Genomic DNA, 72,089 nt, shown 5'->3' with positions numbered 1-72,089 from the left:
GAAGGGGGTCTGCTTCTAAAGCCCCCAGTGTCTCTCAGATCTACTTCAGTGGTTGCTGGCCTGAGGCTGCATTTTTAAATAAAAACATAGCCCTGCTTCTCATATCACACAGCCTGCCTTAGGGCTGGGGGGTGGGGTGTGGGGAAACTAGGCCCTTGGTTGCCTAGGCATCTGAATATTTGACGATAGAACCTGACAACCTCGGATATTAATTAGAGCAGTGTCAAGAGCAAATTCCTTCAAATGTGAAATATTTTTTGAGCAAACAATACTGCTTCACCTCCAGCACACAGATAAGGAGGGAAGACAGGGTATCTCAGCAGGGTATAGCCTGATTTCATCAGATCTTGGAAGCCAAACAGGGCCGGTACTTGGAAGGGAGACCTCCAAGGAAGACTCTGCAGAGGAAGGAAGTGGCAAACCACCTCTGCTTCTCACTTCCCTTGCAAGCCCCTTGCTGAGGTCATCGTAAGCCAGTTACAATTCGATGGTCCCTAGGTACGTTTAAATGGATAAGGTAATTTAACAGAAGTTATTGTTTAATGCTGCATTATAATTGGATAAAAGCTTCTGCTCATGTTTAGCGTGGTTCTGATACTAACAGTTCAGACACTAAAGTACACAGAGAAAGTTTGATTTGCAAAAGGACTATAGACATTTCTTTTGCTTGTAAGGAAATTGCTCTTTTGTCTCGTTTGTATTGAGGCCCTCCAATGGCAATATGGCACCCCCACCTAATGAGGACAGCTGGCTATGGCCCTCCTACAGAAAGGTTGCCAGCAAACAGCTTCTGGGCATTTGGCAGCTATTTTAGCGTCATTATCCAATCAGCGTGGTTGTTAGTCACAGAACTGCATTTAACATGCCTGCCTGCTGGCATTTGCTGGCCTTTCTTACTAGCTAGAAGCAGAATTACAGGTTTCTATACAGGAGGACAAAACTAAATTCTGCACATAGAAATGTTAATGCTGATGCTGTTGAAATATTCATTCAGCAGTGTGGGGAAAGACTGGCTCCCAAAAACATGTCAGCTTCTTTAAAATGTGATACTGGTGAATACAGATTTGATTTTCTTCTTTCACCTGGTTACCTAATCCCTGCTTCACCTGCATAATTCACATCCTCATTCCTGGAAGTGCATGGGTAGTGCATCTTCCAACATTATCACAAATCTTTCATCCTTCCTCTCCATCAAAGGTCTATGAAGTTTGGATTTAGGTGTCTGGATGAGAGAGGTAAGTATAGCTGTCGTCCTTTACTTAAGGTGCATACAGTTCTCACAGCAAAGAGAAACAGCAGCTGGACACATTCTGGTCTTCTGCTATGACAGCAGAAGGAAGCAGAAACCAGCAAACACTGAATTTCAAGTCTGCTGAAAGAGCCAAAGTAGAAGAGCTTTTAAAAGTTATATGGCGCAACCTCCATATCATACACACTGCACCTGTGTGGCTCGCCTCTATGTACATTTCAAATTGCTTGATGCTAGCAGCTGCACTCCAAGGAATATAGTGCCACACCAAAGAACCAAACAAACCATCAAATCTCTATAATTCAGTGCATATCTGATACTGATGTGTTTGGGGCACCAAAACAAACAAGTTGATGCAGTTGTCTTTAAGTATGTTGTCCCCTTCCTCTACAATGGTGGGTGTGTGGATCACAGTAAAGTCAACTTTGTAGCAGCTTTAAGAAATGTCTTTGTGCCTTCCATATTTATCTTTTCCATTGTCCGACCCCAACAGCCCAGCTTGGCTTGTTAGTAGTTGTTGGACTTGCAGTTCCTTATGACAGCCAAATATATTTCCAGAGGGGAAAGAGAATGAAGAAAAAAACAAAAATATAGCTGTGTAGAAGCTAAGCCCTTCATTAGGTACATTGTAGAACATCTTAAAAGAGTAGGATCCAGTGCAAGGACCGTGGAAGGTGTTGGATTGTGAGGGCTTTGTTATGCTCAAATCCCTGTTAAATTAGCAGAGTGCACAAAGGCTGTTGTGCGCAGAGAAGCCCATCCAAACCTCTGTGTGCGCCAGGAACAAAATTGATGGAGCCTTTTGTCTATTTAACTAATATACTTCATTTATTGTAGGAAATCCATTTCTGGATAGGATAGAGTAAAGTATAGTTGCCTATCTATTCTAACTAACTAGGATGGAGGGAGATCCAGGACATGCGTCCTTCCCTCATGGTGACAAGATGGAGATGAGTGCCAGTGTGTGTGAGGAGGTGGGGAAGAAACAGAAAGGAAGTTTCCCTAAGAGTAGCAATCTACATATCAAAGGGATAAGTCAGAGCAGTAGAGAAAGGAAGCCCCAGTGTTTTGTCCCCTCTATCTCTCTGACTCACTAGTCTCGTCCCCCTCTGGAGTCTGAGGTTAAGAGACAGCGCAAAGTCCTTCACTTCCAACAGAAGGTCCACACAAGGACCCTTCCTGGTTTCCCACTCCCTCAGCAGCCATTTCCAAACCTAGTAAAGTTTATTCCTGGAGGTCACTGGACTGACATGGAATAATAGCCATGTGGGAGGGGGGAAGAAGAAGAAGAGTTGGTTTTCATATGCCAACTTTCTCTACCACTTAAGGGAGACTCAAACCGTCTTACAATCACCTTCCCTTCCCTTCCCCACAACAGACACCCTGTGAGGTGGGTGGGGCTGAGAGAGTGTGACTGGCCCAAGGTCACCCAGCTGGCTTCGTGTGTAGAAGTGGGGGAACAAATCCAGTTCACCAGATTAGCCTCTGCCATTCATGTGGAGGAGTGGGGAATCAAACTTGTTTCTCCAGATCAGAATCCACCACTGCAGTTGGAAGTGGAAGGGGTTGAAACTACTCCATTCTTCCTGTTCTGTCAGCAGAGTTCTGCTCATGAAAGAGCCTGGAGGCTCTTCCCTTTCCCCTGCAGCCTCCTGATCCATGTGGCTGTTACTTTCCTGGGCTCAGAAATGGTTGCTTGAGGGTAGGAGAGAGCCGTGAGGACTGGTGATTATCAACACCTTCCAATGACATTTTATTTTGCCCACATTGAACAGAAACAATATGAACCAAAGTAAATAAACTCAAATCTAAGTTCTTTCTAAAGCTGGGGCCCATCGTGCAATTTTTAATGTAGAAGTATTAGCTGAATGTAGAGCTCAAACAGAGATTAATAATCCAGAGATAATTAATTTGAATTTATTCCGGCCCTTGACAAAAATGTGCTTTCAAAGTTACACATTTCTTCAATGAAAATTGTTCCATTAAAATATATTACCTTACTTTCAAAGACAGTTAAAAAAAAAATGTTCTGGGACCAATATAGCAATTGCTGTTTCTTTACCAAATTTACGGGTCATGGGATATGGAATAATACTGAATAAATTATACCAGTGTAAGTGCCTATTGAATCCCCTTTTCACTATTCTCCTTAGGGAACTGCATTGATTTATTAAAATTGTTCCCTCCATTTTTCAGCAAGGGAAAAAAAGCTGTCCATTTTGAAATGAAAACTTCAACCAAAAAATGTGTCATTTTAAAAGGTTTAATCATTTTTGGCTCTGGCTAAAAAAAATGTAGATGTTTTCATTTTGACAGGCCTGGCTCAAAGTGTCATGGATGCTTTGGACATTTCACAATTCATTCTGATTTAGAATGAAAATAATTACGAAACATCAATGTTTCCTTTCCAAAGAAAACCAATTTCTTGTCAAAATGTTAAAGTACGCATTTAGATTCACTGTTCCCAGGGATGCTGAATTATGGTCTGAAATGGCAGGCACAGCCAATATGGGATGGTCTTTCTCTTATGTACAACAGAGCATCACTTTTGGGAACAGAATGTAAGTATCTTTTGGGTATATTTGTAACCCATAAGTATATATCATGTATTTCTGAGGATAGTTACCTGGAAATCATGTTTGTATGTGGTCCAGATAATCTTTCATCTACGAACATTGATTGTAATGTCACCAGGACCTCCAAACTAACACGACAGTGCAATTCTAAGCAGAATTACACCCTTCTAAGACCATTAACTCCAATGGACTTACTCTGGTGTAACTCTGGCAGTGTGTGACCTAAAAAAGCAAACTTTGTTAAGGCCTGAATAAAATACCTGAATTAAATGGAATGTATAACTCAGAATCATTATGTTCCTTATTCGTTGTCAAGATAATTACTATTGACTTCAAAAAGGTTGGATTGGTCTGATATTTTTATTCTACAGAAGCTAATGTGTTTATTTTATTTTTTATAAATATATTTATACCATGCCTTGCCTCATGGCTTAAGGCAGCTCACAAACCATAACTTAAAACATACAAAGTGCAATAAAACTTCCAAACCATTGGACACACATGTTCAGGCAGTTTTCTGCATTTAACAGCACAAAGCCCTGCCATTTCAAAGGGGTCAGACTCAGAAACAATGAAACAAATGCAGACAGAAAACGGGGTGCCCATTCAGGATAACATTCTACATTTCAAGGATGAACACCAGCTTGAGTCCAACACGCATTCTCCAAGAAAATAGGAAAGGTGTAAAACCTGACATACTGTAACATCTGGCATGAACACTGGGAGACTGGCATAGGGTTGCCAACCTCCAGGTACTAGCTGGAGATCTCCTGCAATTACAACTGATCTCCAACCAATAGAAATCAGTTCACCTGGAGAAAATGGCGGCTTTGGAAACTGGACTCTATGGCATTGAAGTCCCTCCCCTCCCCCAAACCCTGCCCTCCTCTGGCTCTGCCGAAAAACCTCCTGCCGGTGGCGGAGGGACCTAGTATCCCTAGACTGGTAGTAAAATGCAGTAAGTTTGTTGTCTACAACGTTCACTGTTTGAAATTCAAATACCTGCTAAACCCACATCCATTTTCAAGGGGTAGGAAGGGGGGGGAATCAAAATTTAGAGCCAGCATGGTGTAGTGGTTAAGAGCAGCAGACTTTAGTCTGGCGGATGAGGTTTTTGTGTCCCCACTCCTCCACATGACCAGAGGATTCTAATATGGAGAACAGGGTTTGATTCCCCACTCCTACACATGAAGCTGGCTGGGTGACCTTGGGCTAGTCACAGTTCTCTTAGAGCTCTCTCAGCCCCACCTACCTCACAAGGTGTCTGTTGTGGGGAGAGGAAGGGAAGGAGATAGGAAGCTGGTTTGATTCTCCTTAAAAAGTAGAGAAAATCGGCATATAAAAACCAACTCTTCTTCTTAATCTGGTGAACTGGGTTGGTTTCCCCACTCCTCCACATGAAGCCTGCTGGGTGATCTTGAGCTAGTCACAGTTCTCTCAGCCCCACTTACCTCACAAGGCTGTTGTGGGGAGGGGAAGAGAAGGTGATTGTAAGCCGCTTCGAGACTCCTTAAAGGTAGAGAAAAGCAGGGTATAAAAGCCAACTCTTCTTCCTCTTCTTTTAAGAGAGTGAAAGTGGGGAATACTATAAAATGGATTGAGACGCTGAGCTTCCTCTCTTCTGAAAACCTACACCTATGGAAATTTACTCTTTTAACCTCTTACAAAAGATGCGGGAAGCTTGTCCTCCTTTGGTGCTGGTCCTAAGACAACAGCATTGTATGCATCTGAAAGAATCTTCTTCACCTCCCCTTTCACAGCAAATTAGTCCTTGACACAGAAGTCAGAAATTAATCCCATCCCATTGCTTTGTATAATACAGGGGTGGAAAATACAGAAAGCAGAGACAGAGCTGGGAATGGAGCTGTGGGGGTGGGGGAGGAAGAGGAGGAGGAGAAAGTGGCAGGACGTGGGAACACCAATGGAGAGCTGGGAACAGCTTCTCCTATCAGAGTTGTTAAACAATCTCTGAAAGAGTAAAGCTGTGTTCACTTATGGCATTTTGAACCACCCGGAATTTTCCACCCCCTTCCTTCCATCTCTTGCTAAGCATCCGATGGTAGTTTTGCAGCAATTAATCTGATCAAGTGGAAATATGACAAGAGCAAAAGGCCATTTGACAATTGATTTAGCGTGTGTGTGTGTGTGTGGGGGGGTGCTATTGATGAAAAATGCTGGATGGATTCACAGGCGTTTGAAACACCGCACTTTCATTAACCTGTGCTTAGAGGATATGTGTGAATTAGAGGCAAAGGGGTCTAATAAAAAGCGGCTTACAAGGTGCCTGGGCAGCAATCAAGGAAATCAGTGAGCTATTAAACGGAAATTGCTCACATTCAATCGATCATCTAAGTCTCTCAGGCAATATTCTTGTACAAAGGAAATTGCCGAGGAAGCAGGCAAAGGAAAGTCATGCTTCTGAAAGCGTGAGGGCTGTCCCTGGGGATGCAGAGGCAGGTGCTACTTGCTAGCGAGGCCTGTGAGCATCCAGATGGAGAATTAGATCGTGCAGGGGGTGGGGGGAGGACTGCACCCTCTTTATCACAAGAGTTTGCCTCCCTTGGGAAGTCAAAACAGGTGATTCTAGAACTCGAGCATCCACTGCAGTCAAAAGGGTTGAGAAGGTTTGTGGCCGAGGAGGGTACAGGGTGGTCTTGTACTAGGGTTGCCAACCTCCAGGTACTAGCTGGAGGTCTCCTGCTATTACAACTGATCTCCAGCCGATAGAGATCAGTTCCCCTGGAGAAAATGGCCGCTTTGCCAATTGGACTCTATGGCATTGAAGTCCCTCCCCTCCCCAAACCCTGCCCTCCTCAGGCTCCACCCCAGAAACCTCCTGCCGGTGGCGAAGAGGGACCTGGCAACCCTATCTTGTACCCTCTCAGCCAACCAAACTGTCATGAGGTGGATAAATGAGATGCGTATGATAAAGCTCTTTCCTGGATGGGAGTTCCGAATAAATAATAAATCGGAAGATCAGTAGGGGACCAAATCAGAAATGAGCAAAAGCTGTCAAATATGATCATTTTTGAAATGTGCTGGATTATTCTCAAGTGGGCCTCGCTCACTCGAATCTCCAGTCCAGAAAGGTGACTCTCGAATGATGCATCTGAATAAAAACGTCCAGTGTCTTTAGGGGTTGAGGTTTTGCTTGGGGCTAATATGACCTTTTCAGTATTCCTTTTTTTGATTGATAGACCATTTATTTACCTCTCCCCCCCCCGCCCCTCAAGGTTGTAAACAGAGGAGAAGCAAAACACCCAGCCAAAACAAATGCAGCATATTCCATAAGCTACAGGAAAATTGAGAGGATTTTATGGGATGTAAAATTTCACAGTCTCATTCGTCTCATAAAAATTATAAAGAGAGCAGAATGTGGCATAAAATCAACCCATTTTCATTAAAAAGATCATTAATTAAGGCAAGAGGAAAATATATTTTGCATTCCCACTCTTTAAAACTCAGAGATAATCACTGAATTTTATGTGTTCAAGAGCTGATTGGAAATTCTTCCTATTTTAGACAGACAGATTATTTCAAGCGAGTGATCGTTCACAGTTCATGCCTGCTATATTTCAGCCCATCAGTGAGGTAGAATTTTGTAAGATTTGATGGAAGTTTAAACTCCTACCTTCAATAAAGGATTTTTAAATCTCTATTCCGATGATGCATATGCTGATGGATTGAGAATTGGCTTGGCTGGATGGGTGGATTGATGTGTATTCAGAAGAGAGATGTATATGCTTTATGTGCCCTCAAATGACAGAGGATATTGTACACTGACTGAATATTTCTTACTGCTAGGGAAACCAGAGAAGACTTGAGTAAAAATATGTTTGTCAATGGTTGTTGTTGTTTTTTTTTAAACACACCTGATGTTGCAATATAGACATTTATTTTACAGGTGTTTATTTGTACTCAAATTACTTTTTGATACCCTAATCAATACATTGTGGCTTTTATTTTGGTATTGATCTAGCCATTTTTGCTGTCTCTTCTCCACCTATTCATATGAAAATGTACTGAAGAACTTGTTTGTTTATTTATTTGTTTATTTTGAATATTTGTGTCCTGCTATAGAAGAGAATTTTGGTATGCACGTCCCTACTAACTAGAGTTACCAACCTCCCGGTACTAGCTGGAGATCTCCTGCTATTACAACTGATCTTCAGCTGATAGAGATCAGTTCACCTGGAGAAATTGGCTGCTTTGCCAATTGGAATCTATGGCATTGAAGTCCCTCCCCTCCCCAAACCCCATCCTCCCCAGGCTCCGCCCCAAAAGCTCCCACCGGTGGTGAAGAGGGACCTGGCAACCCTAGCTGGAGTTGTCCCATTAGGAAATGCCCCCCTCCATGGAAGTCATTCCTACACACAGAAATCTAGCATGAAGAAGCATGCTAGAATCTGTCTCTTTAATAACTTTGTCTGTGCAGGGACTGAGAGGGAGAGGAGTGGAGAAGCATTCGGGTCTCATCTGCAATGTACAGTGCAGACATACATTTAATACCTCATCATTTTGTGACCTGTAGACACCATCCTATGCCACCATTTAATGAATGAGTGAGTGAATGAGTGAGTGAATGAATGAATGAATGAATGAAGTTTCTGCTGTGAGCAGGCTCATCAGGCAGAAAAGGCAGAGATCAATGGATTTCTGAATGAAACTGCCCTGAACTTCAACGCCACCTTTCATTCATGATGGCCAAGTCACTAGGTGCTGACACTGGCATCTACTTCTGAGGAGCTCCCATCCCATTTTGCTCTACAGTCACAATGCAGCTGGTACACCACGGACTTAAGCACTTGCCCTGTGCCCATGACTAACAGTACTAATTGTCTCAAAACAGGTTTTAAAAACTGGTGGGATGTTTTCCTGAGCAAATGTGTACAGGCATACCTTGTGTTATGGCACTTTGCTTTATTGCACTTCACAGATATATCAATTTTGAGCAAGTCTATTGGAGCCATTTCCCCAACAGCATGTGCTCATGTTAACAGATCACTTCAGGATACAATGGTTCCACATTAACATACCACATCCTCATTAGCACAGGACAATGATTGCACATTACCTTTAATACTTTGCAGGACAATGACTCAGCTCAAACCCAACCCCCTTCTGACTATATATTACTCTTCCTACACACTTGACACTGAGAGACACAGTCCTTCAGTGTTACTCCTCTGAAGATGCCTGCCACAGCTGCTGGCGAAACGTCAGGAAAGAAAATATCAAGACCACGGTTACACAGCCTGGATAACCTACAAGAAGCATGTGCTCACTTTGTGTCTCTGTGTCACATTTTAGCAATTCTCGCAATATTTCAAACTTTCCCGTTATTACTACAGTATGTATTTTAGGCATAATACTATCACACTGTGATAGTAGATTACTGATAATAGATTACTGTATAGGGCAAACATACCTTTTATATGCACTGGGAAACAAAAAAAATCTGTGTGACTTGTTTTATTGCGATATTTGCTTTATTGGGGTGGTCTGGAACAGAATCTGCAATATCTCCAAGGTATGCTTGTATGAGGTTGGGCTGCATATCTACTTTTCAGAGTGTGTTTCTCATGTAAAGGTGAACAGATGTAGTCCATTTCAGGGATGACATCTGGTGCTGTCAGAACATGTAACGGGTGCTGGCTTGTAATGCGAGCAGAATATTCAGGAAAGGTGATAGCCCTTACTTATAGACTAGTCCCCTCAGTCATTGCACAGCATGTATAATTCGGAAGCTTTATAGCCTTGTGTGTATTAGGAAGGAAGGAAGGAAGGAAGGAAGGAAGGAAGGAAGGAAGGAAGGAAGGAAGGAAGGAAGGAAGGAAGGAAGGAAGGAAGAAAGAAAGAAAGAAAGAAAGAAAGAAAGGAAGGAAGGAAGGAAGGAAGGAAGGAAGGAAGGAAGGAAGGAAGGAAGGAAGGAAGGAAGGAAGGAAGGAAGGAAGGAAGGAAGGAAGAAAGAAAGAAAGAAAGAAAGAAAGAAAGGAAGGAAGGAAGGAAGGAAGGAAGGAAGGAAGGAAGGAAGGAAGAAAGAAAGAAAGAAAGAAAGAAAGAAAGAAAGAAAGAAAGAAAGAAAGAAAGAAAGAAAGAAAGAAAGAAAGAAAATGGGGAGGGGGAGCTTGAACTACAGCTGTCCATCATGTGGTCACTCGTGATTGCCAGCATTCAGTGGTGTGTATAAAGTCTGAAAAATGGAGATTCGCCTGGGATTAGCAGCATTTGCCAAATTTGGGGTGTTATTTCAGAGAGATATATAGTACCTACATCCTTTTGACGGAAGGAGGCTCAACCCTACATCTTAGATTCATGTCAGATTATAGAATTATGGAACCATAGATATGTGAGGAGCTTTATAGACCTTAAGTCCAATGCACTACTTGATATAGGAAATCCAGTTATGGAGCATTCCCAACAGATGGCTGTCCAGAATCTCTCATTGACATCATTAAGAGCCTAGAGATGGTACTTGATGCAGCTTTGTTGCTGGGAAAGCAAGCTGGTGCCGCTGCAAAAAAGAAGACATTCTACCAACTCCACTTAGCTTAGAAGATAGTCCCCTATCTTGATTCTGCTGACCTGGTAGCATGGATCCATGTTATAGTTATCTTGAGGCTAACGTACTGTAACGTACTGTACATGGGTCCTTCTCTAGATAACTGAATCCATTGTCAGTGGCTGCCTCAAAATCACATGCTTGGCTGCCATTGGAAGGGGCAGGGAAATATAGAGGGCTGTGACATTGCAGTATGAGTAAGGACTCAGATGTTATGGAAGAACTGGAGCAACCAAAGTAATGGCCAGTGTGTTCAGCAATAGACACACACAAAAAACATCACAACTTGTTTGAGCCTTCATTTCTAAGTTATGTTTATCTTTTTTTAAAACTGTGTAGCTAAAAAAAAGAAGGGGAAATGAGTGGATATGCCTTTCGAACAGGTTTCTTTGATTATATGAATTCCTTTGTGTGTTTGCTCATGTTCAACACTATTGTCTCTGAATTTTAGCACTGACCTTTCGAAGGCCAGATACTGCAAAATCACTGCCATTTCTCATTGGAATGCGTGTCAAAATATGTTCCCGAAAAGGGTGGATTTTTAAAAAAAATCCTCTTCTTGTAAGGAAGAACAGCAGAGTACAATGTTGCTGACCTTTCTTTGGGCTTAATAAGATATTTTCTGAGCAGGATGAGATTTGTGCTGTTGGCCATAATCATGACAAAGAGAGGCTGTTTCCCCTTCATGCACTTTGTGGTGGTGGCTGAGGGGGAGCGTTTGTATTTTTGAAAAATAGGATTTGCTCTAATGACAGTGACGCCAAGGTATGCATATGGAGATGCTTTCTACAACGGTTCCCTTTGGAATTAGGTGTAAAACATATCAAACAGGAAAACGCAAGAGTTACAAAGTCTCCCTTCAGATGGCACTTTACAATGTATTTTGTATATTTGCTTCCTCTCCACCTTCAAAATGAGTGGTAAATCTAATCTGGTCTTCATACATGTAACAAAAACTAGTCATCGGTTTCACCGTGCCATCTCAGTGATCAATATATCACATTACGGTGCATTATATATCTTTCCCAACAACCATGGAAAGAATTGTAAGGGTCATACTGGTTTTCAGACCTGAAACAGAGAATAAGACACACCAAGTTTCATCCCAGTAACTCTGTCTTCAATGCTGATGTTGCATTACGATATATTTTGCACTTTTCATTTCCTCTGCAAAAAAAAAAGTATCACAAGGATTAGGCTGAGATTCAAAACTGAAACTTAGATCTAGGGTGGGTGGGTATTTCATTCTGTGTTGGAGGGAGATCGAACCTACATTCCCATTGGATTGGGACCCAGTCAAGAACTTTCATCAGTGTTCATCACGTTTTGTAAAGTTTACTTTACCTGATATATTCTTTGGGACATTTTCTGCTGGTTCAAGGAATATATTTCCAGGAATTGAGATTGGTACTTTGGTTTACACATTTCTTCTTGCCTGTTGGCGAAATCATTATTATTTATTATCTATGATCATTATAAATGTGATTGATAATTTGTACCACGATATGATTCTGTAATATCGGGTAGGAATGTAATGTTTGAATATTAGATTTCAAATACATTACAATTGTTGTAATAGGTTTAGGAGCCTCTGTGCTGTTAATTACCTGGAGGTTGGCAACCCTAGCTGTCTGCCTCATATGACCATTGAGCATGACTAGCCTCCTTTTTTAAAAAAAATTTTTTGAAGCTGTCTCAAGTTCTGAGGGGGGGATTTATGGAAATCTGTGCAACCTTATATTTAAGTACAAAACAAAAGCAATAGTACAGCATTTATGGGGAGAGGTGACTGTAATGTCTTAGCCAAGCTGCACTGTGTTTGCTCGACAATGGTGTCTCTTACACCACTATTATCCCTTGTAATCTGTCCCTAGAAAGAAAGCTTCTCTACGAGGGCAATAAATGTGGTACGGCTTGAACTCGATGTTACATTCACCTGTGAAGTTCAGGCCATGAGACAGTCTGGTGGTTTTACAAGACTGAGATTTCTCCCTAGTAACAGACTTTTGAAAAAGCCCTCGGATTCTTCCAAGGCCTTCACAAGGAATATGGTTGCCAACTCTAGGTTGGGAAATATCTGGAGTTTTTTTTGGGGGGGTCCCTATGGAGAGCAGAATCTGGCATTTGGGAGAGGAGGGACCTCAGCAGGTATACTACCACACAGTCCACCCTCCAAAGCAGCCATTTTCTCCAGGAGAAGTGATCTCTGTAATCTCGAGATCAATTGTAATTCCGGGAAATGGCAACCCTACACAAGGTCCAAAAGTGTTTAAAAATCATCCAAACAAATACTGTCAATTTAACAGGAGTTTTAAGTTGGAGAACACAAGATAAAACAACTTTGCCATCCATACATCAAATATTCTTGATACACAAAATAAAGAGTACCAACTGTTTAAGGAAAACTGCAAAGGAAAAAATCCCTCTCGGTTCTACTAGTAGAGGTGAGGAGTGAGGGCACAGATGATGTGACAGAATTCGAACACAAATTTCAGCAGATCATGTGGTTTAAAACACCCTCTTTTACACATCTGTGAGATCATTCGTAAGGGCTGCTCACTTTGCCACAACGTGTTCAATTTACGGCTGTGAATAACAAATGCAATGCGATTAGAAATTTTTCAGAAGCTTTTGGATCTGTGAACTGCCTGGATTGTTGCACTCAGCCACAGCTTCCACAATCTTAGTTAAAAGGTCACGAAAATGTTGCAGTGGCTGTGGGAACATTCAGAACATCTTCCAGATCAAGTGCGCAAAAATAAACACCCAGCTTTGCTCTCAAAATATTTACATCGACTGGACTACCGAGCCATTTTTATGATGCACATGTCCCTTAACTTCCCTTAATGACTGTTTTGATTACATCATCATTGCAGCGTGATAAAAAAATGGGCTTTTTGCAAGAGACGAGACTGAATTTCCAAAGCTGTCTGGTTTGATTTGAATGTCCCAGTTCTGATGTTATTTCTCCCTTGTAAGAATTTATATATGTGTTTGTTTCTTTTGCTCACAAATTTAGATCCAAGGCTCTCAGGAGTGGCTTACAAGAAAACCACACAAAGTCATCTGATAATAATAACGACAATTTTAAAACAACTAAATGGTTAAATGAGCGCACACAACCATAATGCCCAGTGGAGATATTGCAAACTCATTAATCATCAAATGCCTTTCAGAAGCAAAAAAAAAAAAAAAAGTCTTAGATACTTTGCAAAAAAAGACATAAAGGGCACCTTTAAAAACTCCTCTGGAACATTATTCTCCAGGGTGGGTACTACTTTTGAAAAAGCACAGCCGATGGAAGACACCTGCTGGATCAAGGGGATCACCAAAAGATCTTGCTGGGCTGATCTAAGTTGGCATATGTGTTCTTATCTTTCAGATATGTAGGTCACAGATCATGAAGGACTTTACTACAAGAGCCTTGAATTGAGCCAGGAAGCTCAAAGGCAGCAAGGAAAATTCTTGTCAGGATTGGTTTAATAATGTCAGATTGCAATCTGGGTTCAAATCTCATAATACAGTGGGGTCATCTGCTGAAGCTGGAGGGTAAGAGATTCAAAACTGATAAAAGGAAGTATTTCTTCACACAAGGTATAGTTAAATTGTGGAACTGCCTGCCCCAGGATGTGGTGATGGCCGCCAACTTGGAAGGCTTTAAGAGGGGAGTGAACATGTTCATGGAGGTGAGTAAAAGTGGATACTAGTCATGATGCATACCTATTCTCTCCAGGATCAGAGGAGCAGGCCTATTATATTAGGTGCTGTGGAACACAGGCAGGATGCTGCCGCAGTTGTCTTGTTTGTGGGCTTCCTAGAGGCACCTGGTTGGCCACTATGTCAACAGACTGCTGGACTTGATGGGCCTTGGCCTGATCCAGCATGGCCTTTCTTATGTTCTTATTCTCACTCTACAATAAAACTCATAGGATGGTCTTTTAGGCCAGTCACTCTTCCCTTTCAGCCAAATCTACCTCACAGGATTGTCAAGAGAATAAAACAGGGTCAGGGACCGTGCATGCCTCTCTGACCTCCCTGGAGGAAGGACAGAATACAATTCTGATAAATAAGAAATTAAAATTAAAATCAGGCTGCTGCATTTGGCACTAATGTAAAGGGTAGCCCTGTGTAGATCACATTGCAATTCTGTAATGCCAAGATATTACAGAAGAATGAGCAGAAGATTAGCATGGCCATATAAAATGAATCTAGAAATGAGGGCAACTTGGGGCCAAACTAGATGCTACAGCAGCCACAGGTCCTACCCATGGCCACCAACGCCATTTTAGAGAAAAAAAGGGCAAGAGTCCAGTAGCACCTTAAAGACTAACAAAAATATTTCCGGTAGGGTATGAGCTTTCGTGAGCCACAGCTCACTTCTTCAGATACAGCTAGAATGTGAATCCATGATGGATTCACATTCTAGCTGTATCTGAAGAAGTGAGCTGTGGCTCACGAAAGCTCATACCCTACCAGAAAATATTTTTGTTAGTCTTTAAGGTGCTACTGGACTCTTGCCCTTTTTGACTACTGCAAACAGACTAACACGGCTACCCACTGTGAATCATTTTAGAGAAGAATTTAGACATTTAAAATTGCCACAAGGACCTGATCCTGAGAGGTCCCATAGTGCATCAGAAACAGAGGGCTCTCATCCCTCCCCCTGCGAACATTTTCTAGTGGCAAAATCGTAGGATCCGTGGTGCCGTAATGTCTATTTTACCCCTTAGGAACCAGGCATGCCACCTAGAAGTCTTTATTTTCTCACCAGTTTCTCTTTCCTCACACTGAATTTTCTTGTTTTTGTTTTGGTGACAAGGACGTAAAAGAAACAGAAGGATCAACAGCAACAGCAATGAAAATGTGGTGAGATGACAACACACTACATCCAAAAGAAATGAAAATGGCCTTATCACCTTAAACTGGTAAGTCCCCGGGTCCTGATGGCATACACCCGAGAGTTCTTAGGGAAGTCAAATGTGAGATAGTTGATCTTCTAGCCATACATGTGACCTGTATGGATAAATTCACTAAATTCAGACACACTACTAAAAGAGGGGAAAGTAGCAAATGTTACACTGATTTTTAAAAAGAGGTCCAGATGGGGAACCAGCAAATTATAGGACAATCAGCCTAACGTCTGTCCCAGGCAAATTAGTGTAAACTGTAATAAAAGATAGAATTATTAGGCACATGGAGGAACAAAGCCTGCTGAGGGGAAATCAGTATGGCTTCTGCAAAGGGAAGTCCTGCCTCACCAACCATTTTTTAAAGATGAGTTCTCCCAATTTACTGTGAGTCCAGTCACACACCTGTGACCCAACATGTGTTGGCCATATCATGTAGTTACACTGTAAATTATACCATTACCAGGCCAGTGACTGAAATAAAAGGACACTGAAATGTGGAGCTGACCAACTTTCTTAAATGTCTGTTGAGATGTTAGAACGGGCTGTGGGTCTAGTTTTAACTAGGCATTCTAAGAACTTTGACACAATCTTGATCATCAGGTGAAGTTATCTTGTTTGGATTCACTCGATTATAAAGCTGGATTCCTGATTGAAACCTTTGATATCCCTGGTCGGAGTTAGCTTCAAAAATAGCACCATGTCAAGCAGCTCATGCCTATGTAGTAGCCATTTGGTTACTGCAGGCTGTGACTACTTTTGCCCAGACCAATAACGAAATCATCTGACTTACCAGAGATGAGAGTGTATCCCCAATTTCTAAAGAGTTAGTTTCTCCCTTAGGTCACATCAGGGCCTTAAATTGACTGATGTATAAAGCATAGAATCACTTGCAGTTCATCTACTGCACGATCAATTAAATGATCAATCTCGGATTGATAGGACTGCATATCTTGTGCACCAGCACAGTCAGCAACAACTATTCAAGAAGTGATCTCAAGAACATTCACACACATACAAAAGGCTAACACATGTACACACACATGTACACACACAAGGTTGCCTTATACTGAACCAGACCATTGGTCCATCAAGGTCAGTAACCCATGCATAAAAGGCCATTGTGTTCTACCCCAGATGACACTGGTCATATGTGAAATGGAGAGCCAAATGGTGCATTATAGTTGCTTTCCATGGCAAGGGTGAGGGGAAATACTGGAATGGTGGCCCTTCAACCACACATCCCATTCATAATAATAATCAGACGTCAAGTCATTGCATCTATAAGCAAATGGTGGCTAGTGTATAGCAGTATAATTCTATCCACACAGCAGAGTATCTGTATCGAAGCTTTTTATTTCTTCCTAAATTTCTAACAGTGTAGTCCTAGGGAGAGTTACTCCATTGCAAGTCCACTGAAATAAATTAGACTAGAGTAACTCTGCATATGATTGCAATGTAAACCCTCTGTAGCCATGTTTATGGCTGTCAGATCATTCAGCTGCAATAGATGATTATCAGTTCTTGAAGCCTTAACTACTAAGCTGGTAAATGAGGTAAACTAGATGTTAAAAGCCAAAGGTCATGCTGTGAATCAGAGAGAAATTTCCTACTGTGAGAAGAGTATCTAATGCAGTGCAAGATTGAACTCTAGTGGTTATACTTAAGCATTGCATATGGTTTTGGGTATCTTAAAAAAAAAGATGCTTTTAAAATCTAGCCCAGCTGCTCAGAATGAAATCATCCCATCAGTTTTCAGGTAAGATACACCCAAGGGAAGGACTGAATGAAAGACACGTATTAAAATATGGGGAATGATACCTATATAATAAAAGCCACAACATAAAAGAAGAGATTTGCAACCTTAAGTGACATTGTTTCAGAGAGAAACCAAAGGTGTATGCCAGTAGAAAGTGCAGTTTCTATTCAGTTCAGGCTTTGTTGAAAATCTATTTTTGTTCCTAAATGTGCTTGACCTAATCAATTAAGTGCAGCAAAAATCTGTTTGTGTGTGCCACACTCCCTTTCCCAGCTGGCATATAAATTTGCTACACTGCCCGATGGCCATGTGTGTATGTGTTAAGTGCCGTCAAGTTGCCTCCAACAGGGACAGTTCAGGCTTGATTTGATCTAGAACCCACTTGTTTGTTTGTTTTGGCGGTTCACAGTATCTGTAACACTCTCTTCCAACACCACATTTCAAAGGAATCTACTTTCCTGATTACCATAGTCCCCGTTAAAAATCCAATAATTTCCATTTACCAAGTAATATGATTAATGTGCATCTGGCACCAAATATGTCAGATTATATTCCAAGAAACATCGTGATCAAGGTATATAGACAAGCTGTAGTAGGAGATGCTATAGCATAGTGGCTAAGGGTCTGCGCTGGAAGGTTCCTGGCTCAAGTTTCATCTCAACCATGGACTCTCTAGGTGGCCTTAGAAGCCCCCCTACCCACTTCAGTCCCCCACCTGCAATACAGGTATCTGAAGAAGTGAGCTGTGACTCACAAAAGCTCATACCCTGCCAGAAATTTTGTTAGTCTTTAAGGTGCTACTGGACTCTTGTTTTTTTCTACTGTACTACAAGGATAATGACACTACCCTGCCTTCAAGAACTGCAGTAAGGATTACTGAGATAATGTATACGAAACATCTTCAGTGCTGAAAGTATTACATGAATACTGCATTTCTGCTGGCCATAATTTGAACCTCTTCAAAGAGTGAAATGTTTTCCATGTAAAGAAGGGGATGATATTTTGGGAGAAGGCTGAGTAGGTTACTTAGGCTGCACTCCTAAAAACTGTTTCCTGGGAGAAAGCTCCATTAAACAAAATGGGACTTAATTAGGACTGCTCCTTTGATCTATTGTGAGATATTGAGGCCAGGGACAAACTTAAATTCATTGATGTAGCAAGAGAAGAGATGCCCTTGCAGGAAGACAGAGTGGGGAACTCATCAGAGAGCTTTATCAATGCCAGAGAGTGAAGACCTTGGGGGGGGGGGCGTTGTTTGGTGTTTCTTCACTAACTCTTGTTAGCCCTCTTCCCTGTTTGTGTGTTTTTGTGTATTCATATTTTTACATTTATAGGTTTTAATTTTTTTATATATTTTTGTCCAGTCCTTCTGGCACAGGGGCAGAGGCTGGAGCTGCAGCACTCTCCGGGGTTCTCTGGCAGGGTCTTAGAAGGGCTTCAGACAAACCTAGAGGGGGGCGGTTGATTCCACCCAGTTCCCTCTCTTTCTGGCCTGTTCACAAGTTCACACAAGGTTGGAAGAACAAGGCCCATCCAGTCCAACCCCCTGCCATGCAGGATCCCACAATCAGAGCACTCCCGACAGATGGCAATCCAGCCTCTGCTTAAAGACCTCCAAAGACGGGAACTCCACCACCCTCCGAGGCAGCACATTCCACCGTCAAACAGCCCTCACCGTCAGAAAGTTCTTCCTAAATCTACAGAGAGTGATCAAGCCCTTCCTGGACCTGCCATTCAAAGGGGGAGGGACATCCCTGGTTTCTTCCTCTCCCTCCAGTCCAAGAGCCAGGGCTAGTGGGGCTTCTCCATGGATCTTGATATACCCTGCCCTACTCCCCTGACCTATTCTAAAAATGCTTGCTATCAGCCCACTCGGTGAGGCTGGAACTGTCTCTCCCTTTTTCCACCCCACCAGGTGCTCTCCCCTGTATCTGGCCTCCTTCTCTGGTAGGGTTGCAAGGTCCCTCTTTGCCTCCGGTGGGAGGTTTTTGGGGTGGAGCCTGAGGAGGGCAGGGTTTGGGGAGGAAAGCGACTTCAGTGCCATAGAGTCCAATGGCCAAAGCAGCCATTTTCTCCAGGTGAACTGATCTCTATTGGCTGGAGATCAGTTGTAATAGAAGGAGATCTATTGGCAACCCTATTCTCTGGGCCTGCCCCATATGGGGCTGAGTCCCACTATGCCTCTTCTGCTGTTAATATGCACCTGGGGTACATTGGACCTGATTGTTGGCTCCTGTAGGGCCCTTCTTGCTGCAACTGGTCCCAGGCTTTCTCCAACCTAGTAGGTAAGTGCAGGGGCACAGCCTTGGGACGTTTTTTTTGTATACTTTAAATGCTTTATAATATCTGAAATGTTTTAATGTTTGAAACGTTTTAATATTTACTGCCTTGGGCACCCTGAATAGGGTGAAAAGGCTGCACAGAAGTATGTGCAATAAATTTTAATATATTAAATATAACATATAATAATTTTAATGTTATGATTGTTTCAGAGTACTGCTCGATCTTCTTTCCCTGAGATGCTCTCTTCTCCCAAGCTTTGAGAAACAACATGAATAAAATGTGAGTGTGCCACTGAAGACAATCCCTTCAAATCTTGAGCCCGTCTACAGTGCAAAGAGAGGCGTGGATGTGGAGGGAGGTGGTTCACAACCAGGATTAATTTGTCAGCTCAAGTAATTAAGAGAAAATGTATCATCTTTATTAGTTTCTTTGGTGAGGGGCAAAGGCACATTCATCTTCCGTGTATCAGCTTGCTAGCTCTATTGTCAGATAGAATAATGACAGGCATTACAGAGAACATGGCCCATCAAGAAAGAATATATTTGCTCGTTAGTCCGACTTCATAAATATACACATTCCTACTTTTACTAGGTTGAAGAAACAAGTAAGGGAATGACTCAAACTTTCTCGCTGTTTGTCTCTTTGTATATCACATTTTGCAATGAGGCATAGTTCCATTGTTTAATTGATGGTCTAAAGATAAGAGTTGCCAGCTCCAGGTTGGGAAATACTTGTAGGTTTGGGGGATGAATCCTGAGGGGGGTGGAGTTTGGAGAGGGGAGGGACTTCAATGCCATAAAGTCCAATTGCCAAAGTGACCATTTTCTCCAGGGAAACTGATCACTGTTGCCTGGAGATCCGTTGTAATAGTGGGAGATCTCCATCCACCACCTGGAGGTTGGTAACCCTAGATGAGCTACATGTGGCAGGTTCTACAGACATGTATGTCTAGGTTGTGGTACCCTTTCAGTCCTTCAGAGTTATGTCACTGAGACATCCTGGTTCCAGGTGAGAATTCCCAGTGGCCCGATGTGGTTTTGAAATCTGAATGGCTTATTTCTCAGTTTGTCCTATGTCTGAGGATGGTTTGGTGGCTTGAATGAGTTGATTATAGTAGAAATCACCCATTAAGATTATTAGTAGAATCTGGAGGCACAGGAGGCATTTACATGTGTATAACTCAGTAACACGAGATGACAAAATAACTATCTACAAAACCAGTATTTGGGCGACGCTGTTTAAGAACATAAGAGGAGCCCTGCTGGATCAGACCAGTGGCTCATCTGGTCCAGCCTAGAATTTCACACTGTGACCAAACAGTTGCCCTGGAGGGCCAACAAACAGGGCAAAGTTTTACTGGTTCACTTTATCAGATGCATGGAAGCGTATATCCTCACTAACTCTTTTATATGCACAACAGAAATTTTAATTCAGCAATTTCACATTGGAGTCTCCTCTTACAAAAGGAGACTCCAATGTGAAATTGCTTAATTAAAATTTCTGTTTTGCATATAAAAGAGCTAGTGAGGATAGTGAGGACAGTAACCAGCATCAGAATACCCTGGAAGATTAAAATGTTCGCCTACTGGTCTATGAACATAACAATTCTTAATGTCAGATTTCTGTCCATGTATTCTTTTGCAGGGAATGACCTGTGTGTCTAATGTAAAGAGCAGAAGGGCATTTTTGGCACAGGATGGCAAATGTTATGCTGGAGAACAAGCAAGTGAATGTGCCTGGGATGGTTTAGCTTATGTTATTAGGTCCTGCTGCTTGAATGAATCTGTCCTCCATTAATCTGTTTTAACCCCCTTTTAAAACCATATATAGAAATGTACTTTGCACATGTATTTGGGAATGACCCCTCTCCTGAGCACAACTGGATGTATTTCCTGAGTAAGTGTGCTCACAATCAAATTCCATTTCCTATGGTTATTTGCCATCTGGTGGCATCTGGGTACGTTTTGCAATTGTCCAGTTGTCATATAGCAGAAGGCAGTGTCGAAGCACTGTTAAGACGAATTCATCTTTGCCTGCCCCGTCCTAGTGGCACTTAATAATGTGCAGGAAGGCTATGTCTTGGTCCTTGCATTTGCAATATTTTGTGGCTTCCAGTATACGTTACACATCATTATTCTTGTAGAGCGCAACCAGGTCTGGGCTCAACTCTGAGTGCTGCCTCGTTTAAAATCCTCTGCTGTGCTCTCAGTAGGAAAAAATAAAGAAATCTTAATCCTTCTCACATAGTACAGTAGTATTTCATTGAAAATACAGCCCAGGACATTTTATTGACTTTCAAAACATTATTAAAAGTAATGTTGAAACAAGAGAAATGTGACTTTATGATAAAGAAAGAACAGCATATTTTGATGAATTAGGTGAATTTTTGTATTTTTGTTGTTAGCATGCCGAGTTCAAACAGCTAGAAAGAAACCTAGACCAATCAAATTATTTGTGTGTGTGTGTGTGTGTAAAGTGCCATCAAGTCACAGCCACCTTGTGGCGATCCCTTGTGGGGTTTTCAAGGCAAGAGGCTAACAGAGGTGGTTTGCCAGTGCCTTCCTCTGCGTAGGATCTCTGGTATTCCTCATTGGTCTCCCATCCAAATACTAACCAGGGCTGATCCTGCTTAGCTTCCGAGATCTGACAAGATCAGGCTATACCATGCTGCCTTCCCTCCTATTATTAGTAAGGAGAAAAATAACAACATGGTAACCTGAGTGATCCCAACATTTTGCTGCCAGTCTAAGGCTTGGATCCTATGCCTTTGCTCCATGCACGCTTCTCTCTGGGTGCTGCAGAGGCATCCTCTGCTGCAGAGCTAGCTTCCTCTTGCACTCGGCATTTCTATTTGTGCACTTCCTGTACTTTTCAATGAGCCCCAAAGAGCCTCATGCAGGAGGAAATGTCCGCCTCCACAGTGCCAGGAGAAAAGTGTGCACAGAGCAAAGGTATAAGATCTCCAGCCAATAGAGATCAGTTCACCTGGAGAAAATGGCCGCTGTGGCAATTGGACTCAATGGCATTGCAGTCCCTCCCCTCCCCAAACCCCGACCTCCTCTGGCTCTGCCCCAAAAACCTGCCGGTTGTGGCAACCCTAGGTGTAACTCTGCTTAGAAGGGCACTGTGAAGTTACCCCTTTGCATTACAGAGAATAAGCCAAGGCCAATACAGTGCAGTCTATGTTCAGCCAGCTTCCCTGCTGTCTTCAATGGGGAACTACACCACCAATGATTAGATGTTTAAGGCTATTTGGGGAAATCACACTGTAAATAATTGGCTGGTTGACTCTGCTAAGGTTCCCCTGGAAACAGGTGTGTGGTGTTCAGAGTGGAGACTAATGCCAGTATCTACCACAAAGCTGGTTGACTCTGCTAAGGTTCCCCTGGAAACAGGTGTGTGGTGTTCAGAGTGGAGACTAATGCCAGTATCTACCACAAAGCCCTGGGAAAACCCAGCTATCTTTGAGTGGTTACAACATGCCCCATTACAAATCAAGAAACATAGGTGTGAAATCTGTCCTATTTTACTCTTCTGTTGAGGTTTCTACATTGCCTCCATCTCTTTTTCTTTCCCAAACAATTCCTTTCTCAATATATTGTCGAAGGCTTTCACGGTCAGAGTTCATCGGTTCTTGTAGGTTATCCGGGCTGTGTGACCATGGTCTTCCTTTCTCAGTTATGTCATGTTTCTTTGGATCTCCTTCTTTTTACTATTAATACCTATTTTTGATATCTCTTCCAACTATTGTAATTATGTCAACAGGACACCCTAATGTTGAGGGGAAAGTAGTATCTTCCAAAAAGTCTGATGAGATTTCAGTCACTCCACCAATATCACTGGATTTCTTGGCTATGCCTGTAGATTGGATGGCCATAAGATCCTTATGCCTGCATAAGCATTCCTCTACATGCACCAGAGGGTTCTCCAATTCTGTCCACATCCACACATGAAAGTTAGTGTGATATATTACTTAGACCACGACTGACCAGACTTGGGTTCTCCATTTTGCCATGAAGTTTGCTGGGCTAGTCTTGAGCTAATCACTCTCAGCCTAAACTAACAGGATTGTTGCAAAGATAATGGAGGAGAGGAAAATGATAAAGGCATACCTTGTTTTATTGTATTTTGCTTTATTGCGCATCACAGATATTGCATTTTTGAGCAAGTCTATCGGCACCAGTTTTCCAACACCATGTGCTCACTTCGTGTCTCTGTATCACATTTTGGTAATTCTCGCAATATTTCAAACTTTTTAATTATTATTACAGTACATTTTTAAAGACATAGTGCTATTGCACACTTAATAGACTACAGTATAGTGTACATACAACTTTTATATGCACTGGGAACCCAAAAAAAACTAGTGTGATTCTCTTTATCACAGGGGTCTGGAGCCAAACCCGCAATATCTCCGAGGTATGCTTGTACTTGCTTCCCTGAGCTTCCTGACAAAAGGAAGAAAGCTGTGATTGACAAATAGTGTTTTGGGCTGCACCCATGTCTACTTCTGAAGGATCCTCCACTTCTGAACAATTCCATTTGGAACAGGGAATTTTCAAAGACCAGCTGCATGAATGGGACTCCATCTTTGTAGGTTTGAAGATTCAAGCATAACAGGTTCTATTTTACCTTAAAATTTGCTTCTAAGGTTCAGTCTGGAACATTTCAGAAATCATTGGTTCTTGTAGGTTATCCGGGCTGTGTAACCGTGGTCTTGGAATTTTCTTTCCTGACGTTTCGCCAGCAACTGTGGCAGGCATCTTCAGAGTAGTAACACTGAAGGACAGTGTCCTTCAGTGTTACTACTCTGAAGATGCCTGCCACAGTTGCTGGCGAAACGTCAGGAAAGAAAATTCCAAGACCACGGTTACACAGCCCGGATAACCTACAAGAACCAATGAACTCTGACCGTGAAAGCCTTCGACAATATTTCAGAAATCGTTTGCTTTGGTCCGGTGAAGAGCTGCTTTTGTTGACAGAAGAGCAACAGTGTATTGATATCTACTTGTTTACTAGGCAGTTACTTGGTCATCAATTATTTTTGCCTGATTCAGCCACAAGAATGCATAAAGAGGCACCCCGTTGTTGTAACTAGAAACCGCATTATCTCAGCAGGAGGAGTTTGTTTAAACATTCTTTTCCTTAAACATCAGCTATCATCATAATCGTATCTAGCCATTTCATTCAAGGTTGTCCAAGTTGTTGAAACTCATGAATACATAAGAAGGGAGAAACTTGCATATCTGAAGATTTCTTCAATGGTAACTCAAAAACAAACCAGCTGCTGCTGTGTTGGAAGCGCTTTATCTGTGGCATTATCCCAAATAAAACCATTGATTCATGACTCAGATCTGTTTTTCTGTTAACTACGAATAGCCAAACAAACAAACAAAAAACCCTGCTAACATGCAAAGTGTTGTATATGCACATGTAAGAAAATTATGGCACGTCAGAAAAATTACGGCAGTGTTTTCTGAGTTAATTAACTAAAGCTTTCATGAAAGATTAAAATGTTATCACTTGATAAATCCAAAGATCCATCAATAAATTCAAGGCTCGTCAACAGAAACCCAGCAGGGGATTCTTGAAGAGCACTGGGCAGGATTTTTCTTCCAACCAAGAGGGCCCATGCAACCTCTTATGATTTTGGGGGAACAGGTTTGTTTTAAACTGTTGCAAGCTGTTCTTAGGGTAGAGAAGAAGAGTTGGTTTTTTATATGACGACTTTCTCTACCACTTAAGGAAGAATCAAACCGCCTTACAATCATCTTCCCCTCCCCACAACAGACACCCAGTGGGGTAGGTGGGGCTGAGAGAGTGTGACTAGCCCAAGGTCGCCCAGCTGCCTTCATGTGGAGGAGTGGGGAAACCAATCGAGTTCACCAAATTAGCGTCCGCCACTCATGTGGAGGAGTGGGGAATCAAACCCCAGATTAGAGTCCACCGCTCCAAACCTCCGCTCTTAATCACTACACAACACTGGGTTTGCTGCCATGAGGTATGTTTTGTGGTGAGTGAGAAGAACACTGAGATCACTGAGGCAGGAGTTGTATGTTAATAACAGAAGACTTATTTATTTACAGGTTGGTTTTAAAAAACAGATCAGCAGCACAGGTCTCCAGACAGTCAAAGGAGAAGCCTGGCTGAGGCACATAAATTTAAGCTAGTTATGGCTTCAGAGTATGGGTGGAATTTCAGTGCTTTCAGATACAAATAAGCTTTCAGTGACTCGCCACTAGGGTGGATCCTCTCTCACGCACAGGATCCCACCCACACCAGCCTACTCTTTCTCGAGCATCAGACTAAATGGTACGAGGACTGCTTGCTACCAGACAGGCCTAACAACCAGGTACTCTGTTCTCTCCTGGAGGTAGAGTTAAAACACTCTGCTGCACTACCAAGCAGAGCTACCCTTCAAACTGCTCTCTTGCTGAGGCAGACCCCAAACAATGACTGCACACTCTCCCTGAGGAAGACTGGAACTCCCCGTGCTTCCCTCCATCAATCCATCCCTCCCCTCCAAGGTGATTGGATGCTGGAGCAGCACTCCCGTAGGCTCAGGGATGAAGCAGCTGAGGGGCTGCTTGTCCCTTTGGGGTAGGACAGCCTCCTGCCCATTGCTAGCACCATGCAGGTTGCAAAAAGGTACTGGGTAGAATCACAGAGTTGGAAGGGGCCATACAGGCCATCGAGTCCAGCCCCTTGCTCAACGCAGGATCAAACTAATGCATCCCTGACAAGCTTTCGTCCAGCTCCCTTGTTATGTGGAGAAGAAAATAAAGAAACTCTTTAGCCTTTGTATTAGCAAATTCATTTTAATTTTTGAAAACACAGCAGGTGGAAAATCAATAGAAGCTCAATTGAGGAACTTTTTTTCTAGAGCTGGAAACGTTTTAGACCATGTTTGTTCGTAATATTAGGCTCTTGAAGAATCCCTTCTGCAATGGACTAAGGTAGCTTACCACCTGGAAAAAAAATGTCCTGTCCTGTTAATACAGGCTGAATGTGATGTTATTTACCAGGTGATGTTATTTACCTGCATGCTGTGAAAAACTTCACTTGTCCATTTCCACACATGAAGCCTCTAATAAAGGGAAAAGACAGTTTTTCCTCAAGGCATTTGGTAACTCTACAATGGACATATCACCTGGTCCTCTGAGTATTGGCAGCAGCTTTCCACGATCTCACATTGCCTACTAACTGATCTTTTTGACGAGATGTCGGTGATTGAACCTGTGACCTTCTGCATACCAAGCAGACGCTCTACCACTGAGCCACGGCCCCTCCCTCTCAGTGCCACTGCTGAGGCTACCAAAAGTGCTACTGCCCCTCACCACCTGCACACACTGCCCAAATGCACATGTGGCCAACAGTGGTGTGTGCAGCAAAGAGTGCAGGTAGCAAGCAAGGGAAGGGCACACTCGTAGGTTGCAGGGCAGGTATGTGAAGAAGAGTTGGTTTTTATACCCTGTTTTTCTCTGCCGAAAGGAGTCTCAAAGTGGCTTACAATCACCTTCCCTTGCCTCCCACAACAGGCACCTTGAGAGGTAGGTGGGGCTGAGAGAGTCCTGAGAGAACCCTGACCAGCCCAAGGGCAGGCTTCATGTGGAGGAGTGGGGAATCGAACCCGGACCAGAGGTTGGCAGCAATGAGCCCCACCAGAAGCCCTGGGTCCCAGTAGCTGCTCCATCCCAGCGTATGCTGATATGTGCATGTTATAACCTCACTCAATGCATCAGATTGCCACAGGATGTCCAGATGCTGTGCACCCTGCTTGTCCACACAGCGGAGAAGGAGCCACTTTGGTACACGCATAACACATCAGCTCTTTCCTACCCCAAATAATGTCCCTGTTCTTTCATGCATGTGCCAAAATATTGAACTGAGAGCATAAGCTCCAACATGGGCCTTCTCTAAGGAAGTTGTGGTGATTTCCCTTCTTTTTTGCCATGACTTTAAAAGTATCTCAGGGCTGGGACTAGTTTGAACAAGGAAAAAAGTCTCCGTCGTACTCAGCAGTGACAAAAACTTATAGAAGCCAATTTATACTGATCTGCAGTGGTGTAGAAATGAGCACAACATAATACTTCCCAGGGACTCACACAGATCTAGGCTTGTTATTTCCTTCTAGGCTTTTAGACCAAATACAGAGTAAAAAATAGTGTATTAAGGCAGAACAGGAATTTCATGTGATTCACTCGTGGTCACTTTAAGAAACAAACACACAAAGAGCCATTTCCCAGTCAGAGGCTCATAAAACAGGCGTAGGACTCGTTTGTGTGGTTGGCATTTTTTCTTTAGGCCTTTTCACATCTTAGAGGGACTCTTTCAGGGCCATCCTGTATCAGTTCTTTGTTCTGGGCATTGCCCTCCTTACTCTCGGTCCTTCTTTGCCACGTCAATTTTTTTCCTTTTTTCCTCTTTTGCAAGCATCCTGTAATTGTAGTAATTCATGATGAATAGGAACAACCCAGCCAAGACCATCACTATGCCGCATTTAATGAACATGTATTTGTAGTCCCCAAAAGTATCAATAAGGGTTCCTATGAATGGAGAAAGAGAAAAAGTCACTTAGAAGCAGTGTTATGTTAGAGGTCTGACACATGACTAAAGAAATCTTAGAACCACAGTGCACATTATGCAAGAGTTTTGCAACTAGAACTTGAAACAAGGTCCTTTTTTGATAAACAGAAGGCACTTCTGCAAGCAGAATGGAAACTTCCTGTTTCTCCCACTCCTGCCGCAGCCCACCGAATCCCACGGAATAGGGTCCCTTGGGGCACAGAAGACCCCCCAAGAAGAGCACATGGGGTGAAGTAGGAGTCTGCAATCAGGTGGGGAAGAGATCTGCAAAATATTGTCGAAGGCTTTCACGGTCAGAGTTCATTGGTTCTTGTAGGTTATCCGGGCTGTGTAACCGTGGTCTTGGAATTTTCTTTCCTGACGTTTCGCCAGCAACTGTGGCAGGCATCTTCAGAGTAGTAACACTGAAGGACAGTGTCTCTCAGTGTCAAGGGTGTAGAAAGAGTAATATATAGTCAGAAAGGGGTTGGGTTTGAGCTGAGTATTGTCCTGCAAAAGTATTGTCCTGTAAGTATCAAGATAATGTGCTAATGAGGATATGGTATGTTAATATGGAACCATTGTATCCTGAAGTGATCTGTTAATGTGTGTAATCCAAAACTAATCTGTATGGCTATTGTTGAATGTTGTCTTTGTCTGGAGGTTTTTCAGGGCAGCATACAAACAAGGATAAAAGAACATGAAAGATACTGCAGACTTGGCCAACCTGAGAAATCAGCAGTGGCTGAACATGGACTGACACAAACAGGACACAGGGTCTTATTCCAAGACACTGAAAGACTGGACAGTTCTACCAACTATTTTGTCAGATTGCACAGAGAAGCCATTGAAATTCACAAACATCAGCACAACTTTAACAGAAAAGAGGAGAGTTTAAGAATGAATAAGGCTTGGCTTCCTGCCCTGAAAAACCTCCAGACAAAGACAACATTCAACAATAGCCATACAGATTAGTTTTGGATTACACACATTAACAGATCACTTCAGGATACAATGGTTCCATATTAACATACCATATCCTCATTAGCACATTATCTTGATACTTACAGGACAATACTTTTGCAGGACAATACTCAGCTCAAACCCAACCCCTTTCTGACTATATATTACTCTTTCTACACCCTTGACACTGAGAGACACTGTCCTTCAGTGTTACTACTCTGAAGATGCCTGCCACAGTTGCTGGCGAAACGTCAGGAAAGAAAATTCCAAGACCACGGTTACACAGCCCGGATAACCTACAAGAACCAATGAACTCTGACCGTGAAAGCCTTCGACAATATTTTGAACGCCTCTACGGGGAGGAAATATTTCAACAGACCCGGAGATTGGAAACACTTCGGAACAAGAAAGCACATCTACTTTGTTCTTTAACTTTTCTACTGCGATGCAGAGACACTGGAACCATTCCATCTTTTCTCACAAGTAAAAGAATCTTTAAAACTTCCCGAGCTAACCGCATTTATGACCATCTAGAACGGGCTCTCTTACGAGAGAGAATTCACACTACCCGCAGAGAACTTGCTGCCACAGACAAGGAGTTGTTTTCCTTACATATCAATACTAGCCACAAAATGAGAAGCCATGATTGGGACAAGATTGATAATCTCACCTACAGAAAAATGGAACAGGGGTTAACCAGCCATACTTCCAGACAGAAGCAAAAGTTTAACAAATTACAGGAAAGAAGACAGAACAGTCCAAAACTTGACAACAAACAGATTATCTTCAATCTGACAGACCGACAACTCTCACCTGAAGAAACTTCCATCTTAGCTAAGGGAGGAAACTTTGCAGTCACTCCCACCCAAATTCCAGTGGAAGACATCATTGCAAATGTAGAATCTGCCATTCGTAATCTACCTGAAGAAGATGCTGAGGAAATAAGAGGAGAGACAGCAAGAATTCTACGAAAAGCAAAGCCCCCTGCTAGCAATATAACACGCAAGGAGAGAAACGCCATCAAGACCCTCAATGCAGATCCAGAAATCATTATTCTACCAGCTGACAAAGGCAATGCCACAGTGATCATGAAAACAGAAGAATACAAAAAGAAGATTGAGGAACTTCTGGACCCTGCCACATACAAAAAACTAAAACGAGATCCAACTTGCAAAATTACCAGGAAAACTAGCATTCTGATCAAGAATTCCACTCTTCATCCCGACACACACAGAAAACTATGCAAGACTGAAGCACAACCACCACGATTATATGGACTACCTAAAATTCATAAGGATTCCGTTCCACTCCGACCCATCGTGAGTGCCATTGGTTCCCCAACATATGAATTAGCTAAATATTTGACCACCCTCCTACAGGACCACATTGGAAAAACCACTTCTTACATCAAAGATTCAACTCACTTCATCAACAAAATCAGTCCGTTAAGACTCAATCCAAAGGATATATTAATCAGTTTTGATGTTGTATCCCTCTTTACCAAGGTTCCAGTTAAAGACACAATCTCATTGATTAACCAGATTTTTCCAGAAGATATAACAGCCTTATTTCACCATTGTTTGACAACAAGTTATTTCCTATGGGATCAAGAATTTTATGAACAGATTGATGGAGTAGCTATGGGAAGTCCACTCAGTCCAGTAATAGCAAACTTTTACATGGAATATTTTGAAAAGACAGCATTAGAATCAGCACCTTACAAACCTACAGTCTGGTTCAGGTTCGTAGATGATACATTTACCATTTGGAGCCATGGTGAAGAAAAATTAATGGACTTTCTAAATCATCTTAATAATATCCATCCAAACATTCAGTTTACCATGGAAAAGGAAATTGAGGGTAAACTCCCATTTCTTGATACCCTTGTCATCCGTAAATCAAACCTTCAGTTAGGTCACAAGGTCTACCGGAAACCAACTCACACAGATCGCTACTTACACAAAAACTCCAACCACCACCCCCGACAGAAAAGAGGAATAATCAAAACATTAATGGACCGTGCAAGACGGATCTGTGAACCACAGTTTCTCAAGGAAGAAACTAACCATCTAAATCACGCACTGCTAGCAAACGGCTACTCCAAGAATGAAATCAGAAGGGCCATTGAACCAAACAAAAATCAGAAAACTCAAGAAAAACAGTCTCCCATAGGAAAGGTATTCTTGCCATTTATTAAAGGAGTCACTGATAGGATGGAGAAACTTTTGAAAAAACATAACCTACAAACAGTGTTTAAACCCACCAAGAAAATACAACAAATGCTACGATCAGCAAAAGACAAAAGAGACCCCCTCACCTCTGCAGGAGTATATCGTATACCTTGCAGCTGTGGAGAAGTTTACATCGGGACCACAAAACGCAGCATACAAACAAGGATAAAAGAACATGAAAGATACTGCAGACTTGGCCAACCTGAGAAATCAGCAGTGGCTGAACATGGACTGACACAAACAGGACACAGGGTCTTATTCCAAGACACTGAAAGACTGGACAGTTCTACCAACTATTTTGTCAGATTGCACAGAGAAGCCATTGAAATTCACAAACATCAGCACAACTTTAACAGAAAAGAGGAGAGTTTAAGAATGAATAAGGCTTGGCTTCCTGCCCTGAAAAACCTCCAGACAAAGACAACATTCAACAATAGCCATACAGATTAGTTTTGGATTACACACATTAACAGATCACTTCAGGATACAATGGTTCCATATTAACATACCATATCCTCATTAGCACATTATCTTGATACTTACAGGACAATACTTTTGCAGGACAATACTCAGCTCAAACCCAACCCCTTTCTGACTATATATTACTCTTTCTACACCCTTGACACTGAGAGACACTGTCCTTCAGTGTTACTACTCTGAAGATGCCTGCCACAGTTGCTGGCGAAACGTCAGGAAAGAAAATTCCAAGACCACGGTTACACAGCCCGGATAACCTACAAGAACCAAAGATCTGCAAAAGTTCTGCCCTTTCACTGGTGGAAAATGACCTCTGGATTCAGCCCATTTTTTGTCCACAAAAAGCAACCACAAAGAGGTCTGATCCAGATCAGAGTCACAGTGCTGAAGAAAGGGGACCTAACCCTTCCTCCCTGTGCTGTCTGTCTGATCAAAAATGCCTCCCTCAGCTGCAATAAGCACCGGTATGGAGAAGAAGAAAGACTCATGGGTAGTCATGATTACCGATATTTTCCTCTCCTAGGGCTTAAAACAGACAAAAGTGCTAGACGAAAGTGTTTATCCCCCTCTTCCCCCAGTACCATGGATCTGATTCATGTTAGGATGCTTTTTAAAGCACATCTGGAAAAAAATTTTAACACATCTGTAAATTCAGTCATGGAACTACGTGATTCCTAGAGTGCAATCCTCAATCAACAGGCTTAGAGGGGTGTAACTCTGTGAAGGATTGTACTGTCAGTCAATTAATCTGTGTTTTGGTCAATCAAATGCTTGATTTAATCTACATAAATTTGCATGTGACCAAAACAAAAGCATACATATGATTCCGACAGTTTCTTGTGTTAAAAATAACTTTAATTTTGCTTTTAAAAATTTTCCTGTTTGATAAAGTACTTACTTCACTTATACCCTCTGCCAATGGGGACACAAAGCGGCTTATATTGTTTTCCTCTCCTCCATTTTATCCTCACAACCATATTATGAGGTAGGTTAGGCTGAGGCCATTTATGCTTGGTAATTAGCAGCACGTTCCAGGGTTCCAAGCTGAAGTGCCCCGCATATTTATTTTTTTAGTTTTTCACACTGAAGCGTCATTTCAGCCATCACTGCGAAGCTGGTGCATACCTGCTTTGCATTTCTTAAGAGCCCCTTTAAGGCGACCTTTTGGTTTGCTCCGACCCCGCAGCAAAGAATCCCCTCAAGGAAGCATGCAAAATCACAGCTGCACGTTAGCTATTGAAACGGCTATTGCTAATGGCTATGCAAACGGAGGAACGAAGGAGCGGGCGAGTAGGGGGTGGAATTTCTCTTTTTGCTTCAGGAACATGAATAGGCATCTAAAAAAACAGCTTTGAGCGAGCATCAAAACTGACCCTGCATAAATGGCCTGAGAGTGTGCGGCTGGCCCAACCAATGAGGTTCCATGGCAGAGCAGTGGTTTAAACTTGGGCGTCCCAAACCCTAGTCCCACATTCTAATCCCTACACCACACTGGCTACAAGTGGATTTTAATCAATCGGCCTGTTAATTGACTAACGTCTAGCCTACCATGAACAACTGCAAAAGAAAGCTGCTGTGAGCCTGGAGTTATAGGTTTCAGACCTTAACTAGTATACCTATTAAAATCAGGAAAGGAAAACATGTTTCACCAGTGCGACTAAAAAAATCTTGATTATCGTTCAGTGTCTCTTCCAAATTAATGGTTTGCAGTCACAAATTCACATCCTCAAATGGTACAATGACTATGTTGTTTCAAAATAGCAAGCTGAAATTTATTCTCCATAAAGGTTCTCTGGAGCAAAACTAGAGTAAGGACTGTAGGCTTATGTTCTTACATTGGCTCTGGAAATGCTACAAGAATGACAATTTCTGATGTTTTCTTTCCCCATTTTCACCTTTACAGAATCACTTGGAAAAGCTGGATCTACAAGCAGGTGTTACTCAGTGGGTAGAGAAAAGCTCAATTTGCAAGATCTGAGAAAGGCTGTCAAAGATAGGACATTTTGGAGGACTTTCATTCATAGGGTCGCCATGAGTCGGAAGCGACTTGATGGCACTTAACACACACACACACACAAAGAGAGAGAGAGAGAGAGAAAGGAAGGAAGGAAGGAAGGAAGGAAGGAAGGAAGGAAGGAAGGAAGGAAGGAAGGAAGGAAGGAAGGAAGGAAGGAAGGAAGGAAGGAAGGAAGGAAGGAAGGAAGGAAGGAAGAAAGAAAGAAAGAAAGAAAGAAAGAAAGAAAGAAAGAAAGAAAGAAAGAAAGAAAGAAAGAAAGAAAGAAAGAAAGAAAGAAAGAAAGAAAGAAAGGCAGGGGTTTCAGTCCAGTATAAGATAACGTTGCTCAGCAAGGCTCTCAGCCTAGGTCACTCATGTATCGGAGCAAAATCATATGAACTGGACTTGAGAAGGCAGCTATTCTTTAAATATAAAGGCAAACAGGAGTCATGGTAAATCTGAAACTCCTAGGCTGAAATCAAGGCAGTGTTTGGGCATTTTTTTGTTTGCTCTGTATGCACAACCACCTTCCAATTAACATGTCTCTGAGGTGTTGCCTGGCTTTTTAGAACTATTTTCTTCCGCTCAAGATGTAGTGCCTCTAATGACCTCCTCAGTGACAATCTATTGGATGTGTGGTGATTAATTATCCCAATGTCTACTTGTATAAACTAGAAACTTTATACGAAGAGGGGAAAGCGGGTTGCACTTGGGGGTGGGGGGATGATATCATTTCATGCGCTCCGGCTGAAAAATACTGTTGTTGTTCCTAGAGCAACCTCGTCTACATCCGTGATTTTTATACAGCCCTATTAATGGAACATCAACCAGAGGCTAATTACCGCAATTCTCACTTTCGGCTAATCAAGATGACCCGGAGGTCTGCAAAATACATTTCACTGAGAGTTTTAATGAGGGGAATATTGGGAAATTCGACGGCAGAAGAGCCTCGCCGTTTCCCCCTTTGAGAATAAGGCAAAGTCATAAAACATAAACCATTAACAATTTACTTAGTTCATTAAAAGGAAAACCCAGTCGTGGGTTATTAAATGCCAAAGAACCAATCAATTTACTGTTTATTAAAATGGAGGAAGGGATGCTGCAGAGCTCGTACCGCAAACTATTACACAGCACTTTCTGGCCTCATTACCAATCTTTTGCAATCAGCCACATCTGCTTCACAAAATGGTATAAACTTGGGAAATGACTGCTTGGCTAAAATGTGTGTGTGTGTTTGTTCTGAAAATTATATAGCTGTATCTATCTATCTTACATGGTCTGGGACCATCGTATCTATGGGACCGCCTCTCCTGGTATGTTCCCCAGAAGAAGCTTACGTTCATGTAATACCAACTTGCTGGTGATCCCTGGCCCAAGGAGTATCCGGCTGGCCTCGACCAGGGCCAGGTCTTTTTCGGCCCTGGCCCACCTGGTGGAATAGCCTCCCTGGTGAGATCAGGGCCCTGCGGGACCTTCAGGCGTTCCGCAGGGCCTGCAAGACGGAGCTATTCCGCCAGGCTTATGGTTGAGGCCAGCGACGGTTCTCATTATAATTACTGGCCTCCCTAGTCCTTTCCCCCACTTTCCCCGCTGCTGAGCACCACCCCTTCTATACCACCTTAGGGTGTGGTTAGATTAATTTTATTACCTTCAAATTTCTGTCTCTGGAGTTTTGGCGCCATTGAGGGGCATTATTGGGCTATTTTAAATTGTATTTTAAACTATTTTAATGGGTTATTGTTTTATTGTGTTTTAGATTGTGTAAGCTGCTCTGAGCTCGACCTTCGGGTTGGGGAGGACAGGGTAGAAATGTAATGTAATAAATAATAATAATAATAAATAATATCTATCTATCTATCTATCTATCTATCTATCTATCTATCTATCGTGTTCTGAAAAAAATAAAGAATCATCACAACAGGAAGGTAATGGGCAGGTGTTCTTTTTATAGGTGGTGTCAAAAAGGAAAGAAAGTAAGAGGGGTTGAGCAATAAAATGCTGGCTTGCATTTTTACAAATCCTATGGAATTCTATATGTTTGGTTCATTTACCTTCTCCTGGTGACTTTCACTGACTTGGGATTAGCCACATTATTGCCCGACAAACAGCTGCATTTTAATGGCTGTATCACCCAACCCACTAACCAGCTAGAAAGGAGTATTTGGTCTGAAGCCATTTGTGTTCCAGGATACTCAATGGTGATAAATCAAATTAACTCCAAGTGAAGCTGTTTTGCTGGTTCGTAAATCCCAGCCCTAGGGTTTAACAGCAAACCTGGACAGTGACAGAGATAACACCAATTCAGTACATTGTAGTTCTGAACCTGCCATGTTTGGTTATTAACTTATATAACTGCAGTAATCCTTTTATTTCAGAGCAAAATGGTCTTATACCATAATAAATCATTGATTCATTTATTTCAGAACTGGGAGAGAAAAGGAAGACACATCTACCATTCAATAACTGTGGAAGGATTTAAGATTTTGGAGGTCATTAATTTATAGGGTCGCCATGATTCGGAAGTGATCTGATGGCACTTAACAAACACAAGTAATCCCAGACTGAGGCCAGGCCTGCTTTTCTCGAGGGCATCGACAGTACTGTAGAACGTTGTCAAACACTTACCAAGAAGCACAATCATCTGCAATTTGGTCTGCAATCTTGTTCCCCACCACTTCCATCTCAACCTAATTTGATGTAGCGTTCTGTCCCCAGAACTCGTTTCAAGATGCATCATGAAAAGAATAGCCATAAGAGCTTCCTTAAGTCATGGAAGAGTTACTAAAACTGAATAGTACTCGGACTTCAAGTAATTATGAACCCCCAATAGGGAGAAAACATAAATACTAACATTTATTGGTATGATATGGCTAAATAACACCAGCAAATGTTATCCAGATTGCATATGTCCTATCTGTTTTTGACTGCGCTACCAAAAACTGCACAGCCTAACTACAACAACCTTGCATACTGCTGGGAGAACCAACCCACTGTTTCAGAATTCAAGAGTTAGCAAATTCTCTGGCAACATGCTATACAAAGGGTAGCTACAGAACAGAATGGGAACGACAACATCTAAAGGAGTGTTGCTTCAGCTTGAACTATAATCTGAATTAAACCTCTTCTCACTGTGGCATTTGAACCTCTGAATAGTTAAAGGGCTTTTATTCTGAAAGCTAAATGAATATTACATCTAATTTCCCCTTTCAAAAGTTCTGTTGTACTTGCAGAACTCCTGTGGAGCTGTCTTGTAGAGAGCAGATTTTGCTATCAGAGGGCTTTTTCTGTTCTTTGAAGATAATGAGCTTTTGATTGAGCAGTTATATCTCTGAAGAACAAAAAACAGGGATTATACAACAGAAAACATGTGCGGATTCCAGTACCTGCGGCAGCTTCCTTCCCCTTTCCCCCTGAGAAGGTTTCGTATTTATTTAGAACAACATACTAAAGAGAAGCCTATGAAGTTTCCTATCTAACTGACAACAGAAACTAGTGTTCTTCAACCCACATTTTCAGATGGGTGGGGGTGGCAAGTGTAATATTTCTGGATCCGCCAATGAAGCTTTAACAGAATGAGAAATGGCTAAAAAGAACTTTAATATGAAGAGAAATCAAAACATATCATACTGCAAATTGTTCTAGAACAAAGGTCGTGTGATCTTAGGGGGTCCTCAAGCTACCAGTTCCCCAACACTGTTCATTACAAGGGTATGTCTCTAAATTATAAATTCTATTGCTACAGTAACAATAAATTTAAAAGCCAGTTTTCTCTACCTTTTAAGGAGAACCAAACCAGCTCGCAGTCTCCTCTCCCCACAACAGACACCTTGTGAGGAAGGTGAGGCTGAGACAGCTCGACAAGAACTGTGACTACCCCAAGGTCACCCAGCTGGCCTCACGTGTAGGAGTGGGGAAACCAACCCGGTTCACCAGATTAAGTCCGCCACTCATGTGGAGGAGTGTGGAATGAAACTCAGTTCTCCAGATTAGAGTCCACCCCTCCTAACCACTACACCATGTTGGCTCTGGGCGTCTGCTGATGGTTGAAGACACACAAACAGAAGAATTAAAGGAAGCAGAAATGGACTCTAGTAAAAACCCATATATCAGTAAAATCTATATACTGGAAGATGCAGTAAAATCTATATACTGGAAGACGTAGTTGTTTATGTGGGTCTTAGGCTATGAAGGGCATTGAACATAAGAAACAGTGCCTTAAATTGACCTTGGCAACAGATAGGCAACCAGTGTAATGATCTCCAGACAAGCATAACATGTGCACAAAAACTCACTCCAGATAGCAAACGTGCTGCCGCATTCTGCACTAGCTGAAGTTTTTGAAATGTCTTCAGTGGCAGCTAGTCTAGACTTTAGGTCATTGTTTCACAGATCGCCATGCTAGGCCTGCTGAGTCCAGGAAAGGAACTAAATCCTGAAATCTTGAAGTTGGAAAAAAGCACTTTTTGCTCCCTCATCATTAAATTGTTTTTCTAGTAACAGAGTAAAGTTCAGCAAAAAAAACAAAAACAAAAACCATACGCCCTAGATTCTAAATTAGGTAACCACCAACTAGCAGGCAAGGGGTATTCCAGTTTGCAATACTTAAAATTGGGCAACCTAGCATCTCAAATGTAGCAAAGTTCAACCGAACCGATTTGGAAACAGAGCTCTAATTTGATCTCACACTTCAGGTTCTGTAAGATTCATTTTAATTACAATCAAGAAAATAAACAAAGAATTCAGTAAGATTCGGAATTCTACAAGGTTCCTGGGCTGACATTCTTTTTCTGCTTTGCTCTGGGAAGTGCAGCTCTTGGAAAATTTATCATAACTGCTATTTAGAAACCTCAGTGAGACGCATCTTTACCAAAAAATCTACCGCCAGTAGGGTTGCCACCTCTGTATTGGGAAACAGCTGGAGATTTGGGGGTGGAGCCTCAGGAGGGCAGGGTTTGGGGAGGGGAGGGACTTCAATGGGATATAATGCCATAGAGTCCACCTTCCAAAGTGGCCATTTTCTCCAGGGGAACTGATCTCTGTTGCCTGGAGAGCTGTTGTAATCCCAGGAGATCTCCAGCCACCATCTGGAGACTGGCCAGACGTATTCGCAGACCCATGAGTAGAAAGGCAGAAATATTCTTACCTCCAATAGGTGGTCCGAGCAGTATGGTACAACATTCCACTATGGTGACCAGTCCAACGGCACTTGTGAATCGGCTGGCGCCAACCAGATCCATGAGAGTTTCAAACAGCATTGCACAAACCATACCGAAAGCCAAGCCGAAAAAGACTGAATATACTACTAGGCCTGAGTAGCTTGTTGCTAAAGGGCACAGGAGATGGCAGACGCCATTAAACATAATGGAGCAGCTGAAAAAATACTGAACCTTCGGCCTCACCCATCTGCTGTTAGCAAGGAGTCCGGTAACCGGTCTGGCTACCATATCAACAATGGCAAGAATAGACAGGAGGAAAGCTGCAGAATATTCATCAATTTCAAGGTGCTTCGCATAAGGAGCCAAAAAGACAATTGGGGCAAAAAAGCCCAGAAACATGAGCACATTTCCTACCAGGTATATCAGGAAGCCCCTGTGCTTGAAAAGGGATAAATCAAGGTACTTGTTAAAGTTTTCACAACAGTCTCTGTCCTCCCTTTCTTCAGTGCTGAGCCCAGGTGGTTCAGCTGTTCCTATTTCCAGCTGTTCTTCTAGAGTCTCTACAGCCAGCCTCTCTTTTGGGCCCTTAGCAGGGCCTGTTGCTGCTCCAATGGGCCTGAAGAGAGCTCCAGCCACACAGCAGTTCAGCAGAATTGCCCCGAGAATAAAAAAGCTCCCCCTCCAGCCAAAGTGTTCAAAAAGGAGCTGGTTCATGGGGGCCAGTGTACACAGCATGACAGGGCTTCCTGCCATGGCAAGGCCATTGGCGATTGGTCGTCTTTTCAGAAAGTACTTTCCAATGATGATCACGGAAGGCTGGAGGTTAAGGGCCAGGCCAAGCCCTATAGAAGAGAGAAAATAAGGAGATTGTTAATTCAGAAGGCAAAAAGGGGTTAACCGGACTGTGATGATGTTGTGTTAAAGTGCAAATGAGATAAGAAATGAGTAATGCAGCATCTTGACACCAAAACTCCATTTATCTGTACAGATTCAAAATTCAGCATCTTGGGGTTGTTTCATGAATTATGTTTTTTTTTAATGTGTCTATCTTAGGTTTGTTAAGTTTACACCTGAAAAGACATCAAGTGTGAATGAGGCAATTAATGAGCCCCAGGGTATGGTCTCTTGTTGAAACTAAGCAGATCTAAAACTAGTTAGTAGGGTTGCCAGCCTCCAGGTGGTGGCTGGAGATCTCCCGCTATTACAACTGATCTCCAGAAGATCAAGATCAATTTGCCAGGAGAAAATGGGTGCTTTGGAAGGTGGACTCTATGGCATTATACCCCACTGAAGTCCCTCCCCTCCTCAAACCTCCCCTTTCTCAGGCTCTGCCCCCCAAATCTCCAGGTATTTCCCAACCTGAACCTGACAACCATAGTTACCAACTTCAAGGTGGGGGCTATAGTTCTCCTGGAATCACTACTGATCTCCAGTCTACACAGATCAATTCTCCTGGAGGAAACTGGACCTTTGGAGGGCAGACTCCATGGTAAAATTTGGAGTCTAGAAGAAATGGAATTCCTTGAGCAATATCACATCCCCTTTTTGGGCACCATCCTCAAATCCCTAGGAATTTCTCAAATCACAGTTGGCACCCCTACCTATTCTTTAACAAAATTAAAATAATAATGGCAGATTTGTCCATCACATGTAAATTTGCCCAAGTGTCAAACTCAGCTTTGTCGCCATGTACTGTGCATAACAGCTCAGAGGCCATTATGGGAAGGGGCTGTGACTCAGTGGTAAAGCATCTGCTTTGCATGCAGAAGGTCCCAGGTTTACTCCTCAGCATCTCCAGTTAAAGGATCTGGCAGTCGGTGATGTGAAAGACCTTCACCTGAGACACTGGAGAGCCGCTGCCAGTCTGAGTAGACAATACTGACTTTGATGACCAAGTATAAGCCAAATGCATGTGTTCATGAGGCTCTCCCCTTCTTAACTTATTCTAAGTGCCATTCCTGAGTATCCTTGGGATAACCATAGAACTTAGATTTTACTTTGCTTTTGGCACACAGCCATCTATCTCTGTTTGGTACCTGCTTCTCTTATGCTGCAAATCCTCTGCATTATTCCCAGGAAGCAGGACTCATTAAAACCCATCAGAGTGATTTAACAGGCTAACACGGACAGAATCAGAATGTATGAGTTAGTCCTCTGATTGGCTGTATGCCTCCATGTAAAGATGGGATAATTACCTAGTGATTAAGCAACAGCGTCCCCTATGTCCACAGTTACACTCTTCTAAGCCCAATGACTCCAACAGATTCAGAAGGGTATGATTCTGCTTGGCAGTGAATGGTAAAACCCTGGTTCAAGTCTAACATTCAATCCACTACACATCCTAGCTCTCATAAATTATCTATGGCTCAAGTGAAATCTTTGCTTTCACACCTAGTCTAGATTTAACCAGACATTTCTTCATCTTGTGTAAGATTTATACACTTCTGAGTTTCTCTAGAGTTACAGCTCTTTTGATTGAGAGACCTGCAGCTGTAGTACTCAGGGGATATCCTCTTTCCCTGATGAAATCACTGGCAAATCATCATCAAAACTCCCTGTTGAATAATCAAATTCTGAATCTCATTTTAAAGCAAAGAAACATCTATTCTGACTTGTGGTTTTACCTCTTTTAATAATCAAAACTACAAAAACTCTTCCAGCTGTGCTTCCCCCAAAAAAACAGACAGGCAATAGTCATGAGGATGCCTTTGTTTGTATAGGGTTAGTCTGGTGCAGCCAAAATAATAAGAAAGTTTTGTGGCTATGTGATTCATGAATCTGTGAACCTTTTGTGAACCAGCTTTGTCAAACGCATGTAGATGCAGGGGCAGAGCGCTAATTTAAAGAAGAATGCATTCACTATAAATGTTAACGGGTTATCTAGAAATTTGATTGGATAGCAGTGTTACCCAGCTAACCATGACATTCTGGTTCTGCCACTATTAGTTAACAACTGCATGTTTGTCTCACCTGCCCAAGTTTTTGCAGCTGCTCTCCAGGCTAGCCTGATCTTGTCAGATCTCAGAAGCTAAGCAAGGTCGACCCTGGCAAGTATTTGGGAGACCTCCAAGGAATGCCAGGTTCATGGCACGGAGGCAGGCAATGGCAAGCCACCCCTGAACTCTCTTGCCCGGAAAACCCTACCAAGGGTCGCCATAAGCCAGATGTGACTTGATGGCACAAAGCAACACTAATAACTTTCCAAGGCCATTCTTTTGTCTACCATTTGTTGACATGCTTTGCCTAGCTGCACCTCTGCAGGTGTGTTCCCACATACAAGCACACTGCAAATGACGTCTGTGAAAACATGCCTGTACGGAAATTCTGCCCAGTGGCTTCATGAAATTCACCGTCACCAAATCCAAACATCCATAGTGATTCTGGAACCTCTGTGCAACATAGCTAAGTGATCCAAAGGGGTAAAAGAGGACTTCAGGAAGGTCAAGTTTAGCCCAGGGTTGTAGAGAAAGCCAGAGGTGCTGCAATTGCTGCATGAGAACCTGACCCCATAATCTTAAGGTTAAGGCAGACAACCTGCTCGGCACTGAGAGAAACAATAAAGATTTATGTTGGGGTGGGGGACTGCAGGTTTTAAGCTACTTGGAAAGTTGCATGACACTGACATATTTTGCTTCTCATTTCCATCAGAAGGGAAAGGGCTGGATCAAAATGTAAACTAAAACACAAATAAACAAAATAGTGTCACCGACGCTGCCCTTAATGATACAGTAAACGTGGCATCTGCGGAGAGAATTGTGACCTATACACACAGCAGGATTAAAAAGTGTACTGAAATCTGGGAAGGGCTTATTTTGGGAGCTATCACAGACAAAATAGGCAGTTTATATTTCTTAAGCTCTCTGTGGGTATGACTTCCCCTTGTTACCAGTATCCTCTTCTGCTTCTTTTTATTTGTAAACTACATGAGCCTCAGTGTATGTAACCAAAGCTAGGAACCTATGAAATCCTATTTATTTATCTGGGAAAACACTAAGCACGTGCCTAACCTCTGGCATTAGATGCTCATGGTGAATGTTGTGTGCCCATGTTTGAAGAGGTGACGTTGTAAAATGTAAACAGGAGAACATAAAGATCTACACTATATTTTGCATTTTAAACACTGTGGAACACAACAGACTCGTCTACCCAGCCATCTAGTCCAATCCCCTGCTCAATGCAGGATCAGCCTAGAGCATCCCTGACAAGTGTTCGTCCAGCTGCTGCTTGAAGACTGCCAGAGAGGGGGAGCTCATCTCCTCCTGAGGCAGCTGATTCCACTGTCAAACAACTCTTACTGTAAAACATCCCATTAGTCCTCCCTGATAGTTTCCGTCCTCATGCTGACTCCACTTCTGCCTATCCTTGCTAAAACATTTCCCACCCTCACAGCTATCAAATTATAAAATTTGTCAGCTTCTAGCATACGAGCCTATAAATCATGCATAGTAATATATGATTATTAATTTATTTATTTAGTAGACTCCCATTGGGCCTTTCCCAACCAAGGTTGGGCTCAAGGCAACTAACAACCAATAAAATACAATTAAAATAAATACATTAAACCGTGTAAGATTAAAATTTAAAATCATTTCCAATAGTACATTAAAAAATTCAAGCAGCGCCCCTGCTAATAATGGGGGAATATCAAAGAACAAGAGGAGAGAAAAGGAATAGGAAACGGAGGGAATACAGGGAAAGGGACAGGGAAAGAGAAGGGAGAGGCGGGAAGGCAGGAAGGCCTGGCCGAACATCTCAGTCTTGCAGGCCCTGACGAATTGAGCCAGGTCCTGCAGGGTCTAGGTCTCATTTCATACAGAGTTCCACCAGGCTGGAGCCAGTGCTGAAAAGGCTCTGGCCCTGGTCGATGACAGCCGGACAGTTTAGGGACTGGGGACCATCAGTAAGTTGTTACAGGCTGAGCGCAATGATCTCTGGGGGCATAGTGGAGAGATGGTCCCGCAGATAGGATGGTCCCAGACTGTTTAGGATTGTGTGTCCCCCTTCTCACGTACACACAGCTCAGTTAGAAAAACTGGTGATGGCACACATGTGATGGGGGGGGACACAACTTTAATCAAGGAATGGTTGCCATGGTCCATTCTAATAATAAAAAATGTTGGGGTTCTTTAATGCCATTTTGGTATGCTACATTTTGGGGTAGTTGATACCACCAGCATGGAACCCTTCCTTGGTCCTGTAAGCCCACATCTAGCATATGAAAAATAATGGTCTCTGTTTACAATCGGTTGTTTACTTATTAAAATGTCTATAACACGTTTCCATCTAAATTAGAGCTCAAGGCTGTTGGCTGCATAAAACAATCTGCTAGAATATAATGAAAGCAATTAGACATGAGTTGCGACTCATAAAACAGCTGCAGAAGTCAGGAACAGGAAAGTAAACTCTGATAGACGCCAATTAACCAGCAATTAAAGGCTGCAGAGCTAAAAATAGAAACTAAAGAGTGAAATGGCTTGGCGGAATGAAAATGTTTTAGCCAGCTGCTGAGAACCATAGAGAGTTGCTGGCTGGCAAGGCTTCTGGGGGCAGATAGTCAATGCTGCAGCATCACCACAGAAAAGACCCCGCCCCTCAGACTCCTAGACATAACTTGCTGTGGAAGCTACACTGAATAGGATGTTCCATATATTTATAAGTTTAAACCAGGGGTGTCAAACTCATTTGTTACGAGGGCTGGATATGACATAAATGTCGCTTGGTTAGGCCAGGCCATGTGTACCATAAAATGTAATGCCAGGTACTGGAGATACAAACTTTATAGAAGATACTGGCAAACCCAATTAATAATATTATTTTTTACTTTATTTTTTTACTTAAAATACAAACATGCTTAAAACAATAGCACTCTTACGGTATTTTCTTTCATTTAAAAGTCTTTGATAATTGACACCTCGGGACTGGGGGAGGTGGCTGCCTCGGCTGGCTCGCGGGCCAGATAAGAGCCCTCAAGGAGTTGGAACCAACCCCTGGGCCTTACGTTTGACACCTGTGGTTTAAACCATATATGACCTGCCTTTCTTAGTGCAGGCTCAAGGCATCTTACAAACATTCAATTCAAACAGTAATAGACTCAAATGAAAACCATAATCCCCCTTCCACGAGCCTCTTTGAACCAAGCAGCCTACCCCCTTTTCTTGGGCTACTGGTATTTGGACAAAAACGCTATGGTATTTAGACAAAAACACTATGGTAGAAGCCATTTTTACCATAGGGTTTTTGACCAAATACCAGACCACCATGCACTGCCAGCAACATGATGATGTCACTTCTGGTGAGCGCCCGAAATGATGTCAATGTGTCACTGGCAACATAAGTCTACGCCTCAGTTTGCTACAGTTAAGTCCGCCCGCCGGTCATCTGAACAGCACCACGGGAGGGCCCCCAAAGCGGGGGATATCTTGCCCCTGGCAGAGGTCTAGAAACCCGGTAGCCTTTACATGCAACTAAAGAATCATCCCTAGGCATCTGCTGAGTTAGATCTTCCGCAATGCGCAGAAAGAGTGGTTTTACCATTACCTGTGATAAGTCCAGCACAAATGTACAGCTGAAAAATGCTTGTGCAGAAGGCAGCTGAGACCATTCCTATGCCACATAGTAGCCCGCCGAATATGACCACTGGTCGGCTACCAAACCGGTTCACTAAAATACTGCTAATGGGACCTGAAGAGAAAGAGGGGGGGAAATGAATCCTTGTGATAAATGTTTCTGAAAGAAATATACTTCTGGCACTTTAAAACATTGTTGAGAACTTAGTAATGCTTTCTCAAGCTTAACAGCCAGCAAGGAACATGGCTGCATGGAATCTAGGACACCACCAACAAATGGCTCATACGTGGTAACAGCAGGTCCACATGGGACTTTCTTGAAGAATTAAGTACCCCAAGGTCAAGAATCCACCTAAAACATGGGGCTACATTGATACAAATGGTCTATTGAACATTATATAATGAATTTAATACAGACCAAATGAACAACCAACTTATATACAGCCCTAATGAAGTCTCTATATATCTTATAAATATGAACATAAAAAAATAAATCAACACAAAAAAAATCAAACTAGACAATAATACCAAAGCTAAGACCAAATGCATTTCAGCAGTGAGACCTTCTTCAGTGGTCTGAATATATAAAATTCTGAATACAATTCTACCATTATACAAGAACATAAATACATATGAATATTACAATCTTCATGACTGAGAAAAAAATGATGTTTGTAACATTTAAAATGCACTTATACAAACACCACACAGGGTTTCTCCCTCAGTTCTGGGCTTCCGTGAATCCAAAAAAAAACAACCCAATTTCATTTATAATAAATGAATTTCGTTTATGAAACCCTCTTGAATGGGGAGATATAAAATTGCTTTGCCTACTGAAGTACACAGATCAAAGTCTCCCAGTCATAAAGACGTATCAAGTACAAAATGAGACACAGTGTGCTTGCTTATTGTATTTGATCCCTGCAAGTCACATGCACCGTAAGTTGGACTCCGCCCACCTACATTCTGGAAGAGGAGCAAATCGCACAGTTAGTTGATGTTTCAAAGCAAGCCTTTCCTACACCTGTTTCTTGTATTCGGGAAATGTTACCTTCTCTTCTCAGTCATGCATCTGTGAAGCAATTGTTATCAATGGGTTAAACCTGGAACGCATACAGCCATGCCCAGGCTTTTCTGGAGAATCTTAGTGGACTGCACAGTACGTCCTTGCACCATGCAAAAATAAAATCATCCTCTGATGCAAGTTTTACCAGCAAAATCTGATGACACTAGAGCTACCACACAAACATATAGACGCAGCCCTTTCGAATTGCAGGCAGAGGGCAGGAGAGATTAGCGAACTTTGTTAGCCTTGCTTAGTCTTCCTTTTTTTAAAAAAATTACTCCACTTTAGGTTTACACAATTTTAAACAATAAACATACATAATAATACATATAATACATAGCATGCAGTGAAAAAATAGAATATCTAATAGTAGGAATATCGATAGCAGGGGTGTCAAACTCATTTGCTACAAGGGTCGGATGTGACATAAATGTTACTACGTCGGGCCGGGCCATGCCTCGCCAGCCCAGATTGAGAGTGGGGGGATGGCTCACAGGCCAGATAAGAGCTCTCAAGGGGCTGGATCTGGCCCGCGGGCCTTATGTTTGACACCCCTGATCTTTAGTTTAAGGCAGCAAGCGTAAGAGGACAAGTGGAAAATACACAATGCTGATTCCTCCAATTCAAATGCTTATTCATCCTGAACATACTTACTGTTCATACCTTTAAGATACCTTACAATACATTCATAACCATTACCATATCCCTTCAGTAAGGTTGCCAGGTATTTGGGAAATACCTGGAGATTTTGGGGACAGAGCCTGAGGAGGGCGGGTTTGGGGGAGGGGAGGGACTTCCATGCCATAGAGTCCAATGGCCAAAGTGGCCATTTTCTCCCGGTGAACTGATCTCTATCGGCTGGAGATCAGTTGTAATAGCAGGAGCTCTCCAGCTACTACCTGGAGGTTGGCACCCCTGAGTGTGGCAGGCGTGCTCAGGCTGGCCAGCCCTTCTCATGGAAAAGAGGGGGACAGTAATTCCTGTCTAAGAAATTCCTTGCTTACTCTTTCCAGCCTGAATCTACACCTGTGTAGATTCTGTGGGGGTATTTTTGGAGGTAGAGTGACCAAATTTGCAGCATAACTGCAAGAGACTCTCCTTAGACGGAGAAGTTTGGTGAATGTTGGGACAGGTGGTCCAATTTTATGGGCCCATGAATGGGTCACCCCCACCCTCCAGGCATTTGCAAGCCAAGCTGTCAATCAGTTTTCAGGTTCAGAAGTTCAGTCAACTTCATCAAACTTTTGGGCTGTCCTTCACTTTAACCTGTGCTTAATCTCCTCTTCCTTGTGTGACAAGAGTTTTTAAAGAGAGAGGAAGCCTTTACATTTCTGCTCCTTAATTAAAAGGACTAGGTGAGAATGAAGGTGGGGGAAACAGCTGGCAAGGATCTGGCACACTCTCGTAAAGCAGCCTTGACCTTGTGGAGGAAGCAGCAGAAGCGTTGACAGATTTCCCCTGAAAAAAAGCTTCAAAACGGAGGAAGGAGCCTCTGAGGTCTAGTCAACAGCTGCTGAAGGTTTTTATCAATACGGCCTGCGGCTTTCAAAAACGGGAAAAAAGCCACCTGAGAACAGTCATTACTAGCCTGATGCATGGAGTGGAATGGCCAATTGCCAGGGTCCTTTTCATGGATGTAAAAGGGGGAATTACTCTGGTTCCTCACTGCACCCAAGCCTACAAAGGGTGGAATACCTGGTTTCAAGAACAGGGCACGAGATCTAACAGCACACTTTCCTCTCAGTCAAGTCAGCGAGACAACCAATTACGCTGCTTCTTCCTCTCCATGACCTTTCAGGTTCTATTTATTTTATTAATCTTCCAACACTGGAGAAAAGTGTTGAGGAAGTAAAGAGAAACAAAAACCTCTTCTTATGCTGGAATGGAACGCTAGGCTCAGTTTACACCACAGCCCATCCCCGGAATGCACAGAGCTATAATAAAACCGGGTCCGTTCTTTCTTTCATCTTTGAACAAGTGTGACCCACCTACCAACATCTAAGATGCACCAAGTTAGGCTCAAGATCACGCATGCCTTTCATTCATGGCTGTTTCCCTCACCGTCACTCCGACTTCAGGTCTTTGTTTTGATTATGCACGCCGTTTCTGGCCATCAGAGGTCGCCTCGCTCTCCCCGCTCGTTTCCGTGCATTTCCAACTACAACATTCCTTCCCCACAACAGACACCCTGTGAGGTAGGTGGGGCTGAGAGAGCTCTAACAGAGCTGTAACTTGCCCAAGGTCACCCAGCTGGCTTCGTGTGTAGGAGTGGGGGAAACAGTTCACCAGATTAGTGCCCGATGCTCATGTGGAGGAGCGGGGAATCAAACCCGGTTCTCCAGATCAGTGTCCACCGCTCCAAACCACCACTCTTAACCACTACACCACACTGACCCTTTAACTTAAGTGGACCACTGTCCTGGAGGGCCACTGGTGGACAGGAGCAAGCCAAGTGGAGCCCCGATAATGTTGGCAGTGTGCTCCAGACCTCGCAAGGGGAGATGGGCAACAGTTTGCCTGTCACCATCACCACCATTGGCTGGTCCAAGCCCAACCACTTTTGCAGAGGTAACTCAACTTGCCTTTTACTTGGGCTTTCTCATTGGCCCAGTGTGCCCTTGCTGCAGATTCAGAATAACCTATCCAAGTCAGCTATTTCTGAAGCTCAAAGAAATGGCATTCTTTGTCATATAACAAAAGTCTAATATATGTGACTATTTGTTATTCATCAAATGGATAATCAATTGACGCCCAGTTTACACTCGAGGCTGCCAAGGCAAAGATCTTCCCTTTGCACAACCTCGGGATCTGGTCAAATTGTGTTGTAACTGTAACCCTGTGCAAAATAGTTACACATGCTTAGTTTGTGCCCCAGTGATCTCCAGCCCTTGTGGAACTTGTGCAGCCAAACAAACTAAGCATGCATGAATGTTTTGTGTGGCTTGCAGCAGTTTAAATGAGATTCTGAGCTCTCTGCCTTGCCTGTGTTACCTTCAGGCATGCAGAGCACCATCGCTAAGTATTGAGAACTCACAATTTTCATATTTTGCAGAGAGGCTGTGGCTCAGTAGTAGAGCATCTGCTTGGCATGCAGAAGGTCCCAGGTTCATTCCCCGGCATCTCCAGTTAAAGGGACTGGGCAAGGAGATGATGTGAAAGACCTGAGACCCTGGAGAGCTGCTGCTGGTCTGGGTAGACAGTACTGACTTTGATGGACCAAGGGTCTGATTCAGTAGAAGGCAACTCAGTGATAGAGCCTCTCCTTGGCATGCAGAAGGTCACAGGTTCATTCCCCAGCATCTCCAGTTAAACGGGACTATGCAAGTAGGTGATGTGAAAGACCCCTGCCTGAGACCCTGGAGAGCTGCTGTCAGTCTGAGTAGACAATACTGACTTGGGTGGACCACGGGTCTGATTCTGTATAAGGCAGCTTCATGTGTTCACGTGTGTTCAAAGTGAATTTTCTAATCTGTCCAGTGGATTTATTTGTTGCCTCACCAAAGATGAAAGGAAATGGTGATTCAGCAAAAGCAATTGGCAGCTGTTGTCTGACATACAAGGTATGATGTAATCTTGCCTCACTGCTGATCTTTCACCAACTTCTAGCTTGATTCTCTGTATGTTTGGGGGAGGGGTGAAGCCTTAACCTCTAGCTTCTCAAAAATGTCTACAAAGGTCAGGGGGCTGCTTAGCATGGGTGGGAGCCTGGGCATCGGCCACTATCCTCCCCATCTGGGTAGCTTCTTAGCTAGTGGAACAGTGTTCCTCTCTCCCCAGCAGGGTATATAGGCTAGCTAGCACTTCCTATCTATCACATGGTGGGCAAGTCATCACCCCCCTCCCCACCTCTCCCTGGCCCACAGTCTGCAAAATTAGATAACTGTCTATCCTTGTGGGGGGGGGGCGGAAGGGGGGTGAGAAGACGTAGCCTTTCCCTATCTCAGCCTCGCAGCCTGACCTGCCTTGTTTTCAGTGGGTACAAGTATAGCCCAGATAACATAACAACTCTGGTAAACAAGACCCATGCAATTCAGAAAGCCATCTCTAAGCCAGAGAAATGATGGAATGTTGTTGGAAAGTTGAAGTAGCCGGCACAGAAATGCTTACATTGGCAAGATGAGCTAAATGTTTGGGTTGGAGGACATCCCTGTCATACACCATACTAGAAATAATTTTGTTTACATTTAGATATTTTACTGGATTTCAAATTGTGGCATGGTTCAGATTGGATTGCGGTTGTAAAGCTCTGACTCTATATTCTCCACTGAGAGGATCAGTATCTTATCTAGGTAAATGCAAACAATGAGTCCATATTCACTTGCACAAAGGTGTTTCCACCAGTGGAGGAAGGGGTGCTTTCTGCCTCTTCCTACAGCACCCCATTATGGCACCGAGTACTGCTTTTAATTGAATTTTATATTTTTAACTACGTTTAATTGTTTACATTTTGTTTACATTTTGTTCGTCGCCTTGTAGACCTGATTAGATAGAAAGAAGGCATAAAAATGTCCCAACGAAATAAATATTCCTGCAGACCCTGAACCTCTGAGGCAGTGTTTTGAAAATGGAAAAGGGCTACAGCAGAATGGTGAAGCAGGCAAATTCCATTCTGCAAATGGAGCTCCTCTCATGAATTGTAGGATCCAACCCACCACTTGGAAGAATGAGTATCTGCCCCCACAAAAAAGAGTTAAGACATACTGGTAGCAGCAGAAATTAATTCAAATAGGCACTAAGCAATAATTTATGACATTTTCCCATATATGTGAATGTACTTTATTTCTTGATTTTTTTCACACCCAACCCTTTATTCAATATGCATTACACTGGATTAACCATAGAGCTCACTTCATTGCAGCCTGCCTAAGGCCGAACTAGATGTTATGGCATAGGCACGTCTGAGCAGTGGACACTGATGCCATTTTAAAGATGAATTCAGCCATTTAAAAACGCCATGAGTGCCTAGCCCACGGTGCAGCAGATCAGGTGATCTTGTCTCCCCCCCACATGCCTTTTCAAGGGCCAAAAATAGTTGGGGTAGGGACTGTTTTGGCACCTGAAAAGATATACAGAGGGACAGGATCACTTGGTCCCGCTGCACTATGGACCTAATCAGGCCCTAACAGTATTTTTAAATGACTTAATTCATATCCAAAATGGCATAGGCATCCATGGGTCAGACCTGTGGACACTGTAACTTCAAGTTTGGCCCTAGGTCATTGGAGAAGATAGAATTTTGTGTGCAGCATTATCACACCACATACTCAATTTTAGGTGAATCAAGTCTGTGTGTGCATGGGTAATCAAGCCCTTGGTTTAGCTGGACTAGGTGATGAAGCTGAGTTATTTGACTCCTGCTTATTTCTAAGATATTCTTATTGCTACCCAAAATGTTTTCAGAGATATATTATGGCTCACATATTTACTAAAGATTTCAGTATTTCAGCATAGTTCACATATATGATGGTCTTCTTATTTTCTGAATATGATTTCTGAATATGAGGGCCAGCATGGTGTAGTGGTTAAAAGCAGTGGACTCTGATCTGGAGAACCGGGTTTGTTTCCCCACTCCTCCACATGAGCGGCGGATGCTAATCTGGTGAACTGGATTTGTTTCCCCACTCCTCCACATGAAGCCAGCTGGGTGACCTTGGGCCTGTCAAGCACTCTCAGCTCCCCCTACCTCACAGGGTGTCTGTTGTGGGGAGAAGAAAGGAAGGTGATTGCAAGTCGGTTTGATTCTTCCTTAAGTGGTGGAGAAAGTCAGCATATAAAAACCAACTCTTCTTCTTTATATATAAGGTAGTATGGAGAAATTCCAGAGTGAACCAGGATGTAAATGGGTACTGTTGGCAGCCGTTTCCTGCATCATGGCAGTATTTTCCACAGCCTTTATCATGAAGAAAATAATTGTTGGTAATAATCATGATGATATTTATATACAGGTCAGCCAATGCTGATCCTTCCAAAGTGTGGAGAAACGCCAGTGTTCAGCACGCCAACACAGATTGTAGATACAGGCAGCGATGCCAGTGACTAGGAAATGGCTGCTGGATGGTACAGACATTATCCATGTACAATCTGGTTCATGTTAAGTCATCTCTACCATTGCAGATACCTTCTAGGTAGCTATGACCTCTAAAGATTACCAACATTTCTTTAGTGAAGGAAAGTTGGATGGGGGGGGGGAATAGGATATTTCAAAATTCCATATAGATCTCAAGAGATATACAATCAGACCATTGTTGTGGCCTATTTTCATTGTGTGGTTTTTCCTTTATTCAGTAGTCTTACTTCTCTTTCAGTAGACTGAGCTGAAGTAAATAATTGCATTTAACCTATATAAATCACACCACTTTAGTGTCTGCTCTGTTCAGTGCATTTTATCACAGCTGTGTGACAAATTTCCATTCATTATTTGGTGATACATGAAAGGCCATGTCAACAAGTCAGATTTTGGGGGGCAGGCAAATATAAACTAACCTGTCTCTGGTATACTAACTTGAGAACTGACTAATCTGTTATTCTGTCCAATTAATTTTCACCTTGATACCAATTCTAACATTCTTTCAACTGACCTTTAATAAAATTTCTGCCTGTGACATCATAGAAAGAATAAGCATTCTTTCCTCCTTTAAAATGATCTAGCGTTAGCAGATGAAATGCTCAAAATGCCTTCCCGCTTCAGTTCTCTTCTACTGATGCAACACTGTTAGATCCCTACCGGATCAGGCTAAAGGTCCAGTTAGACGCCTCTGGGAAGTTCCCAAACTGTGCATGAAGAAAATGGCTTGTTCCCCAATGACTGGAATCCCGAACTATAAGAATGTGGAAGTTTTCTCCCCTCATTTTATCCTCACAACTCTGCCAGGTAGGTTAAGCTAAGGTAGAGTGACGTAATCAAGTAAGCTTCATGGTCCCATGGAAACTTGAACACAACCTAGCTTGATATACTAATCACTATACCACACTGGCAACATAAATGATATCTCACAAATCTCCGTTCTTTCTGGGAGATAGGGATCTCTTTACTGTGATCTTATGTGCTAAAGGTCATTTATGCATGGTCGCTTTAACCTCCTTTATTCCCAGTTTCAGCCAGGATCCAATTTTTCTGTATACACGTTACCTCATTCCTTGTCAGCTCAACCCTGTTTCAACGCAAAATGAACCTGGCTTTTCCCATTCCTCTTCTGGCCCAACTGAGAGAGACCCAGACCACCCCAGCAATGCCCAGTGTCTCCAACACAGTCTAAAAGGAAGGATAACAGCTTGAAATGGCCTGAGGCTGCTTGAGGGTTCCCAACAGTGCAAGCCAGGTTCACGTCCTCCAAGAAATGAGTGAGAACTATTTTTTAAAAAGAACTTTTGTCTGTCCTGAGAAACAACAGGGCTCCAGGTATGAAGCCAATGAGCAAGCACACTCCCTGTGGGTGTGTGGGCAGATATATAACACCATGGTGTCAAGACTGAGCCCTTGCCAAGCTCCAGCCTTGTTTGTAGAGAAACCGAGCCAGGTCAGTAAACTCAAACACCTTTCAAAAGCTAAAGGCTTTATTGAAAATCAAAAGGTTCAAAATGATTAAAATACAGGTTACGAAATCTTAAGGCACACTGACACAGAAAATAACAGAAGTCATTTCTAACTAAATATACTCACTACACTGCTACTTTTTCTGGTTCCTGACCAGCCAATCCCCCTGATAAAGCTTTAATAGAGAAACGCGTCGGGTCTGTACATGACAATAAAGCTGTCACCAGTCACCTTGCATCTTTTTTCATTTTGTGGTTTGCCTCGCCAGCCAAGGCCAACTTAGCAAAATGGGCGGGGGGGAAATAGGAGCAATGTATTAGCACACACCACTTCCAGTAAAACCTGGAACTGAAGACATTACATTGGGGGAGACGCTCTAGGATTCACCCAAAACTCTATGGTTTGGGACAAATCCTAGTGTCACCTTTCCCCATTGTAATGACATAATTTCCAGTTTTCCCCAGAAGTGATGTTGAATGGCCAGCACACTTTTCTCCGTCCCCTAATTCCTCTGCCCCAACCCTAAATATAAACGTACCACATAAATAACTTTATCATCAGCCTTTCCCTAAAACACCTGCAAAAGGGAGGCCCTACAACTTCACAGTAGCAGGCAGTTGTCTAAGTAGTGACCAAATGTCCTCAGGATTGATTTATTTCTGGTTTAATTCAGACAATGTTGAAATGTCACAGAGGTGGGCTGTTGTTCAGAAACTTGTTCGTCAGTCCAAACCTCTCAGTTCATAGCCCTTTTAACCCAAACCACTGCTGCTGCACTTTAGTCTTCTTAACTTAGAGTATCAGTATATAGAGGCACCTGTTATAACCTCACTGATTGCTCCCCTTCCCAATGGTTTCATTAGCTAGCACAATGATCAATATAAAGAAGTCCTTCTTCTTAAATAAGAGAATGGGGGACTGGAGACTGTAACATTAAACAACTAAAATTTAGTAAATGTAAACATCCACATTTCCTTGCCTGTGGATTATGAGTAGTTCTTACACACAATTAGAACCTTCTGCCTGTGACTGCTCAGTTGTGAAACAAATTTCACATGAGAGCTGCAACAATCACAAGTCTATGAAGCTGGGACATAAGTTAGCTTGTGAGATGATTGTAAAGAGTTAACCTCAAACAGCCTTGGTCCCCATACTTTCCATTTTCTAGTTTATATTAATCTTTATCACAGCGCTGTGACTCTTGTCCAATGACCTTGATAACTACAACAGAAGATAAAATCATATCACATCGTGATGAGATGTAAGAATGCCAGGATCTCTCATGTGAAGTAGTTAGTACTATTATTACTATTACTATTAACAAAATCCCATTTAGGATGTGGAAATGCTTGTAGGCAACGTACGAACTGAAATGTATGTAATTTTCAAGGATTTCACTTACAAAATCACAGCCGTGAAAGATAATCACAACTAAAATGGTAATCCATTATTTGTCAATGCACAAAGAAATCTATTAGCCCAAATACCCAATATTAAAAAAATAAGGGCAAAAGAAGTTCCATTGATTTCAATCAGAGAAAGGCATTAACTCTCTTATTGAAATCAGTGGGACATTGGTTCTTATAGGTTATCCGGGCAGTGAGACATTCATATGCTTTATTTTGGCTAGACAAAACCCTTACTATTTTTTAGGTGGGAGAAAAATCCTGAGCCAACAAAACAAAAAATGCCTGTTGCCAGTTCTACTAAAACTAACTAAAGAATAAAAGTTGCTATAGCAGGAAAAATGTTTCCCTGAATTTTCAACCGGTAGAACAATTCCCGGTTTGGGAAAATTTAAATGGAAGCATTCATTAAATACAATGAATACTCACAATTATTAATTGCTTCACCTTGAATGTTAGTGGAACTTGGAATGGGTATTTAAACGCTAAACTGGATCCTAAGGCCCTTCTTTTGATGGGCTGAAGAATGAGACACATTATTTTAATGCTTTATTTATGCCTCAGTTAGAATGGGCTTCTGTACCTGCCACTGTAATTTATAGTAGTAGCTGAATAATAAAACATAGCTGTAAAGTTTTGGATGAAAATGTTCAAGGTCAATTGTCAACTTTTCAGCTTCCTGGTTGCAGAACAACCACCTACGGCTCACCGTTTGAGCAGACGGTCTTCTGCTGAGAGACGGCAAACTCTGGTACAGGATGCTTGAAGTTTTTTTTTTTTTTAAAGGCAAAGGGGTATTCAGAATTACATCTTCTTGATGCTTCAAACAATTTCAAAGGATAAATAATAAATAGATGACAGGGACGAACATTCCCAGCCTCGAAAGAGAGAAGTCATTGTTACTAGGTGGGCAGCCTGACCTCCCGCCCTGGTCATGGCAACCACACCAGAGACTCACCATACTGCCTAAGCGGCAATGCCCGTCGCTTTGGCAAGCGTTCCTTTGCTTCGTGCAAGCCAGACTGTCCAGGACAAGAGACCGGGTCGCCCCTAAACAAGCCAGAGGGAAGCCATGATCCTGATTGTCTCCTGATCTAAAGAGAAGCCATGGAGCCGAGGCGAGAGCACCACGTAGCCTTCTCGTGCATTTCCCCCCTCCCAACAGTTCAATCAGGAAAACATCCGTTGCAATCTACATTAGCAGCTGGAGACGATTCCCACAGCTGCCACATCCTGGAAAGCAGAGATTCGCACCTTCATGATTCCAGCCAGTCCCGTGGATGTACAAATCACTGGTGTCAGGATAGCATATAATATTGCCACATCACAAGAAGTCTTTGATCCCCATTGTTTTGAGAAGGAGCCATCTGGGGTAATTTCTACCCCCCCCCCGGGAAGCCCCTCACCACCCCGCCCCCAGAGTAAGGTATAATTGAATCCCCCAAAAGTCCTTAGGGCTCTCTCTCTTCCTCTCTCTCTGATACTGACTGTCACTTGGCCAGAGTGAGCAGCCATGCTGGAACATACAGGGGACACCCACTACCCCCTTTTTATTCCTCTCTGCCATGGAACTCGGACATCTTCTGGATTTGGTAATGTATTACCCACCAACGACCTTAGAACCATCTCTGTATATACCACCTCTTTCTTTCTTAGGAATTTCTTTATGTGCGTATGCACCATTGAACGTTTGCTTATATAAACTCTCTTAATCCGAAAGCCATTTGCCTCTGTCTTTATTCAGGGGTTACTGAAAACAACTTTGGTATACATTGGGTGTGATTCCGCTATATAAATAAATACTCTGTGATTTCCAACTGCTGCTATAATTCTCCAAGTTGAGAGCAGTTTGGGTAATATCATACAGGAAAACTACAGTTTTATTCAGAAGGCAGGTCTGATCACCACATCTTTTCATGAAGATAATTTCAGAGGGTAGCCATGTTGGTCTACAGAAGAGAGCAAGATTAGGCTCCAGTTGCACCTTAAAGACCATCAAGATTTGGGGGGGGGGTATAAGCTTTGACTCTTGAAAGCTTATACACCAAAAATCTTGTTGGTCTTTAAGGACTCAAAATCTTGCACATCTTTTCACACATTATTGCCAGAACTGAAGCAGAAATATGACTAAGCACAACTTCCATTTCCTACACCTGTGTTTCTAATTGTTTTTATAACTATTAGCCTTAGACTGGAGTACCTCTTTCTTTGGATTGCACTGTTAAACTCTGTGATACGGACAATTAATGCAAAATTTAACTTTTTCATATATTTACTAAATTTTTTATACTCTGTTTTAGTCAGGATATTTGTTTTTATTTCTTTTTTGGATTTTTTAAAAAATGGCAGGCTAAGAAAGAAACAGAAAACACACAATTGTAGAGGTATGGGACGGATGGGAGTAGGGTTGCTAACCTCCAGGTGGTGGCTGGAGATCTCCCACTATTACAACTTATCTCCAGGCAACAGAGATCAGTTCACGTGGAGAAAATAGCCGCTTTGGAAGGTGGACTCTATGGCATTATACACCACTGAAGTCCCTTTCCTGTCCAAACCCCACCTTCCTCAGGCTACACTTCCAAAATCTCCAAGTATTTCCCAGCCCGGAGCTGGGAACCCTAGATGGGAGTCATTAAGAAGAACTGAAATTTTGTTAGCTTCAGAAGATTTACTCTGTTAGTTTGCTGCACAGATCTCTTCTACTTTCTTCAGATTTGATTTGCAGTGCAACACATTCTGTCATTTTCTTTGTAATAATGAAGTCTAGAAAAATAGCCTTTAAGAGGGAGGGAGAAGAAGTTCAAGGAACAGTGTGATAAACAGACTTAAAGGGCAGTCCTATGCAAAGCTACTCCAGTCTAAATCCATAGAAATCAATGCTTAGGACTAGACTTTCATCTTGCAAACGTATATTTAATTTATAGTTGGTGATTAGTCCCATAATTTCAGTAGATCTATACATGTGATGAAAATTAAATGGATTGGAAAATGATCCCAAGTTTTCACATTAAGGCTGCAATCCAAAGAACATTTTCCTGAGAGTAAGGCTCAGTTAATAAAATGGGATTTACTTTCAAGTAGACCTAATTAGGCTTGCTCCCTTGAACACTTAAAATAAAAATGTGTATATAAATTATAATATATATTGTATAACGTATATATAAATTATAATGTATATATATACATATATATAAATTATAATGTTGAGACAGTGTGGTGTAGTGGTTAAGAGCCGTGGTTTGGAGTGGTGGACTCTAATTTGGAAAACTGGGTTTGATTCCCCACCCCTCCACATGAGCGGTGGGCGCTAATCTGGTGAACCGGGCTGCTTTCTCCACTCCTACACATGAAGCAAGCTGGGTGACCTTGGGCTAGTCACACTCTCTCAACCTTACCTACCTTACAGGGTGTCTGTTGTGGGGAAGGAAGGGAAGGTGATTGTAAGCCGGTTTGATTCTTCCTTCAGTGGTAAGAGAAAGTCGGCATATAAAAACCCTTTCTTTCTCTCTTTTTGCCTTGATTTATATGCCCCTGGGAAATTCACTTACCAGTTATCAGATAGCCCCTTCTTTTCTCTTTAAATTATGTGGAATGAAAGATGTCTCATTATACAATGTTCAGAAAAGACACCTGACTAAACGGTAGGAGATGGAACCTGTTCAACCTTTCATCAGTGTTGCAATCAACTCAAGAGAGCAAACAGCAAATCACTGTTTACTTAAGAACTAAGCTTTTGATCTATCCCTTTGAGCGCAAATAACTGGGACTGGTTTCTTTGTTGATTTATGACAGCCAATGTTTGGATACTATACCTAACCAGCACTAAGATCTGCATTGGAATGGTGCAATTGCTTCATAACTGCAATGAATAAGTGAATGTTTGCATTTCCCTGTTACAAGGGCCAAGCCCTAGTGAATGTTTCATGTGCAATTTTCAAGCACTTGAATTTTCACTGTGAAAGTTGCCATTCTGGGCAGAAAACATCTGTGAAAAATCCCTACCTTCTCCTCCTCATTCATGCTTTTTTTTTTTTTTTACTTCCATTCACTATTGTTGTTCTCCCTGATTCATTGTTGCTGCTGGTGGGGGTTCTTCCTATACCTATATGTCATTTCTCTGTACTTCATTCGTACCATTGGATGTAGATCAGGCCATCTGCCTTGGCAATAAGGCATGTTCTCTGCTCCCCCACACACACACATACCTGTTCACATTCATTTTTTAAAAATGGTCAAAATGTGTTAAGAGAAAACTTTCCTTCCCCATTAATGTCTGAGGTTGCAAGGTGAAGTAAAATCTCTTGGGATGGCAGTTGAGTTAGGCAGTTAGAAATAGGTTTGCCAGCTCCAGGTTGGGAAATACCTGGAAATTTTGAGGGTGGAGCCTGAGGAGGGTGGGGTTTGGGTACAATGCCATAGAGTCCACCTTCCAAAGAGGCCATTTTCTCCAGATGAACCGATCGCTGTCGCCTGGAGATCAGTTGTAATAGCGGGAGATCTCCAGCTACCACCTGGAGGTTGGCAAACCTAGTTAAAAGAGACAACTGATTTTTTTTATTACTGGAATGTTTATCATACTCATCCAACCACTATTAAGCCCACTTTGGTGTTGACTATCTGGGAGCCTGATGTATTGCCAGCATGGTGTAGTGGTTAAGAGTGCTGGTTTGGAGAGGTGGAGAATCAGGTTTGATTCCCCACTCCTCCACATGAGCGGCGGACGCTAATCTGGTGAACCGGGTTGGTCTCCCCACTCCTCCACATGAAGCCAGCTGGGTGACCTTGGGCTAGTCACAGCTCTTAAGAGCTCTCTCAGCCTCACCTACCTCACAGGGTGTCTGTTGTGAGGAGGGGAAGGTGATTGTAAGCTGGTTTGATTCTCCCTTAAGTGGCAGAGAAAGTTGGCATATAAAAAACAAGTCTTCTTCTTCTCTATAAAACAATACTGCAAGTGTAGTGAGCTACAGAGTTGGTGAGCAGGGGCTGGTCCCTATCAGAAAACAGGAATAGGGACTGAGTGTATGCATGACCTTCCAGGCCCACCTAACTTGTGGTGCCCTGGCCTCTCTGATGGGAAAGAGATCATTCATGGAGACAGAAGCCCTTCCCCACCCAACTCATCCCCACCAGGGCTTTGGGCTTTTGTTAGACCAGCATTAGGAACCCTATTTTAAAGGACAGACTCAAGTCACTGCTTTGGGATCAATGTGTCCCGGAAGCCAGCGTGGTGCAGTGGTTTAGAGCGGTGGAGTCTGATCTGGAGAACCAAGATTTGATTTCCCACTCCTCCACATGAGGCGAAGGCTAATCTGGTGAACTGGATTTGTTTCCCCACTCCTACACATGAAGCCAGCTGGATGATCTTGGGCTGGTCACACTCTCTCAGCCCCACCTACCTCACATGGTGTCTGTTGTGGGGAGGGGAAGGGAAGGAAATTGTAAGCCGGTTTGATTCTTCCTTAAGTGGTGGAGAAAGTCAGCATATAACTCCTCCTCCTCCTTCTTCTAAAAGGGACTATAAACTGTGTATTCCTGCTTTATATTCCCCCCACAGTAGCCCTAGGCATACATAGTTCTATTATCCTGGATTTCTGCTTTTAACCCAAATTGCTGCAGAGTGTTGGAACAATCTCTTTAATCAAACATGTGCTGGCATAATCAAACATTAACTCCACAATCGCAAATGAACCAGTACCCTGTTGCTTTACCAAGGTCTCTTAAATCAATCAAAATACATAGCTAAAACTAAAGTGGATTTTAAGTATCTTGGGCTTCATAATGAATGTGTTTAAGCATAACCATATCTGTAAGAACGTATCTGCATATATCTTGCAGTCTTTTCTGTTCTCAGAAAGTCAGTAGCCTATTGTGAAAGACTAAAAGAGATTCAGAAATAATAAATGCTCCAGTAATAAATGCTTACACTTAGCGTCAGTTCGACTGTTAGATTTCTGATTGGTTCTACTACCCTAGGTAAAGGTAAAGGTCCCCTGTGCAAGCACTGGGTCATTCCCGACCCATGGGGTGACGTCACATCCTGACATTTCCAAGGCAGACTTTGTTTGCGGGGTGGTTTGCCAGTGCCTTCCCCAGTCATCTTCCCTTTACCCCCAGCAAGCTGGGTACTCATTTCACCGACCTCGGAAGGATGGAAGGCTGAGTCAACCTTGAGCTGGCTACCTGAAACCAACTTCCGTTGGGATCGAACTCAGGTCGTGAGCAGAGCTTTTGACTGCAGTACTGCAACTTAACACTCTGCGCCACGGGGCTCCTCTACTACCCTAATCCTATTGTATTGTTTACTGAATACCCCATCCTGTCAATTGTACTGACTCACTCTGCGTAATCCAGCTTGAGTCCAAGTGACAAAGGTGGACTATAAATGATGTGAATGAAGTAATAAATAAGTAAATACACAAAAGTAAGCAGGAAAATGTACTGAAGCAGATGAATGTTGGGTAGACTGTAATGGGTTTCACAATCTTGCAATGGGATACTAGCATACACAGTGTTGCATAAAAGCTTTTCATAATATTCTGGTAAAGACTCAGGATCAATTTAACGTGATGCTGGCAAAGTAAAAACCTTCTCCATGCAATTCTGCAAAGGCTCAACATCTAGGGCAGCCAGGTGCCTTTTAATGGTACACAATTGCTCGCCAATTAACAGGCCTACCTGCCGCCCCTCAGCTGGCTGGTGGGGAAAGGAGACCAGGTGAAGGGGGGGTTCTGGCCACATGCACGGTGGCCTGCGGTGAAATAATGTCCCTTTCGGGTTTACCCCAGAAGTGACGGGACACTCTAGCACTTCCCTCCAAAAAACTCTACGAAAACCATGTGCTAGAGCGTCCCCGTCGCTTCCAGGATAAACCTGGAAGGGACATTTTTGTGCGTGTGTGTATCCCTCCCCCCAACTAAAGCTCCCGCCGGTGGTAAAAAGGGACCTGGCAACCCTATCAATATCTCATTTGAATCATGCTGCAACCAATGCAATTCAGCTACATGTGTTTAGTGTACCCAACAGAGATCCAGAGACCTTGCAGATATTGTGCTGGAATGCAAACTAAGCACATACAGCTGTTTTATACAGGTTGTACAAGAGTCTAAATGAGACACTTAAGTCCATGCAAAGTTACAAAGTTCAGCTCTTTCCCTGTGCATGACATTTAAATCAGGTTTTATTCAATATGGTATAAGCAGTATCTTTATGAAAGCCTCAGACACATCCTATGCTCCAAAAAGGGATACACAAAGTAATCTTGTGTTAAGATCCACATGACAATGATTTTGTGAATGGATCTAACATGCACTGGGACCTCTCTCATTAGCACGTGCTAAGCAAGCTCAGTTTTTTAAACTTGCCAAAAGCAAGTCACAGAGGACCACCCCCAATCCGGATCTCACTATTAAGTGACTGCAGAAATTGCATTAGAGAAGAACAGAAAAAGCTTGCTGAAGCTATTAGTCACTTCAGGGACATTTCATCACTTTGTCAGTTGAAAAGCAATTGCCGTTTCTACAGATTATGGAACTGAAAACCCAGATACTAGAAAAGAAAATTACTCAGTCTTGCAAATATGCAGTTTGAATGCTTTAGACCACTCTCTGTGTTTTTGGAAGGCTGGCATCACTGTTAATTCATACAGAGTTTTATTTGTGCATAAAGCATTACAAATGCTTATCTGCATTATCCTCATTATCAATCTCATCTCCCACATACAGAATGGACACTGAAACTTTTTTTTGTCCAAACAGAAGCATTATACTGCCCCAAGGGAGTCCACAAAGTCTTGGTACATGTATCAGTGACCACCACCAGTTACTTATAAATTGAGGATTTTGCATACATTAGTTTTACAAGTAATCCTTGTAAAACTAAACTTATAAAACTATACTTGAAAAGGAACTCTCTATAGACAGAGAGATAGGGAGAGGGAGGGAGAGCGAGAGAAAGCATATTCCACATTACCACCACTCAAAATGCACCTTCCTCATTACCCAAAAAGTACACGCTATTTATATAAATATGCATGTATGCAGTGAGATACAGTAAAAGTACTCTAGGAGAACCGTTGAAACCACTGCATCCCTAATTCCGTAAAGCTGGAGGGTGAGAGATCCAACACAGATAAAAGGAAGTATTTTTTCACACAGCACATAACCAAATTGTGGAACTCCCTGCCCCAGGATGTGGGAATGGCTGCTGACTTGGAAGGCTATAAGAGGGGAGTGGACATGTTCATGGAGGAGAGGGCTATCTGTGGCTACTAGTCAAAATGGATACTAGTCATGATGCATACCTATTATCTCCAGGATCAGAGGAGCATGCCAAATATATTAGGTGCTTTGGAGCACAGGCAGGATGATGCTGCTGCAGTCGCCTTGCTTGTGGGCTTCTTAGAGGCACCTGGCTGGACACTGTGTGAACAGACTGCCGGACTTGATGGACCATGGTCTGATCTAGTATGGCTTTTCTTATGTTCTTAATTATATAAAACCAATCTTCAGTACCTACTGTCTTTTCATTTCTTACCCCTGTCTAACATTCTGTACAGTCCAACAGTTTACTATCCGACCTACCAGCATAGTTCCAACAACGAAACAAATCTCTAAATCCCATCTGATCATTCAAGGGCATCTTTCACAACCTTAAAAGATAGATTTGAATCATAGTTGTTCATGTGGTTATTGGCTTTTGTATTCAAACCCTGACCCTAAGCATATTTACTTTGAAGTAAGCTCTGACTCTTTCAGTGACATGTTCTCATAACAATGTGTTTTAAGATTGCAGCCTTAATAGGGAGACGCGTGCGTTCCTCTCCCAAACAGAAAGCACAGCCAAGCAGTCTTGTTTTACTTACCTCCACCATAGGTAGCAGCCAACATAATTGAAGACACCCATGCAATCTCACCGTATGATGTGTCAAAGAAATCCTGGATTTCTTTGAAGAATATTGTGATGCCTTTAGGGAAAGCATATGAAAATCCAATGGATATGAATGCTCCAAACACCACCGCCCAACCCCATCCACCATCTGGAGGGGTATAGGTTATTCCTGTGTCTGCTGGAGGTGGCATGTCAGGGCTAAATTAAGTCCCTGAAAGTGTTTCTCTGGAAGTCCCTGAAAGATAAAGTGTACACCCAAAATCAGGTTGCATCACATTCACACAGGAAATTCACTCAGAGTCTTTCACAAACATTATTTTTCCTTTCCCCCATTCTCATTCATTCCCTGGACAGCATTAAGATTTTTAAAACCCTGAAGCTCCTGCAATAGACGTAAGAGATATTTCTAGCAATCTTAAAATGCATTTTATTGTAAACATGTCTAATTTACTTCAGTGGGTTGAAATTTTGGGATCATACCATTAACGTGCCATTCAGGACAGACATGGTCAAATGGGGAGGGGCTGTGGCTTAGCAACAGAGTCCCAGGTTCAATCCCCAGCATCTTCAGTTAAAAGAATCAAGGAGAAGGTGATATAAAAGACCTCTGAGACCCTGGAGAGGCACTGCCGGTCTGAGTAGGAAATACTGACTTCGATGGACCAAAGGTCTGATTCAGTAGAAGGTAGTTTCATGTGTTCAAATACAATTATCTCAAAAAAAACTTCATAGTGCTGCAGTGCATGTCATTCTCATGACCTATTATATTATTAAAATACCCTGCCAACCTCTGAGGATATTTGTGGATGCAACCTAGGGATGCTAGCCTCCAGGTGGGACCTGGGGTTCCCCAGAATTAAAACTCATCTCTAAACTACAGAGTTCAGTTCCCCTGGCGGAAATGGATGCTTTGGTGGGGGGTGGTAAACTCTGTGGCATTGTATCCCAATGAGGCAACCCTCCCCCATCCCCCACCAGTGGCCAGGGGGGATCTGGCAACCCTCATACAACCTCATAATGATTGCAACCTATACAGTATATTAACTCATTATCTAGACTCTAGAGTTTGCTATATGAGTAGGCTTGCGGGCAATTGGCAAGCCTATTCATATGGCCAACTTCAGAGTCTAGATAAAGAATTCATACACTACATAGGTTGCCCACCAATTGACTGGGCTGCCCACCAATCAACTGGGGTGCCCGCCAATTGGCCAGGCTACCTGCTGCCCCTCAGCTGGTCAGCAGGCAGAAGAGGCTCATCTGAAGGGAAGGAGTGATTGTCACTTCCTTGTAGTTTACCCAGAAGTGATGCAAACGCTCTAGCACACTCCCCCAAATACTCTATGGAAACCATAGAGTTTTCAGAGGAGATTGCTAGAGTGTTCGCGTCATTTCCAGGTCGCATTGCCCGAGCCCCAAAAAGTTCCTGCCAGTTGTCAGGAGGAACCTGGCAACCCTACATATGAGCAAGTAAAATGCAACCCACTGGCAAATCAGCAGCAAAATTCTGGTTTATCTGATACACATCCAGATTGCTTTTTGCATACCTCATATTAAACTCTGTTTTAATATAGTCAAAAAGGGCAAGAGTCCAGTAGCACCTTAAAGTTTAACAAAAATATTTTCTGGTAGGGTATGAGCTTTCGTGAGCCACAGCTCACTTCTTCAGAACTACTGCAAACAGACTAACACGGCTACCCACTGTGAATTATCTTCTTTAATATAACATACAGAAGCCAGTTCTAAATTTCCGATGGTAGCTTACTAGCTGGTAGCCCTTTTTCACCCACAGGATCTCCTGTAATTAACTTCAGTGGTAGTTATTACTTAAGACCCAAAGGCCATGTTAAACCTAGTTCTGTGTCTCTAGGCAACTGCTCTTGAGCAAAGGTGACCGGCTACAGATGTAAATGAGACAGCAATTCAATACAATCAATCTACTTTCCCCAAGGGTTTCGTTCACTTTTGGTTGTTATTTTTTCATACCCTCATCTAAACATTCATGCAAATGTCACCAGAGGGTCACATGCATTGCAAATTTTACTACGAATATTCATTCTCAGTCCAGCAAATGATATGTTTTGCAATAAATAAATGTGGGACCCATCTGATATTCCTGTTACATGCACTTTATTTATAGGCACTTTATTTAGATACATGCAATTGAAAGATAATATTGGAAACAGTTTTGACTTTAGAGGACTTCTACATGTTCCGGTATTGTCATTATTTGGACAGAAAACAAATATGTTCCCACACACGAGCTCATACCCCCTACCCCAAAGTAGGCAGGTTCATTTAGAAGTATTGCACATAAACTTTGTTATCGAAAGTATATATAAAATGCGCGAGTGCAGTTTGTTGTCTGTAACCAACAGTTATATTAAATAGTGTATCGAATGCACGGGAAACATATACACAGCCATGTTATGCCATGATTCAAAACAGACTGCTTTCAAGCATCGGGAAAAACTATTCCAAAATTGCCCAACATATGATTTGCTTGTGCTTCCTACCCCCCTTTATGTAAAAATACTAAATTTCGGGTAAGTGAGCGGCTATCCTTAACATGATTTTTGCGTGCTAGATACAAGATAAAACATACCTACCTACAGAAAACCTGCTGCACAGAACTTTCTTTTCTGTAACATATAGAATGCACACACATCAGCATGCACATCTGTAAACTATACAAGCACACTAGTCTTCAGCACAGAGGTTGCATCCAGAACTCTTGTGCCATAGACAACAAACAAAGTATGGAGCAGAACACACAACCGCGAACAAAATTGTGAACACAAGCCAAACAAAAAACAAACAAACACATTGTATGGAACATTGTACGGAGTATGTATTCATGGTACAGAGGAGAAAACAGATATACAAATGACACAGAAGCTGAACACACACTGTAAGGAACACACATATAGCAGGAAGGGCACTGGAAGTACCGTATACATACACCACTCCTTCCTATTCCTATTGAGTGTACATTAGAACAGCACGCACGTCAGGGTTAAAGTAAAAACATGACGGAGATAACAGATCTTTTAAAGGGAAATTACAGTCTTGCACAGCTCAACTCAGATTGGGACAACAAAGAAGAGAAGTGGTTTAACCCTTCTACCCCCTCACAATTTCATGAACTGGAACCAGCCCTAGGGTTGCCAACCTCCAGGCAGTGGCTGGAGATCTTCTGCTATTACAACTGATCTCCAGCTGATAGAAATCAGGTCACCTGGAAAAAATGGTCGCTTTGGCAAGCGGAGTCTATGGCATTGAAGTCTCTCCCCAAACCACACCCTCCTCAGGCTCCGCCTCCAAAACCTCCCGCTGATAGCGAAGAGGGACCTGGTAACCCTAACCAGCCCCACCATTCTCTTATTCATTTAAAGTGGGAACAGGCAGGTTCTCTACTCTTTTTTTTAGGACTATATAAAAGCACAGGGAGCCTTTCAAGGGTGGAAAGATTTAAAAATGCCTCTCTACACCTCAATCAGAGAAAATCTGACCGCAAACCTCCCAGGTTCTCACACATGTAGAATACAAACTACATATCCATTGATTGTAATCCTATGCAGAACTGCCCCCTGCTAAGTTCACTGAAATCGATGTAACTCTGCTTAGAACAGCATCTTTAGTTACCTGAAACCTTTTTTGTTTAACAGATCTGGTAACAGAAGGTGTCAGAATATCAAAACTCAGTCAATTAAAAAACAATGTTGAGAAGTATGTACAACATAATAAAAAAGATTTGAGGTATGAAAAAACAGTTTCCCAATTTGTGGAAAATCTATAATTTGTGGTTAAAATTCCTAAATTCTTTAACTCATCATACTAGACAACAGATCCCATAGTGATTTGTCATACATTGACAAACATTGATACAAAGGCAGCATATTGAGCAATTTTCCACAGATGACACTTTGTGCAAAAAAAGAGAAGATTAAAAGTTCCAAAGCAAACTGCACATATATATATATATACACACACACAATAAATGCATATGCCACGCAGGAATTTTGCATATACAGCATGAACTACACAACACTATGCATCAGGCAGCCATAATGTACATCAAATCATAAAACATGACAGTACACAAAACATAAAATGAACACAACATTAGAGAAAGCACAGACACTTATAATACACCATTCACAAAAAAAGATGTCTTTGTGCAGCACTCATGGAACCTATGGTTCAACAAGCTCATATTTCTGCACAATAAAGGCAAGGGATGTACTAAAACGCATGACAAGCCAGCCCATTAGAAGCAAGCACACGGACCTACAGAGCAATCCTAAAAGAGTTATTCCAGTCTAATTCCATTCATTTCATTTGGCTTAGTCTGGAGTAATTCTACATAGATCTGGTCATTCTGTTTGCTGTGTGTGCGCAATATTTTGCAGCCCAGGTGACTGTACACAGTGACGTGCAAAGAAATAACGGAAAAAATATATTAACCTTAACAATCCAATAAAAATGCTAAAAATAGAGCAAAAGCAGCAAGGGAAAGCCTAGTTTCCTATGTTCTGATAAATGCAAACTAAGCAACGGTCACAATGAAAGTGTGGTGGTGGAAAGGGCCATAGAGTGCTCCTTGGAAAGGGCGAGCCAGATGAACGGTACCACCACCAAGAAGAAGAGTTGGTTTTTATATGCCGGCTTTCTCTATCACTTAAGGGACACTCAAACCGGCTTACAATCACCTTCCCTTCCCCACGACAGACACCCTGTGAGGTCGGTGGGGCTGAGAGAGCTCTTAATAGAACTGTGACTAGCCCAAGGTCAGCCAGCTGGCTTTGTGTGCAGGAGCGGGGGAAACCAACTTGGTCCACCAGATTAGCCTCCACCGCTCATTTGGAGGAGAGGGGGATCAAACCCGGTTCTCCAGATCAGACTCCACCGCCCCAAACCACCGCTCTTAACCACTACACCCTGTTGAGCACTATTTCAAGTGTTATGGAACTAAAAAAAAAGCAACCGAAAATGCTACAGGGCTTCCTTTGGTAAGGGGGGAACCCACAGCAGAAAGTATGCAGGCCCCGGATCATTTTGCAGACCTATAACCAACAGAACATAGATCCAGTGCCGGATTTACATATAAGCTAAACAAGCTGCAGCTTAGGGCCCCACTCTCTTGGGGGGCTCCAAAACATTTAAAGGGGGGAAAAAACTGGATGTACATTGTGTTTCTAAAGGAACTTTTGTTTTTGGCAAATGCCAATGTGTTTGCATTATTAAGTTTGTTATGAATAAAAAATCATTTTAAGTTAGAGCTTAATAATTATTTCACTATTAATACACTTCTTAATTGTATTTCAGTTCAACAATTCCTTTGATAAAATACATATTTTGTGATGTGCAAATGGCTTTAGATACCTATTAGGTCCATAAATTACCATATAGCATATAATTCACAGTGGGTAGCTGTGTTAGTCTGTCTGCAGTAGTCGAAAAGAGCAAGAGTCCAGTAGCACCTTCAAGAGTAACAAAAATATTTCCTGGCAGGGTAGGAGCTTTCGTGCGCCACAGCTCCCTTCTTCAGATACAGCTAGAATGTGAATCCATCAGTCTTTAAGTAGAGGAGAGTGAATTCAGACAAGCATCAGTATGTAACTTAAAAGATGGATTCACATTCTAGCTGTATCTGAAGAAGTGAGCAAAAGCTCATACCCTACCAGAAAATATTTTTGTTAGTCTTGAAGTGCTACTGGACTCTGGCCCTTTTCTACATATAGCATATATTCAACACAAAAAAAACAGCGACAATTTGTTGTTGACAAAGGACAGCTGGCCCTATTAAGGGCCCCGTTACCTTCAATAGCTTAGGGCCTCATCAAACCTCAATCCGGCTTGCATGGGCACGCGTCTCCTTCCGAGTTTCAGAGAGGAAAGCGGGAGGTCTTGTTTACTGTGCACGAACTGGACAGCGAGGGAGGCCAATTGGGACGCCGCCGGAAGGCTGAGTCCCTGCCAACCAATCCTTTCTGGAAAGTTTAGCTTCTCAATAGACGTGGCCTCGCCATCGGGGGGGGGGGGTGCGCGGGCACGAGCCGCGGAAGCTGCACACGTGTCCGGGTCCTCGCCCCCACCCACCCCCGACTCTCGCGCCAAGCTTGCTCTCCCCCTTCCGCGGTGCGCTCTTGCGCGCGCCAGCCGGGCACCTCACCTGTGGGAGCGCGCGGCTCTCCCGGGCGGGGCTGCTGGGCGTCGCGCGCCTCGGGGTCTCCGGGGAGGGGTGTGGGCTGGGGGCCCTCGGCCTGACGCGTGGGCGCGAGGAGGCTGGGGAGGCCCCGGAGGAGCCTTTCCTTCCCCCCCGCCCTTTCTTGGGTTGAGCAAGAGTGTTGAGCAAGCCCCTGGGCGCCGCAGGGAGCCTCCTCTCCATCGCGCCGCTCGCGTGTGGCCGCGGGGGTGCTGATGGACGCGACCCCGTCCCTGCCTTCCGTGCCTGGCCTGGATAAACTCTAACCTAGAAAGGGGCAAGAGTCCAGGGGCACCTTGAAGACTAACAAAAATATTTTCTGGTAGGGTAGAAGCTTTCTGAAGAAGAAGTGAGCTGTGGCTCACGAAAGCTTCTACCCTACCAGAAAATATTTTTGTTAGTCTTCAAGGTGCTCCTGAACTCTGGCCCTTTTTGACTTACAGAAAATATTGTTGTTAGTCTTGAAGGTGCTCCTGGACTCTGGCCCTTTTTGACTTACAGAAAATGTTTTTGTTAGTCTTGAAGGTGCTCCTGGACTCTGACCCTTTTTGATTTATAGAAAATATTTTTGTTAGTCTTGAAGGTGCTTCTGGACTCTGGCCCTTTTTGACTTACAGAAAATGTTTTTGTTAGTCTTGAAGGTGCTTCTGGACTCTGGCCCTTTTTGACTTACAGAAAATGTTTTTGTTAGTCTTGAAGGTGCTCCTGGACTCTGGCCCTTTTTGACTACTGCAAACAGACTGACACGGTGACCCGCTGTGAAAAATATTTTCTGGCAGGGTATGAGCTTTCGTGAGCCACAGCTCGCTACCAGAAAATATTCTTGTTAGTCTTGAAGGTGCTCCTGGACTCTGGCCCTTTTCTACTACTGCAGACAGACTAACACGGCGACCCTCTGGGAATTAGGTTTTAAATATTGCATGCCAGGGAAAACCCCTTTCCAGACAGACTTCTTGCTACACTCTCGATAACCTGTTCCGTACAATCCGCAACTTTTTGCTGCCGTTCTATTACCGTCTCAGATTCAGGACTGTTCCAATCGTCGGGCTCTTTCCTTCCCACTCTCCTGCTCTGCTAAACCTTTCCCTCTCCTCCACAATCTTCAGTCCTCAAAGCCTCACTGACACTCTGAAGAAGTGAGCTGTGGCTCATGAAAGCTCATACCGTGCCAGAAAATATTTTTGTTAGTCTTTAAGGTGCTACTGGACTCTTGCCCTTTTCTACTACTGCAGACAGACTAACACGGCGACCCACTGGGAATTATCTAGAAAGGGGCATTGTTGATGGGGGGGGGGGGGAAGGCGGGCACTTCTTTGTAATGCCGGCCTTTCTCCAGCGCTCCATAAGCGCGCTTCTGCTTTACTTTTGGGTAGGTTGGATGGATGGATTGGCTCAATAAAGGAAGCCACAGCCTTCAGTTTGCAAGATCTGAACAAGGCTGTCAAAGATAGGACATTGTGGAGGACTTTAATTCATAGGGTCGCCATGAGTCAGAAGCGACTTGACGGCACTTAACACACACACACACACAGGTTTGTTTCATATGTAATTGAGAAAAACTGAACGGACCACTCATATAGCATACAGTGCATCCAGCCTTGCTACCACATTCATTTATTAGTTATGGGCCCCCCTTTTCCCTAGTCAGGACCACAACAGCGACTCCTTTATCGAATCATAGAGTTGGAAGGGGCCATCC

The 72,089-nt window shown here is 42.7% G+C and overlaps 1 protein-coding gene across 1 annotated transcript; it reads right to left on the bottom strand.

Annotated features, from left to right (window-relative positions):
- Window positions 1-27,712: 27,712 nt before the first annotated feature.
- Window positions 27,713-64,394, bottom strand: LOC130486039 (monocarboxylate transporter 2-like). Its single transcript, XM_056859212.1, has 4 exons — window positions 64,157-64,394; window positions 45,262-45,405; window positions 38,712-39,566; window positions 27,713-27,882 (listed from the first exon to the last, which is right to left on the bottom strand). The coding sequence occupies exons 1-4, from the start codon at window positions 64,371-64,373 to the stop codon at window positions 27,713-27,715; spliced, it is 1,386 nt and encodes a 461-aa protein (XP_056715190.1). The 5' UTR covers window positions 64,374-64,394.
- Between the last annotated feature and the right edge of the window lie 7,695 nt (window positions 64,395-72,089).

This window comes from Euleptes europaea, chromosome 1 (genome assembly GCF_029931775.1).
Source record: "Euleptes europaea isolate rEulEur1 chromosome 1, rEulEur1.hap1, whole genome shotgun sequence".
In the NCBI taxonomy this organism is placed as follows: Eukaryota; Metazoa; Chordata; class Lepidosauria; order Squamata; family Sphaerodactylidae; genus Euleptes; species Euleptes europaea.
This window is presented reverse-complemented; position numbering and strand designations above follow the sequence as displayed.

Coding starts and splice junctions, on each gene's coding strand:
- LOC130486039 (XM_056859212.1), bottom strand. CDS start 64,373: ATGCCACCTCCAGCAGACACAGGAATAACCTATACCCCTCCAGATGGT. Junction 45,406..64,156: donor GGCTGCTACCTATGGTGGAG/GTAAGTAAAACA, acceptor CTTTCTCTTCAG/GTCCCATTAGCAGTATTTTA. Junction 39,567..45,261: donor TTGTGCTGGACTTATCACAG/GTAATGGTAAAA, acceptor TCTCTTCTATAG/GGCTTGGCCTGGCCCTTAAC.